The 72,089-nt window shown below is 38.7% G+C and overlaps 1 protein-coding gene across 1 annotated transcript; it reads right to left on the reverse strand.

Annotated features, from left to right (window-relative positions):
* Positions 1-2,955: 2,955 nt before the first annotated feature.
* On the reverse strand, positions 2,956-40,908 carry lingo3b (leucine rich repeat and Ig domain containing 3b). Its single transcript, XM_032566568.1, has 4 exons — positions 40,333-40,908; positions 6,323-6,932; positions 5,410-6,153; positions 2,956-5,293 (listed from the first exon to the last, which is right to left on the reverse strand). Exons 2-4 carry the CDS (start codon positions 6,875-6,877, stop codon positions 4,724-4,726), a joined length of 1,869 nt encoding a protein of 622 aa, XP_032422459.1. The 5' UTR covers positions 6,878-6,932; positions 40,333-40,908; the 3' UTR covers positions 2,956-4,723.
* Between the last annotated feature and the right edge of the window lie 31,181 nt (positions 40,909-72,089).

Below are 72,089 nucleotides of genomic sequence, written 5' to 3' on the forward strand. Positions count from 1 at the left end.
TGCCATCTATTCTCATTTTGTCTCATGAATTTTTTAACAGCTGTTTAGTTATTCATCTTGACAAAGAATCTGTGGTTTCGTCATCCCTGACAAGGGACAAAAATGGAGTTTGCATAAATCATCTTAAAGGAACAAGAGAGTTCTCTCTCCTGCAGCAAATTATACCCAGACCATGAATTTGTTCTAATAAAGAGGGCCTTTCTGTTGATCAGAGAGTTGAAACTTTTTCACTGCATGGCTTCCTTAAGACAGGAATATGAAAAAAAACTGATATTTTGTGCTCACCGGCCCGGTAAGAACCACTCCCTTGTACTGCACTTTGCTTCGTACAGATGGTCTGGACTCTGAGAGGTTCAGAAACGAATTTTTCCTGGAAGCGTGGACTGTGTTGAGGTTTTAAATTTTACCCAATTGCTAGTGTTTGCTCTTGACGTATGAGATGCTCCAATTCGATGCTAACTAGCGGAAATGGACCTTACCACAGGGGCCGCTTTTCATTGGCTGATGCCCATTCTACGTGGTCACGTGCGTGGCAGTCTCACAAACACACTTAGCTTCCCGTTAGCTAAGTACAGCATAATGGCAGAACTGATACAACTTCTACACCTTGAAGCCTGTCTGCTACACAGTCTTACGTTAGCTAAACAGATCAATATGCAATGTGTCTGTATCTGACATACACTAAAGATTTTATTTTAGCAGAAAAGGCTTTGGACTAAACTGTTACTCGTGTTAGCCACGCTAGCACCAAGTACAGCTAGTCAATCAACCATCGCTGTGTTCAGGGAAGCGCTGATTAATAATCGAGAAATAAATATCAAGCCTGGAAACTTGATATCGTTGTTATGAATGTTATGTTTTTAACGTAATCTTTGCTCGTCTTGCGGGGCGCAGGCGGTTGCCACGGTAACAGGTGTGCTTAAACTACAAAGAGAGAGAGAGAGAGAGAGAGAGAGAGAGAGAGTAAAAAGGTAGGAGTGGTTTTGAGTTAATCACCTGTTCAGGTTATTTTACCTTTGTTTACCTTTGCTGTGGCGCATTACAGCCGCTGTAGTTTCTAAACGTTGGACTAATTACCTCGTTCGTTTGTGAGTTTACGTCATTCACAACAAACATCAAATATAACAAATATGTTTCATAAAATTTTAACAAACAAATGGCTTCTACCGCGGTAATTATGTGAAATTAAATTAATTATATCCCAGCTTCAGAAGATTTGCCTTTACCTTTACAGAGCTCTTTGGTTCCTCCTATCAGTCTGTAGCTTCTCATATTGACGTCATCAAACCAAATTTCAGATCTACCATAACTGACTGACACCTGCTGGCCTCAGGTTTGCAACCAGTTTGTGACTGAGAAACCAGTAACCTCCTCCCAGATGATGACATGAACTTGTTAGTTCCTCTGTCCATTGTAGTAGCTGATATATTGTGAAAATCCGGTAGAAATGTTGCACTAATCCAGTCATGTTTACGTAGAAACAACGCGCTGCGAGGCTTGCTTTGTGAGACTTCCGGTCACGTGGGTCGGTTGTGGGCGGAGCTTGGTAAGGTCCATTGCCTGCACTGTAAACAACCATCCTCCACTGCAAAGAGAGAGAAGTGCTCATGCGAACGAAGTGGCTGCTAGTGTGGATTAGCGCAGAAAACTGACGTCATCGTTCACGATTCTCTTTCTGTTTGCTGATTGGCCAGTTCAAATATTGACCGGAGACAATCTGAGTCAAGGGGAGAGAGCCCAGATTGTGCTAAACATGAGAACTTTTTTTTTTAAGCTAGCACTCAGATTTTGATTCAAAACCCTTTCATGTCTTTTTGTCACTAGAACACAATTTTCAATTGTCAGTGTATTTTTTCTGTTAACCACATTTAAAACCTTTTCTCCAAAAAGATTCCGTCTATTACTTAGGCAATTTGGATGCCATTTACTAACAAGCGAATCCTAGCAAAACTATTCGACTTGGTTGCATCTATTAATTACTTACTGATCAAATTTGATGGTTTTCGCAAAGAAAGTCACAGAAGTAGCATACAAATTTTTGAAGCCAATATTACATCTATTGAAAGTGGTAAGAGTAAGGCACCATAGAAGAGACGTAAATTATCCACCCATGAGACAAATGACCATTACTGCTAACTGGTAAAATAGGAGTGAAGTTAACTACCTGTGGCAACTGGCACAGACACCTGAGCTCATTATTTTTGGTGCCTTTAATTTGTATAGGTTCAAGTTGAAAAAGTCCTAATGTTGTGACTAAGTTGAAGGGCCCCATACATCCACTTGAGTTCAAGTCTGGTATAAAAGGGAAACGGACTGGAATAAACTGCTCATTTACACTTAGAACATTTCTGTGTTTCATTAACCCAGTTGAAAATATTGAGAAATAGTTTGTTTTGGGCTTGTGATGTTAACAGCATTTAGTCTGTTAAACTAAAGGAAATTTTCCTGGTTTTCTGACTGATTATGTATGACACCATTCTGAGCTTTTAATTTTGGCATCTGTGGCTATAATTAAATCAGGACTAGCAAATCCCACTGGTTTTCAGATCTTCACCTAGAATGTGCTCAACTCAGGTGGTTTAATTTCTGATGAACATGGAATATAGCGTTAATGGTGATTGCATGAGATTGAACGATACGTATTAATGTATTTTGTTCAATTTGAAAGAAAGTTCGGTGGGCACTGAGCTTTTCACCCGAACAAAACAATTTTGCTTGTTAAAAATAATGAACAATATAAACTTTATGGTTTACTTCCTGGGTGTTGGACTCCAGACCATCAGTACAGATATTCTGCAACTTTTGGATGTCTTCCTGGACCAACGCTCCAGAATTAAATGGCTGAATTGATGCAGTCAAGTTCTACAACGTTTTACTATTGGCATAATTATTTGACTCAAATGTGTTGAAGCATAGACACATCTAAAACTTGCAAACAGACCCTTGATGTCTTGAGTTTAACACCTCTTGCTCAGGTTATCAGAACTACAGTTTTTTTTTTTGTTGCCATCAACAAAAACCATCAGTTTATATTAAGTCAAGTTTCTGACTTGCTCCATTTAGTTCACATTATGAGGTGTTGAGAACAGAATAACGTCTCATGGTGGATGAGGTGCTTTAACACAGTGAACATTCAGAAGCTCACAGACAACAACAACTGAACAGAATAAAAATAAGGGACCAACAAATATGCAACGTAACACTTAAAAAAAAAAAAAACATAACAAAACCTTTTTGTTATTTTTTTGCCATTAAGACCACAGTACTACTCTCCACTATACGATGCACATGGTGTGGGTAGGGTGAACACAACTTCATTTACATTTTAATCCTCAGTCTCCAGCCAGGGACCCCTCCCAAAGGAGGACCCAGTGGGGGTGTGTGGGGGTGGGGTGTGAGGGGGGGATGCACTGGGCTAGGGGGGCAGAGACATTCATGCACCGGTCGTTTCAGAGACAGAAAGAGAAGTCAGCATCACAATTATAGACTTGTGTTGTGCTTGTGTGTGCCATGTTGGGTTTGTTTGCTCTTGTGCAACTATGACTGTTGCTCCTTTGTGTTTGTTTGTGTTATTCTGTGGAACGTACTGCAAACCCAGTGACACCGGATAGTCTTGTGAACACCAGGACAGCTTGTAAAATGGCAGTAGTGATAATTATATGACTAAATCATGCACACTCTATATAAAAATTCAACCTACACAAATTATGGCTTTGTTTCTTCAGCCACAAATTTCCAGTATTGGCTATATGGCTATACATACAGTATTGCTGGAATGTTACAATTAGCAAATAAATGTGTTCAATGAAATCTTTTTCTGTTGGTTTGTTACTTCGCTCTTCCTGAGAAAAGGTGCAATATGTTATCTACTGTGTGTCATCCCCAATTTGGAGAAGTGTTTGTCTTGTGAAACTACGTGTCCTGTCTCTGCCTCTGAATATGACCCAACTCTCCAGGCTGCTCCCCCCGGGCAGCACCGGGAAGGTTAGGTGGCCACCAATGCAGCAGAGACCAGGGTTCAGGGGTTTGTGTAGGGGAGCGAAACACAGGTCAAAAAGGCTTATGTATTCTCGCTCGTACTACTCAGTATACCCTCTGTTCCTGTCAACCTGGACCATTTGCTCTCTCTTGCATTGGTTTATTTGGTTCCTGTGGTGGCCTGTGTTTGGTGTTCATAATTTAATTGTCTGAGTCACAGGCAACCACAGCACCTCTTGACCGGTACACTCGTCCCAAACTCACACAGCTCATGTTTGGGCAGAATCTCACAAAGAAGTAAAGATCAAATGAACGCTTAAATCGATGGCCTCCATGACATTCTTTACCAATTACTAACCTTTTCTTTTTATTTGTTGAAATAACCAGTGCTGTTCATGTTGCAAATATAACTAATCATTGATGTCTATTTCACACCATTACTGTCAAGCATAACTGATCAATTAAACTCTACTGCTATTACGTACAGTAGCATTCAACACCACAATCTAAAGAAAACCATTGCAAAGTGGAGACATCAAAATAATAAAAATTTCAAGCATAAGTAAAATTAAATCACAACTCTAGTTTTGAGGTGGGCACCCAATTTGGAGCAGAGCAATAGAGACTAGCTAATATTGTGCTCTCAAACTTCTTTGTGAGTTAGTGGCTGTGTGTGTTTGCGTGTGTCAAACACGTCTTTGGGACGTGCTCATGCCTCCCCTGAGGGACCCCTGGCTGCGTTGTTTCATATCATTTTCATGTTAAACTTCCTGGTCCCTCCTGTAGAGCTCCCTGTGGTGGGTTCAGATTTCCGGAACGAGTACTCCACTGTGAAGTTGTTCCTGCGCTGGCCGCGTCCACGGCTCCACACAAATAACAACAGGAAGCAGAAGAGAACAACTCCGAGAAACGTGATGCAACCCATGGCTGTTGAGACCAAAATGGTGGTCAGGTCCAAGGTGAACTTGAGGAAAACCCGTGTGCTGTTTAGATTTGTGTCGTTGAAGTACTCCCCGCTGTACAGAGAGCGGTTAAGAAAGAAGGCGGAGGCAGAGTCTAGTGGCTGGCCTCTTACTGTGAGAGTGGCAAAGTAGGTGTCATTGCCTCCAGCGTTTGTGGCAATGCAGATGTACGTCCCGCTGTCAGTGAGCTGAGCGTAGCGGATCTCCAGAGTACCACTAGGGAGAACAGTGATGCGACCTGAACTCTTTGCTGTGATTCGTCTACGCTGTGGTGAGATCCAGATGATGGCAGGTGTAGGATCTCCGTCAGCTCGACATACAAAGCTCACTGGCTGGCCTTCCCGAGCAACCACCTAGGAAAGGTGATGGAGCACACGATTGACTATACATAGAAAATTCAGCATATGCAGTATGAAACATTAACATCTCACAAACATTAGAGAACATTTTAGCTTCTTCAAAAGATTACCTGTTGCATCTTACGGTTGCGGATCTTAGGTTTCTGGCATGTAAAGTGATCGAAGAGGGCAGAGTCAGAGAAGGCGCTGAGGCTGACTCCTTGCACCTCCACCGGGCCTGCACACACTGGCACTCTGCCGTCAAAGTTGAGGGTCTTGCGTCTTTGCAGGATCCACAACAGACGGCAGTCACACAACAAGGGATTCCCGTCCACTCTGAGGGTCTCCAGACTGTTAACAGAGTGGAAGGACCCCTCTTCCAGAGTCTGCAGGTCGTTGGAGGAGAAGTTGAGTACTCGAATCTGTCTGAGACCTCCAAGGGCATGAGACTCCACTGTCAGCAACCCAGTGCTTACCATGATGAGCTCCTTTAGCCTCAGCAAGTCCTTGAAGGCCCAAGGCTCTAGTGTGGTGATGGAATTGTAGGACAAGTTGAGATGGGTGAGGTGCACCAGGTTCTTGAATGAATTTGAAGGGACAGTGGTGATGTTGGTGTTGGTGATGAAGAGCCAGTGAAGATCAAGGCCCTGAAAACTAAGTGGAGAGATATACTCAAGGTATGGCCAGTGATCGATATCCAGACCCCGCAAATTAGACAACTTGCGAAAGTTTTGATCCTCCAGGGCAGTGATGCTAAGGTGCCGAAGGCGAAGAGTGACCAGGCTGTGGAGGTAGGACAGCGTCTGGCCAGAGATGGATGTGAGGTTACAACGCTCTATTGTGAGATCTTCTAGTCCCAGAAGTCCAGAGAATGCCTGTGGTGAGAAACATGGGGTTAGAGAATAATCATTTCAAAACATACACAAAGACAATAATGGTTTTTTGTACATAGGATAGTAGGAGAGCAAAACAAAAAAAAAAAACAGAAAGGAGGGACTCAAGCAAATTTGTTAGCATTTTTGTTGCACTGTCAGGAAAGCTTACCTTGTGGGAAATATAAACCAGATCATTGTCTCCAACTTCCAGCTGTTTAAGATTCCTCATATCTTGGAAGGTGTAGTCCAATAAAATCACCATTTTATTCTCACTTAGATCCAGGCTGGTGAGATTGCCTAGCTTGGCAAATGCCCCCATAGGTACTAACTTCAGCTGATTCCCCCTTAACTTTAGGACTTTAAGATTCTGAAGAGCGGCAAAGGCATTTGGCTCTAATGTGGCGATGAGGTTTTCACTAAGGTCCACTTCCTCCAGCCGGGGGTACGGTGCCAGATCACCGGACTGTACCCAACGGAGCCGGTTCTTGCTGAGGTCCAAGACCCGTGTCTCAGTTGGAATGCCTTCTGGGACGTTTGTGAGCCGCCGCCGCTGACATGACACAGACCTCAGCTGAGCTGAACACTCGCATCGTGGAGGACAGGCCTTACTGCTCTCTGGCAAAGTCAAAGCTATGACAGAGACCAGCGAGGAAGCCAGAACCCATTTCCACACCCTCGGCCATGGCACTAAGGCACGACCACCAGGACCAGGAGAGTCAGTCATGGCGCTGGTCCTCTGACTCCTCGCCTGATACAGGCAGGGTCAGTGCACCAGACACCTGCAATACAGAAGAGAGACAGAAAAGTAGGGAAAATGTGTGAGAAGAAATCCATCAAGGGTAATTGTAAAAGAAAGACAAAGTAATGCACTACAGTGCCATAAAATAGTGCTTCAGCATTTTGGCTTGTGGTCACGTTACAAACACAAACATAAATGTTTTTTACTGCACCATTCTGTGACGTAGAGCACAAAGTAGTGCCTAATTGTGAAGTGAAAGAAAAAGATACATATATTTTTCCATTTTGTTAATGTAAAAATGTGAATACTGTGGAAAAAAAACATATATCCACACGGGGTGTTAATAATCTACTTTACAAGTAGAGCTACGAGCCACATAATGACCCAACAGTAAACTACATCCAGTGAGATCCCATCATAGTTACACTGATAGCTCTAGGATGTTTAAAATAATTTGTTTTTTCACTAATTTATCAGCGGTTCCTGCTTGGAAACTGGGACGCTGAGAGCCATGTGAGAGGGAGATTGTTGCTCCAGCTGAAATCGTGTGTCTTGCATCTACTCTGTCTTCCTTTCAGCACTGAGACCGTCTGCTCCATTTTTGACAAACACAATGCATTTATTATCACCCCACATATGCACATGATGAGATTCTCAACAGGCAAGTTGCGCCTTCAAGCTCGGCACGCCAGCGCTTTGAAATGAGGGGAGAAAGACATCAGTGTAAAATCATATAAAGTGTTTGATAAGGCTGATGGATGGTTGCGTAGGTTTGGCAGTTTGCTGGCTAAGAATTAAATCATTTTAGTCCTCCCAGCACAAAGATAAGATGAATCACTTGTCCTTTAACACTCTTTTAGGCAACCGTTAATTACTCCCACTTACTGTTTTCAACATGGAGACTGTCAAAGAGCACCTGGCATCGGATCTTCAACATATCTCAGTTAGGCGTGCTAAAGCATAAGTACAGCGTGAAGGAGCAAAACTTGTTTCCTTCCAAACACAAACTGTCCTCCTGCAGGGCTACACATTAAACTCTCAACGATTAGCTTGTTAATTTATTTTTCAGAGAGGAAATGAGAAGGAATATTTCATCATAATGAAGGAAGATCATGTGTAAAATGCTCTCTGATGCTGGCTTCTGAGGGAGAAAGAGCCTAGCAATGAATAATACATAGGTTAGTTTGTGCTGAATGGGCAGCGTCCAAGGGATAAGTCAGGCAGTTAAAAGAAGCAAAAGTTGCTAGCTTCTCCAGACACTGCAGGCTTTGCTTTGAGTTCCTTCTTCCCCCACATTAGCTACAGAAGAAAAGCTTATTGAATGCCTAATTATATCAAACTGGTTCATAGTGGTGGCATTAATGGCATCAATGTAGATAAAACAAGACTTAAACCAAATTTACGCAATGCCATATAAATTGTGTGTACATGTGCACATTTTTCTCATATTTTTCACACTTGCTCACACAAAAATCTGGTCTCTGTGTGACAGGATAAGTCCCTCTGTTTTTTTTTTTTTTTAGAGGCCACTGAAAGAACGGCTTTCTTTTCACATCCCTATTCTGGAGAATCTGATAGAAATCTGGCACAAGCTTTTCTTTCATTTGGAGACAAAACTCAGACACAGCGAATCCTCTGTGCAGACTTGCACAAACTGACCCACTTCTCATCTGCAACTCAGGCTTGTGCTGTCAGTCGGCTGCAACTCACCATGACCACAACAACTAAGCAGCGAACCTCATTGTCTCAGTGGGACGGGGCTCAGGAGACAAACAGACAGATCTGAAAAACTAACAACTGTGTACAAACAAGAGAAACTAAAAAGAAATAGGGCAAGTGTTTCACAAAGAGGAGCATTCACTGGTCACCGGCGTTAAGATATCAAGGCGTTAACAAGTTATGACTTTGAAGTCACAGATGTTTTTTTGTTCTATTGTTCCCCCAGTTTAAAGTCCTTTAAATGAGTCAGTCAGTTTGTTATAGACATCGCTGTTCAAAGAGTAGAAAGGCGAAGTGAGTATTTGATCTGAACACTTGTCGGTGTTCAGATCAAAATGACAATTAACGTTTTGAATAACATTAATATCACTGTACTAAATAATATGTTACATTATTTTAGCAACTGTTTGACTTCTTTGTGCAATGTCTTGAGATATTTGATGTAAAATGGCTGAATATAAATAAACTGAATTTAATTTAATCTCTAAGAATAATTATTGCATTTCTATTTCAAATAAAATCACTTTAATCATCTAAACACTGTTCAGTTTAATTAATTTAAGTTATTTTGGTATATATATATATATAGCATCGATCCACAACAACTGTCATGTAAAGGTAAGCATGAATCCAACGTACTTCCATTTTATGGATTCAAATAAGTTATATACTGTATATTCAGGATGGGAATAGTTGTTTCCATGTTTATATATTTTATTATTTTTAGTCATTAGAATTGTTACTGTTCTTGTGCTATCACAGTTTTTTTTGCACGTTTTTACTTTTATGTATCATTGTATTAATTAAATAACAGGTCTTTTTAAGTAACACAGGAGGTGTTGCTTTGCTGAAGGGGATGGAGTTGCCAGTTTGCAAAGAAAGTATATTTTTGATGTTGCTAAATATTACCAATAGTCTTGACTATAAATCAGGGTGGATGTTTTAGTTTTCGGTTTTGTTAGTCGATGTTAGATTTTGTGTTCATCTCTTGTGTTTGTCTGGGTTCCATTATCTCGAACACTGATTGCTTTATACTGCTAAAGGTTTCCATTTAATGTTCTGGCTCAGTATCATTTTGTTTCTGCCTTTCACTTGACTCACATTGATCAGTGAGTGAACCTGCCACGCATTTATCATTATCTATTGTTTGTTCAGATTTTTTTTTTTTTTGTTATTTACCCTGGAGTTCTTTGAGGTGCATTTCTAGTTTGTTTCTGTTTGTCCTAATGCAACAAGAGTCCTGCAATGACATCCTGCTTGCCAGCTATCTTCTTGAATTTGCATCTCTTTCCTCCCATCCACTTTAATGCCTTCATCATGCCTTATTTGTTGTGGGGCTGAGTAGGCTTGAGAAAAAATAGTGGCTAAGCAATTATCTTGAAATATTTGCGAGTAAAATTAAATGTACTTGCTCTCACCGGCTTGGAGGAAATTCAGTAATTTAAATGATTCATTCAACTCATTCAACAGGAGCAGGTAGAGACTATTTCAAAAGTCAAAGGTGGGAAAATGGAATATACTCACACGTCACTCAAAGATCTTAAAGATTTCATTTCACCTTTGTGGTCAACTTACAAAATCTTTGTTATCAGCTTTGTTATCAATAGAGTGTGTTCGTGGACTTGATATGCCACATTTTTGAAAATAAAGATGTGGAAAATCGGTTTGCACATTCCCATTGGTGTCTGTTCAATGCAGTTGAACTCAAAAATACTTGAGTCATTTCATGTTTTTAATCCCCACTTTTTTTTTGCTAGTTTCAAGTGTCAGTTCAAAGAGTTAACAACTGATAGAAAAGACAGATTGTTCTCAAAAACAGAGAAAAACTATCAGTTTCAAGAATTTTTTTTCCGCAAAGTAAACCATTAGGGAAAATAAAAAGTGATGGTGTCAACGGTAGCTGCAAACTGAATAGTATTTGTGCATTTATTTTAATGTTCCACGTGTTAATATGGGTTTTAAATGGTGTGTTATCACCATGGGCTCATTTTTGTGGTTATTTCCCCCCTTTTTTGAATTGCTACAATTGTAATTTATCATCCATCATGCATTGAAAAAACAAAACCAAAACCAAACAGAACAGAAACCTACCAAGGTCTACCATCCAGAGTGGGTGCTAGAAGAAAAAAAATCAATAGCACAGACTGTTGGCATAAAACATGACAGATATTGCTTTAATGTGTGAATCATTCACAACCTTGCATGAAGACCTCTCAAACAGCTTAATCAACAAATTAACATGCTGTGACAGCTCTGGTTTAAGGTTACCATGAGCATATTCTCTGTTGTTTTGCTAATTTTCAGCTTGCAAAATTTTTGCTACAAGCCTGGTGCAAACACTTCCTGACCAGTGAGCATCACTGCAGTATTTAAACATTCTGAATACAGTTTTACTGACCCGTTTTACGCTAGATATGAAACTAAATCCTTCTTTTTAACTGCAGCTATAGATGGCCCAGTGACATGCACAGCATTACATTGCGATTGGATAATCAATTTTGCACACTTTGCTTTTCAGAGACTTTAATCTAACAACCAATCTGAGTATAAAAGGTTTGTGTGTGCGTGTGTGGGGGCATGAGTGCGGGCGGGTGGGGGTGTGTGTGTGTTTGTGCGCATACACCCTCTTTGCTCTTTGGCCATTTGATGGATGCAACCTGTCTTCACACTCCGCCCCCCCTGACAGTCATCCTACGGGTCAGCAGCAGAGCCACGGCATGAATCAGTGAGCTGACATTGTCAAGGCAGACAACGTCCTCAGTGCTTGACTCAAGAACAGGAAGTGATCCTGAACCTTCCTTTTTTGCTTCCACACACACATATACACAAACTACTCCAAACACACAGAGCTGGGGGCGTCAGTGCATCATCTACTGAACAGACACATAAAAAGATACACATTTACTCTTGTTCTCCAAACAAATAGTGACGTTTTTCTCCTATTTATCACACTACGTAGAGTCTCGGTTTATTTAAGAGTAAAACCTGCAATATTTTCATCTTCTGTTCTCATCCCTTACCTTCCTTTCAAGTGACTATTTTGCAGGATTCTGGAACAGTCTTGTGTTTTTTATCATTTCAATTAGGTTTTAAACAAGACCTTCTTTCTGAGTGGTCTCTTCTTAGAGTATTAAATGATCTTTTGTTGACTGACTGCAGAATCTACTGTCACTGTTCAGCTATCTTCTGTCTGCCTTTTACACCCAAAAATATAAAAAAAAATATTCAGCATATTTCATGAAATCCCTCAGAGCTCTGTTTTAAGAAGAATACTCTACCTGCTTCATGTTCGTCAACTGGGACTGACTGAAAATAAGTTTTATTTTTAAAAAATCTTCACGCAAAAGATAACCAGCTGGAATGATCATTTTTATTCTTTTCATAAATTATTCTCTGATAATTACCTTCAAACTAAAAAATGCACAATATTTGGTCATTGCACATGGCAGCATGATGTTGCAAAATAGTCAAATGACCATCTTACTATATTTTAATCATTTCATTGGAAAGTACTTTCTAAACTTATCAGTGAAAATGCAATAAAAAAACATATTCTCATCCATCTTCAAAGCATTAACCTTTCATCTCTGGTCCTGCACCTGAGCAATAGACACACTAGAAACCTTCTTATCTGTGCTACAAGCTGCACATTACCATGGGCCAGATGTTAAAGCTTCATCAGGGGCAAATCTAACAGCCATCCAGACAGAGATGAAGGCACAGTCTGCCATGAGCCAGCTGTGCAGGAGGAAAGCATAAGAAATGTAAGGGAAATCAGCCCAAAATCTAAAAATAACTCAATTTTAGTTAGCTGACCTAATGAGCAGATGTGTGCAGTAAGATTCCTGCCACTTCATGTATACATCAGCAGCCTGCACAGGTGAAAACACTGACAGATGTTTTGCACAACAGCTGTTTCACCTGCTACCTCACCTGGATAAAAACATCACATTGTTCAGAATGCACTATATGTCAGTCAAATAGTTGGAGAGCATTATATTTGGCCAACAAAGCAACTAAATACCTTTTTTCTGTTGGAACCACTTCCTGAGTTTTATCTGTCTGTCTTTGGCAGTCTCATACAAATGCTGTGTGATTCACACAGAGGCATAAACGCAATATAAAGCTCTCCTGAAATCACGGACAGTTTTAAGCAGCCAAGCAGTCAGCAGGTTATTACAGAATGCTTTACATTATTGCAAACTTGACAGGTTTTTACATTTCACAGAAAAGCTGACAGCTTGTACTTTCCATTGCTAAGTAGCTGTAAGTCCTATATTGAATATGTGCTTAGTCACTGCCTTTAAGCCCAAGTCAAGTGTGGAATATGGCTTAACAGCACTATGGAGGTGCAAGGCAGGATGAAACGGACAAACATCTGTATTAAAAAACAAGGAGCAGATCTAAACCAGATATTTTCATACATTGTATAAAACCCCACAATGTTTTATCTTTCTGTTTGGCTTTAAATCAAAAGAAAGACTTTGTGTTTTAGATGTGTTGGGATTATAGAAATCATTTCTACTTGCTAAAAGCCAGTCATTTTTTCCTTTGTATGCAGACAAATGTGTCTTTAAATAAGTTGGGGAAGGCCAAATGAGGATGTCATGACTTTGTAAGCTTTTGATATAGTAAATTACCTGACAGCATTTCAACTATACAGAGGCAAGTATAAACAGTAAGGACACATAAATCTATCTGACATGTTCTCCTAAATTACAATGTTTTGGTGCAAAATTTGTGGATCAACCCTGAGAACAGCAGCACAAGATCTTGTGGTGTGAGCGTGTCATTATCCACAATGAGTCCCAACACGGGCAAGTAAGAGGCCACTTCTATAAAATCAGAATAAAAAATTTAATCACAATGCAACCCTCATAAAAACAGATGGCATCACAGGATCATAAGGAAAAAAGATTATTTGGAAACACTAAAACAACATCTCAAGATATGAGCCGAGAAGTTAAAACTTGGGAAAGAATGATGAATGGTTTGATATAACCTTAGTTACATCAAATTAGACACAAACTTTCTGAAAAACAACAAAACCAATGTTTTTGGGTTTGTCTGTGTTCACCTCAATTCACTTACTGTGGCATGGCAGCTAAAATTCAGTCTTCAAGACTGAAGAAAACTCACCAAACACACATGGCCTGCCTTTAAAACCTTATTTGCTTTCATGGTGGAAGCCACTGCAGCAAACTCATGTGACAGACTACAACTGATGTGACCCTTATTTCAGTGGGTTGCATTTAGTGATGAGATGCTTTTCACAGAGAGAAGATGCCCATGTTGAAATCCTACTGTAGCAGCTCAGTCTTCCTAGTGTAAGTAATCTGAGTCACTGAAGCAGTAAGAGCAAAATGATTAAGATTGACATGCTGCTTTCTTTGACCTTCAGCTGATAGGAGCCAAAAAAACCCCCCAAAAAACACAAACCTTTTTCTTGAATACGGCAGTAATGTTCTACTGACAGCACACGGCCAAATTTAAAGTCAAGCTGTGACTGCTGCAGGGAACAGCTTGTTTATTTTCAGGATTTTTTCAGAAAAAGTTTGAATAGTGTGTTGGGTATTTTAACCTGTTCATATAAAGAACCACACAGCTCGTCTCCATTCTTTCCAAAGGGGGAAAGTCTCAGTGGTGCCTCAGGACAACTCCAACTCGTCCCCCTGCAGCAGCCTGGTTTCATTGAAAGCGAGGTGGGGGTCGGTCATAAAACAGAAACTTAAAGATAAGGAGTAGAGGTGTCTCTCTGAACCAGCTGAAACCGGTTTCTCCAAGAACAGCTTGGTCCACCTCACCTTGTCTCCAGCTTAGAGTAGAGAGACAAACTTATTCATGAGATAATTATTTGCAAAACTCTGACAAGTGTCCACAGAAAAAGCAAAATAATTAATAGGGAATTCATAACTTGGGATTAAACAGTTGACCGAGCAGTCTCCAATAATATGAGAAATGTTAAAAGGATGATCTTCAATTTCAGTTCAATATAAGAAGAGTTTTACACAAAATAAAGGACTTATTTTAGCAGTGGTGGAAACCCAATGTGGTGTTGGACTCCTGTTGTAGTGCCTTGTAGCTGTACTTGATTAGCTTTTTCTAGTTTTGTCTTATTACAGCCACAAACTGCAACATGTTTTAATAATATTTTATGTGAAATAGCAAAATAAAATAAAAAATTGGGAAATGAGTTCGTCTTTAGTTCCCCACCTTTATGTCTCAGTACTTTTCAGAACAACATTTCACAGCAAATGAAACTGTCTTTTCACTGTATGGACCCACATTTTTTTTTTTTACAGATTCTTCTTTGCAAAATAACTCAAGTTCTGTCAGACTGGATCGAGACTGTCTAGGCCGGGGCATCGTTTTTCAAGAGTTGCACCCATAATACAAATTAAGTTAATGTGAACTGTATTTACAGAACAAAGGAAAGGTTAAAAGGCAAATGATACTATTTAGTGTCACACATGCTTTCATCTTGCATGTTTGGCTTCAGGGAAACGTAAAACAGGAAGTTAAATTAGAAGGGGGCATAAGAGGATTGGTCAAAATTGCAAATATTGATCAGGAAAGAAGGAAATACAGAAAACATTAAGGTGATTGGTCAAATTTAAGGAAAAGTTGTGATTGCCACATCACAACACTACACATGTTTTGTGCAAGCTTCAACTTACTAGAGCACATTCTTCCACGTTTGTTGTGTCGCCTACATGGCTTATGGCAAACCACAACATAAAGAAATAGTTTTCTTCTTGTTCCTACATAAAGACCTTGCAGTATTTCTGCAGTGCACCACTAATTGATAAAATGAGCAAGATAACATGTGCTTCTAAGAACTGTAAAATTACTAATAAATCTATTAATAAAGTTTATTCAGACATAATTAAAATTTTTGGCATGCCTATATATGGCCTCTAAGTCGCCTGGGGGTTGAGCACTTCCTGTCTGTCAATACTAGTGACATTGTTGCTCCCGCACATGGTCACACACTTCAACTCTCACAGTTTGCATATACACTTAGTAGACAGGCTGTTGAGCCGAGGATGCAAGCTACCACATCGACTTTGTCAGTTTCAAAGCTCACACACAGTGTCAACAACACGAAACTCCAGTACAGTGAGAGATGAGCGGCACACACTTTACTGAACACCTCTTACAGTCTCGTTGGGAAATACCTTTGCAACAGAGAGGATGCTTCACGAAACAAAAGAATCGTTCAGACTCAAAGCAAGCCACTGTTCTCCTTCCTTTACAACTAGGTGATCTCCAAAATGTCTCAGACTTCAAAGATTTATCAGTTCTTTTTTCTTACATGCCGTTTCCCACAAACTGCTGATGCCAAGATCTGGCCTCGGTTTTCAACCGGATCAAAGTCAGCCAGGAATCCAGCTGAAACCAAACAAACACGGTGCAACGAATACAGTTCCTGACAGTCACAGAGAAAGAACAACCCATGCAGCAGAGCTGAAACAAACAGTGATCAAAAAAACCCCTAAGAGACAATAACATAAATAAGAACATACTGTATGTGCAGCTTATTTACCAAAGAATGTCCTCCAAGCCTCGCAGAACGTTTTAAACCAACCTCAAAACCATTTACTGCTACAATACTATAAATAATTTAAACGGTGAAAGAGGTTCACACTGTTGTGCCCACACTATAAATGTCCCTGGATTCAGACATGAGCTGTCTGGGTCAGTGTGTAGGCAGAAAGTAGACAATGGTAAGTGGGTTAGATGGGGAGATTAGTCCAAAAGGTCGTTTCTTCTCTGTGTGGGTGTGCGCATCCATGAATATGTGTCACTTCTTCACTTTGAACTTCGCTGACACTAGGACCTCAGTGAGGGGCTTCAGGCACAGCAGGGAGTCAGACTGGATAATCCTGCCACACTGATAGCTTTAATCTGTATCTGTTTCACCCAGCGCAGCAGAAGGTGCTCACACAGCTAATCCATAAAATATTTTGCCATTAGAGTAATGAACAGCCACACCAGCGCACATGTGCCACATGTGCTAAAAATCTTAATGCCAAAGTAAGCACTTGAATGAGCCCAAGTCCCCTCATGCAGAGTGCAGACTCAGGATAAGAAGAGATCAAAACAAATAAAGCACATGCACAAAATGAAACGTGACAGAGGATCTGACAAAGCATACACACACATATATATATAGAGGTGATTACTGATTGGAAACAGGTGAGCTGCACATGAAGCAGCTGATGAAACGCGGAGCAAAAATTGAGGTTACTAAGGAAATCTAATTTCTTTGTCAAAGGACAATTCGGTGGCAAGAAAGAGGAAAGAAGAACCCATAATGACGGATTCTGTTTTTACTTTCTTGTCAAACTTTCAGCTAAAAACCACTACACATTTCCTGGTTTGGGTCAGATAGGGTTTTCTGTGTTTTTCTGTTTGTGAAATGCCAGACTGTTAACACAAATGTATATATTTTTTCTGTAATTTTTTAGATTCCAAAGTTTAAATACATGAGCTGTGTTCTTCTGACCAAACAATTATGTATGTTTAAACAGAAGACGGTGAAAAAGAGGGTGAAATGACATGATTTATCACGTATGGTGATCATTTTTCACATACGGCCAAGTAGTTTTCAGTAACTTCATCCCCTCATTGAGTTAAATCATAACTTGAACAATGTATTTATACAGCTTAACTTGATAGAAAGTATAAAGAGAACAAATCTCTGAAAGTGCAAAAACATTTTCATCCAGCACTTTCCAAAGGTCCATTGTTGTTTATTTTTTCAGAAATTTGCTTTCACTTCACTTTTTAATGGAACCTCAGAAGAGAAAAGACTCTGTGCAATAAAGCAAGGCAAGATAACTTTCTAACAGTTTTGAATGCCTTTGGCGTTTTGAGTTTGTCCTCTCTTGCTAAGATGGGATTTGTCGACGTTCTGTTAGTTTAGCTTACCCTGCACAAATATGTCCCTCAAAACATATCATTAAAGGAAAACTATTTTCTTCTGCTTTTCAGATCTTGGATGTTTTTTGTTACTCTGTTCAGAGTCTTGCTGTCTTCCAACGCAGCAGTGGCTTAGCTGTTTTCTTCTTCATCATAATGAGCAGCAGAGCAGCTCGCATCATCAAAATCATTACACACATCAATGAGGTGCATGTGTTTGTGAAGGTGGAAGAGACGGTGAGTAGTGCTTCTGTCCTCTGAAGTATTTTCATTAGTGCATCAGCGTTTTCTGCTGCTATGTTTCGCTCTTCGCATTCGCTGCAAATAAAATGTGAAAGAAAAACTCTGGTTTCTCTAGGTCTGTTTTTCATTTCCATCACGTTCCTTGAAAGAGCTAGGTTTCTGCCGTATCTGCCGGAACAAAAGTTAAAAGAACATTAAGCACGCCTTAATGCTTGTATCTAAAAACAAAGGCAAAACATGTTTGTTTTAGCTGAGAAATTTACTGAAGATTGTATCAACAGTAGGCATATTTATGGTGAAAAGTTATTTTGTTATTTTGTTGCATGGTAAAGTTAATACATTTTCAAACATCTACATGATGTTGGAAAATCACGGCTTGTGAGATTGTTGATGATGATCAGCTAGAGCATGAACTAAAATGAGTTGAATTGGAAATGGTGAAAAAAAAGAAGGCTCCTATTGGTATAAAACACATCCTTAAACTGGTTTTAGTCATACCTCTATGACCACACTGATGGTCATAATCAAGTGCTTGCATTCAAAGCCATTTCCAGTTCCGCATGAGTCGTCTTGGGTTATGTTTTATTTATAGTCTTAATGATCCTCTGCAAAGACAGTGCAAGATGACAGATGAATATTTGTGCCAAACTTTTCTCATTCTTTTTCACACTTCCCTTTGTAATGGATTATACAAAGCCAATTCCTGGTTTTCCACCAATTTCTTCCAAACTTAGCTGCAACAAAAAAGTCATTCTCATTGGCAGTGATTCATTCATCTTTAGCTAATTCAGAAATTTGCTGCTATACTATTTCAATATACTACAAATCCCTACATTTATCGCATCACTCTTGCCGTCCAACATCTCCATTGGCTACCGGTTAAGTTTCATACTGATTTACAAAATTCATCTTGTCATTTTAAAGGATATTGTTTGCATTGCTTCTGTGTATCTTTGTGACTCCCTGCTCATCAGTGCACCCATCTGCACTCTTAAATCTTCTTTCTCAGATGATCACACTTCTCCTGTTTCCATCTGGTCACCATGAGGGCCGGAGCTTTCAGCCACTCTGCCATCTTAGATTCCCTTCCTCCTGATACTCAGTACTCTGACTCTCTTTCCACTTTAATCCACTTCAAATTTTACTTTGAACCACAAATGGTTTAGAGTATGTTTGTAATTGTTAATAACACTTTAATAAGGCGACTTATGCAATTACAATACGAATCATAATGCACTACAAGATTACATCATTACTTACCAATTTTTAACAATACAAAATGCTGAAAAAAAAAAACTTAGAGCCTCAAAAACGCCTTTCAGTGTCAGCCTGGAGTGAAATCCTCCTCCCAAAATAGCTTATGCTGGAATCCTACATGTAAACCTATATACAGACACACACTCTGTTTCCATCTCCTTTTCTGCCTGTGTTTGTTTCCTCCTCTTCTCTGCGGCTGTGAGCTGACAGCTGAAGACAGTCCTGTCTGACAGTTCTGATAAATATACACAGAGGGATGATAGAATTAAAGAGAAAAATAAAAATAAAACGTAACGGCATGCGGTGACTCACTTCAGCTGCTGTTTGTTCTTTTCAGAAGTAGAACAAACGATGAATTCCTCTGCAAACCTGTTGTGTCCCATCTGTTGCATTTCTGAGTGCAAAAACAAAATATTTGGACCTGACCCACATTTATAGAACATTTGCAACATGCGAGGTATTTATTATTCAAGGACAAGTTTATAAGTAGACACCCAGATTTGAGCCCATCGTGATGTTTATGTCATGTTAATCTATCTGGACACTTGTGTCCAATGTGAATCCCCTCCCAACATTTTAGTGACTAGCAAAGATTAAAACAACTTTGAATATTACTTTCCATTCATGGCGGCTACTTAAAGTCTGTTGCATGATTCTGGTACACCAGCTGGCCTGTGTTTCTTTTTAAATTAACACCAGATAACATATGAAGGCGGCCGGTCATTTGACCGCTGAAACGCCAATAAATATTTTTCAACTTATTGATGAGAATAGCATAAATCAATAAGAAGCTAAAATGTGAAAGCAGATACCAGAAACTTTTACGTTGCCATCTTATCTTTTTAAAAAATGCCTGTTTAATTTTCTTCAAAAACAAACTACACTTCTCACATTATCCATTTATATTTGACTTAATCCCACATTAAACTCTTTCTAATCTTTTTAAATAAATGAATGTGTTCATATCTCGCAGCAGAATCACATTATAGAAGACAATAGGAGGCAACTTGGGAGATAAATGAACGATATACAGTATTTGATAAAAAAAAAGCAAAAGGTAAGACGTTTATTTGTAAGCAAAATACAAATAAATTTGTATTTTCTCAAAGTAAAAAAATGCATATTTTGTTGTTTTTGATTGCCTTTTTGTAAATGCAATATAAACTGCAATGAAAACAAAACAATAGATCAATTTTTTTGTTGTTGTTTGTCAGTAATTACAGATCATTCAGATGTGTTATACATCACACAGCCAGTCTTGTCCCTGCATGAAAAAAAAACAACATATTTTAACAAATTCCCAAGTCAGTCTTCACTGAAAGCAGTTTATTAATTTTTAATGCTGAGAAGAGGATTTGATGCTCAGAATCTGTCTGAGACGAGTAAGTATTCACGCTCTGAGTCAGTCGCTGTCGGTAGAGTAGCCAGCTGGCCCCACTGGAGACATTATTGCCTTGAAAGGTTTAGAAAACGAAGCACATTTTTATCAGTACCCACTTTCGATGAACAAGTTTTTTTTTTTTTCTTCTTCTTTTTCCTTAAAGCCACGACAGGTTTAATTAGTTGCAACCATTTTGACGATTCTCGCACCCCACGGTGTTTTGACCTGCTTTTTTTCTGGCTCTGATACGAGCCCGTAGTTCTGCATACTGAGCGCACAGACACATAAAATAACAGACACAGCATGCGCTCATGCACATGCAAACAGACACACCGGTGGATACGCTCTGTACCGTATTGTGTGGTAAACAAACAACAGAGGGCAGCCCGGGAGTCTGTCTGATTAGGTTGTAACCTTGCCCAGATCCACACAATCTCTACTCAGGTGCTGCATCTTCAGGTTTCCAGTCCATTCAAATTAAGTCAGACATGCTCTCACACTGTAGACTATTTTCATTGTATAACATCAGACTTCCCGCCGTTTCTAGTCCTAATGAAGTCACACAAAGTTCAGGGACCACAGTGCAATCAGAAGTCCTGAGGGCAGAGGCTATTTCATCTCTTTCACGACGTTATTAGCAGCAGGTCAGAGCTATAGAGGGAGCAGATTGGTTTACATCCTAATCAGTCGCTGAAAAAAAATTGCTCAGCTCACTGCTTAAGCTCCTTATGTTCACGGCAAATATTGCTCATGTGCTCAGAGAATATATCCAAAAACCCTGCTGCACTTGTTCCAGTTTCACCTTGAAAGGGAGAACTAATGGAATAATTGACTGGTTAAATGATTGTTTTAAGAAAATGATGACTGCGAACTTCAGTAACTTTCACTGGAATCTTATAATATCGCAGAGACCTGAAACCCTGGAATACACGGTGGTTCTGCTTTTGCTCCCCCAGTTTTTGACTCAAAAAAAAATCTGATCACTTCCTGTAGTCTGAGAAGGTTTATAACATTTCTGTTAATTCCTACTTGAAAACTGCAATAGAAAATTTTGTTTTTAGCCTTATTTAACTTTTGATGGAACTGATGATACTTTTTACTATTTATTTACTGATTATATCTGCTGTGTTTTTGTATTTCTGCAAGATGTGGGTTTTTTTTTTTCCATTAAGGAAGTTTCCAGATAATGTTTAGATGTTTTCCACAGCTGTGATAGCAGAAGAGACCTGAAGACATCTTGGGTAAAATGCTTCACCTGGAAATTGTCTTAAAGGACCGACATGTGCGGAGTGCAGTTTGTACCCTTGTTTGACCCTGCACCCGTGAGTAACTAACAAAGAAGAATTAGAAGTTTCTCTTGGAATCCTTTTTAGTTCTCTGCCATAAAATCGTCCCGTCCAAGAGGTGAGGTATAGTTCATGAGGTGGGGGTAAGGATTGTCTCTGTGGTCCATCTGGCAATAGAGATAAGATCAGACTTTGGGTGGGATTTTTTCCTATATAACGATGTGATGTGTGTTGTTCAGGGCTCTTCTCCTGACTGCGTTCAGTGAGACGGATCTTCAAACGCTTTTGCCTTTGAATAACGAAACATAGAGACAAAGATGAATCTTTCTCTTATTATTGAAACAGCTTCTCATTCTTTGATAAATGAAATTTCCATAACAAAACTAAAATACATAACTGTAAATTTTGCACCTATACTCTCTCATCTCTGAATATAATCAATCTCATATTCTTTTTTCCACTTGGTTTCATCAAGATAAGACAATTAAAGCACCCATGGATATTGTGCATTTGTATTGAACCCATCTGGGAGGAACCATTGTACAGCTGTAAATTTTAGGAGTCTGTAGCTACCAATTTTGTGCACCTAGACACTTGTTTCTTTGTGCAAAAAAAGCCAAAACCCAGTTGGATTAGATGGAAAGCATCAGTGAATTATATATACTATAAGTCTTTACACAGAATTTTATTTGGATTTTGACTAGGCCAATTTCAGATCATTCCGATGTTGTTTTAAGCATTTCTTTATGGCCGGAAGGCGAATCTCCATTCATGTCTCCATCCTTTTTCGGTCTTTAGCTTCTATCTAACCATCTTCATTTTCCGAACAACTTTGACTAACTTCCCTGTTCCCTCTGGAGAATAGTGTGATGCTGCTATGACTGTTTTCACAGTGAGTACAGTTTGCATTTAGTCCAAGAGCCTAAATTCTGGTCCCATCTGTCTATCGCAGATTCTTCTCCCTCAATAACGATAAATCTTGTTAGAATGAATGGAAACATATGAAATACAAATCGCGAAAAGTCTAATGAATTTAAATACTTTTTTCCCCTTTGCAGCAGATTTGTCACAGAAAAAGTTGTTTCCTCATTAGTGAGACAGTTCTAGCTCAGGCAGAGCTGACCTTCTGCTGACGGATGCATGAGTTCACCTGTTTCTTCTGTTATCAGTCCCCAGCAGGATCGCTCTGATGTGCTGAAGAGGCGCATGTGCCAGTCTGCGACACTGAGCTGCATGTGAACCGCTGCAGTTTTTCTGTTGTTTTTTTTATGCAGGATAGATGAAGAGCTCGCTCTGCAGATCAGAGGTCTGGCCACATGCCAGACACAAGTCATTAAGTCTGGTATGTGCGCTGCGAAAGCTACAGCGAGCTGCACAATTTATGGCTGTTAAGCCAGTGTTTACTTAATTTTTTTTTTTGTTTTTTTGTTTAGTGTATTGCGAAAAAGGATTTAGTGAAGCAATTGTTTCTTCTTGGATGTAATTAATTAGCAAACTCAGAGATTAATGCATTGTTAGCAAAGCAGCCATTTGAAGATAAAATTTTAAGAATTGCAGCGAGATGAAATCATTTATTAAAACTTGACCTTACGTATATAGACACTGATCATTCTGAATGACACCCATTGTGACAACTGTCTACACTGCTTTGAATTAGCCATAGCCTCTGGGGATCTGTGGCCTTATTACTGCTGTGCATCGAAATGAGTCATTAATTATCTCAAACAAGCTCCAAAAGAGCTCTGTCACTACCATCAAGCTCGTTTGATGTTTTCTGTAGGTTTAAAGACAATGTTTGGTTTTGAAGGAAACTTAGTTCCTCAAAAAAGTATTCACACCCTTACTTTTTGCAGCTTGTTATGTTACAATCAAGAACTTCAGTGCATATTCCTTTTAGAAAAACAAGACAAAATGTTGTGTGCTTATGTTTTTAACCAAGTTCCTTCAGATGTCACCTAAATCATAACTAGAGTCTGTTTGATTTAATCTCAGTAAAATTCCAGCGGTTTTGTAAAGACTTCATAAAGAAAAGTTATCATCAAATAGCACCATGAGGGCCATTAGACATCAGACATTAGACAGGTCAGAGGTAGCGTTAGGTTATGAAACAATGGTTTAAGCAATAAACACTTCCTGGGGGATTGCTGAATCAATTGTAAGAATGAGTAAAAATACGCCACCAATGCAACCTATGAGACTTGGCCATTCGACAGAAGGGAGTTAATCAGAGGAACAGCCAAGAAGCGCATGGTAACTCTAGAGCAGCTGCAGAGGTCCACAGTTCAGGGGGGAAAATCTGGTAACAGGTCACTGTTATGAATCTTGTGGTTGCGTTGGATATTTATCTCTCCTTTGCAACACTGATTATTCATTTGGGGAACCTGAGTTTACCCATAATTCTCTCCTCCACTGGCTTGTCACTGCCTTTCACTTTGTAGATCATTTTGAGAGCACGTAATATTTCCACATACAACCCTTCTCAGGCACAACAGACACCAATGATTTCATTGACTTTCACACTTCATATTATAAAGTTTGACTTTACATTTGTGCTAAATAAATGTATATTCAGAGACTCGTATTCGTGTTGTGTCTCCCTGTTGGTGTGACCTTTGAGCTCTGTCGTAGCAGTCACCTATTAGACAACAGGATGAAGAAAGCCAGTCAAAATGTAGATAAACATGCATAGTTTTTCTTTCATTTCATAAGTTTTGCAGTTTGTATGTTGGTTTATGACATAAGATGACCCCAAAAATACACTGAAGTTTGTGTTTCTGACATGTAAAAAAAAAAATCCAGTTCACTATCTGAAACAGTGAACATCTTTCACTGTTTGCTAATGGAAACCTCTACCATGCAAACAGGAGACTCTATCATCAGAGCTCTGATTACTCCAGTCTAGATGGGATGTAAAGGGAGTTCATTTCTTCTGCCATTTCCTTTCAAAAGGCTAATTAGCTTCCTGATAAGAAACCGGTAAGGTTATCCTGTGGATTGGTCATTGGGAAATGAAATCACGTCTTTCTCCGTGCAACAGCGGAGCAGTTAGAGATTGAGATGATAACCAGGCGACTTAAAGCATTTCCCTAGAGACATTTCCCCTGAAATGCACAATACGGAGTGTGTGCAAGTGTGTGTGTTTTAGAGTGTCTGCGAGGTTTGTCGTTAAATGCCTTTGGTCTAAAAAAAAAAAAAAGAAAGAAAAAAAGAAATTAATTCAGTTCTCTAGCTTTTTAAATAGGCAGACAGAGAATTAAGAATTAAGGCAGCTAAAACCTTGAAATGCCTCTGCAAATGTGATAATTGCACAAAGAGCTGCGAACAGATTGGAGGAGACTGAAACGATGTAGTTAAGTAAAGAGCTGTGCAACCGGCGCACAATGAGAAGACAAGGCGGCAGAGTTGGGCATCAAAGGAAGGAGATGACAGACACTGAGAACAGGAAAGAGGCGAATGTGATGAATGAAAGAGAAGGTGGAAAAATTGGAGGGAGGGAGGTAAGAGGGACGCTGCCTCTGTGTCGCTGAGGATGAAGGAAGGTCAACAGCGAGAATCTAATGATGCAAATTAGGGCTGATGCTGCGCCGAATGCCACAAGAGAGGCCAAACATGAAGCATGTTACACCACAACATGAACGGCAATTTGGCATATTAATCAACATCAAGAAAAATGGCTACAAATTCTCCTAGAGGAAGTGACCCAAAACGCCTGACTAACTGGTACATGGTCAAAGTAGAAGCTCGTCTACGTGGCAGGCAAATAAGCAAGTTAGAAGGAGAAAGATGGGGGAGAGGAGAGCAGTGTGACAGTTTTCCTTCTGCAGCCGTTGAACAACAGCATGATGCTGGATTCATATGAGGAGAGAATCTAAGATGGAAATATTTGTGGCTTTGACATGCATGCATAAACCGATTGGAGAAGACTTCAATTTTATTCGATTGTTGACGCATCGTCTTGTTTTTAAAAATGTGCAAAAAAATAAAAAATAAAGTCAAAGCATCATTGACTTGAGATCTTCCAACATAAAGAAAATGACCTTCCCCTTTTTCAGTCAAGGTGTGGTAAATAAACCATGCACCCAAAAAGGATGTTCATGCACTGTGCAAGTGTGCATGGATGTGGAAAGCATTGCATATGCATACATAGCAGGGATGCAGACAGCAGAGTAATTGCACGGCTTCATGGATAACAGTGACCCTGTTAGCCCAAAAGCTTATTGGCTGCCTGTTTCTCTGATTCGGCTGCTGCAACCAATGGGAGCTGTCACCACCGTTTCAGATGTGGGGATGAAAGAACAGAACGAAGCGGGCGAGAAGGACGGTGAAATAGAGGTGAAGGTTAAAAAAAAAGGGAGACATAGTTGGATGATGTTGGGAGGTGGGGAGGGAAGACAGAAAATGGAGAGTGACAAGGATGGAGACGTGGGATGAAAGAAAGCAGGCGATGTGGAGGAGAGAGCCGAACCCTCCGCTGTACGGAAACAAAGACAGCAATCCCTGAGCACTGGCAAAGCTGTTTGGCTTGTGGTTGCACACCAACAAAGCACGTGTGTGTTTTGTGCAGGAGAGTTGTCTGTGTGTGTGTGAAGGCAGTGCTTCGCAAAAACAGTTGGTGATCATCACACTTTCTGGCCCCTCTTCTCACCGGAGATCCCACAGGAAAATCTACAATAGTCCTGAGTGCACACATCTCTATACACACATCTGTGTGTGAGGGCTTTGTAAACGCTGCAGAGCAAGGTAGTGTAAAGAAACAGATCACTGCCAGGGAGAAGAAGGGAATTCGCAGGGGACGAAGCGTCTGGAAAGGTCAGAAAAGTGGCTGAGCAAATAAAAGACGCTGAAGGCACAAGTGCAAAGCAGGGCCTGAAGCTTGGGAAAGGTTTAAGGTATCACAAGGTCTGATTATGTGTATCTGTAAAGTCAAAAAATATATTTAAGTGCAAAATTAAAAAGATTGTATGTATCCCATTTCTACAGGTTAGGCCAAGCATATAACTCCTGATAACAATGGTACAATGAACAGAAAGAATCACTAAGTTTCAAAAAGGTTATCGAAGTGAAATATAAATTCACTCATTTCCTACCCACTGTTTATACTCACACTGGAACATTTTACCCAAAACCAACCATGCCATGTACTTAAACTATTGCAACTGTATTAGACCATTTTTCAACTTGTGTTGGTTCTGATCCCTATTTGAACCAATTTACTGTCAGAAAATATGTGTTCTTGTGATGCCCGATCCAGCTAGCACAACTCCAAGCAACTTAATCGTGGTAGATTTAAGTAATAAAACATTAATTAAGGATTAGAATATGCAGACTTATTTAAAAGTGTCTGTTATCTAAGTCACTAGTGTTTGTCTGTAAAAAAATTTTGATTTATGAAATTGATGCAAGCGATTCAAAGGTCAATGCAATTCTGTCCACAGACAGTGATTTATCAACTTGGTAAAAGCTTTCTCAGCTCATTAGCTGTGCTTCTGAAATATTTGAAGAAAAGCTCCTGCTGTATTCATACTCTGAAAACTACAACTTTTGTTACAGAAAGTTTCACAAAAAGAAATCTCTCAGCACCAGAAGGTTGACGTTGTTGAAACCCAGATCACATTCCTGATAGGCGATAGTGACATTTACCCCGCGGAGAACTTAGTTCCTGCTGGAGGAAGAGTCATTATCCTTTGCTGAAAACAGATAACATAAATCATTTGCTGCTAATTAATCAAATGATTTCTCTCCAAAAAATAAAGAGAGACTCCTCCTGGACAGAATACTGAAGCCATCGGGGCCCTTGGGCTGCAAGAGGAAGCAAAGGAGATACAAAGAAATGTTTGGAGTCCTCCCTCTGGGAGCATCCAGTTAAAATTCAAGGACTCTCTTCATCTCTCACATTAGCTGCCACTAATGCTCATCTTGCTCCCTCCCCGGCTCTTACCGAGGTCACGGCTGAGATGTCTCAGTGATACCCTGGGAGGCTGGGACGTTTCCAAACGCACGATTGGCCTCGTGTGCATGTGAAGCCAATGTGTTTGTCAATGCACAGATCATCTTTGGACATGGAGAATCTTCACTGTCCTTGCAGGCAAATGACGGAGGTCGACAAAGCGGAGTCTAGAGAGGGTCATTCTATCCCCTCGCCATGTGAAGTCCTCACATACAATGTCGTACAAGTGAAAGTGGAAGATAGAGGGACTCGTTTCTGGGCGTTCAAGAACTGCCACCTTAAACGCAGCACATCTCTTGCATTTCAAACTGCGCCGTGGCAAGTGCTTGGTAATGAGATCAGTGGTGCTCTCTGAGGGTGACAGCTGGGGGAATAAACTGTCTGTTGCATTTTACACCATCAAAGTAATGCAGCAGAAATCTGTAAAACAGCATGCGTGATCATCATTATCATCGCAACAAACAGCCCTCAGGATCAACACTCGAGGACGCACAAGCTTTGTAAAACAGGAGAACAGAAACATTCCCATCCTTAAACCGTCCTTCCCAAGGACAAAGGAGACAGCGACAGTTCTGCTCTCTCTCCATGAGATAGTGAGTGAAACGATGGGAGGACTGACAGGCGGCAAGAAGAGAAAGATAAGGAATCACAAGCACCAAAGAAGAGGTGCCGACAGCTCGCCGCTCCAAACCAACCTGAGAATACTTCAACTTCAATATATATATATATTTATTTGTTTTTTGAAAACCCTTATCCTAATTTCAACCCCAATGCCTGAATTATTCATTCTAGAGCAATGGCAAGCAGAAAAAGGGATGAAAAGTCATTGCTCTATTTTCTATTCACATAATAAATTCATGACTGGATGTGCAAAAGTAGAAAGAAACAGTGGAGGTGTGGAGAACACCGCGAGAGCCATTTGGAGGAAAACACAACCAAGATAAAAACAAAGCAAAGAGGGAAATGCAAGATAAGAAACTCTACGTAAAATCAGCATCACAGATCATCAACCCGTCATCAGCTGAGTGTGAGGCTTTTACACTGAGAGGAACCAAACAGAGGAGGCAAAATCTAATATCTGACTGGATTAAATGTTACAAACATCCCTGCTCTTCTTAATTTTCCAAAGATATTCAATGACTGGATTTATACAGACTCTGCTGATACGTTTAAACACACATATTAAAAATATATATTTGTATATATTTTATGCAAAGTTCAGTTTTGTCATTTTGTCAACTTGACCTATTCACAAAAAATATTTTACGTATAGCTTACAGTTTTAGTTTTTAATGTAAAAGAAACAGTCCAGATCCATTTCTTTTCACAGATATTAGCAGGCATGTTCATATTCCTCCAGTGTTAGCAGGTTTGTACTGGCTGCATTTTCTTAAGGGTTCTTTTATCCTAACGTTGAAAAAAGTTTGAGAAGCAAGCATTTAACCAAGTGCTCAACTTATATAGCTCCCAAAGGCTCACTTAGGTCATCCAGCCAAGACGTTTTTAGTACAACTGAGGTCCAAATTAAATCATAGATGCAGTGGGAGTCTCTACGATGCAAACTACCACTCAATATGGTCACCCTGGAGTCTACAGATTTTGTGATCCTGCCTAAAACCTCTTTTTTTTTTTACACTGGCTTTCATTTAAAGTTCAATTTGAGTGTGTATAATTGTTTTATCTCGTTTTATGTTGTTATACTACTGTTTTCATTATATGAATGTAAAATTTTATGCTAACAGTTTAGCCTCTGGGGTCAACCTTTCCGTTTCAAAACTTTCACTCTGCAAGTAATTTCACAAAAGATTGCAATACAAAGGGCTTCACGGAGTAATATCGATGACACTTCCAGCAGAAATATCCACATTAAAACATATAAATATACAAGTTACGTCACCGGGAGTACCTGGAATTTTCCCAGTGGATCGTTTTGACGTTTGGGCCAAGTTTCTCTCTCATTTTGTGTGTTTTTAAAAAAAATTTAAATTTGAAGCTGGTATCCTACTGCGGTCCCTAGGCCGTGTATGGCAGGCCATTTTACCATAAAATCAGTCTGTAACTGGAATTTCATTCCAGATACCTAAAATGACTTTTGACTTGACACTACATTTTGACCGTCCTGAATGGTAAGGTAAGATAACCATTGATTTTTAAACCAAGCTTGGAAGGCAGCAGGTAGCCTCAGTAGAGCCTTGGTCCTTACGATATGAATCGGGAAATTGTTAACACATTTGCGTGTTTTGAGAAAAAGATTATTTGAGACTTGGGACAGTGGATTAATTAGGTTATAAAACTAAAGTGGTATGTAATTCCTTTTAACAAAAGTAGGAGTTTGAATTCCCAGACTTTCATTTACCCACACATTTCAGATTTCAGATGTCGCCGTCATGAATTCCAAAATAAACGAGGCTCAGAAGAGGAGAATGACAGATGCTTAAAGGTGCGCTGCTTCACTGCTGCATTGTTAATGTGTTCATTAAACAATAAAAAGCTTCAGAAATATGAAAATTCACTCAGGGAATATTACTATTTTGCCACAAGAAGTTGGTGGAAAGAAAACTACAATGTAAAATCAAACATAGACATATAGATCAAAGTGAGCAGACAAGTAAAGAAATGTGACCATCTCTCTCGTGAGACATTTCTTCTGTCTGGATCTGATTGCTTTTTATTCAAGCAGTCCTTCTTGTCAGACATTTTCTGTTCAAAAGACCCTGGCTGCTTTGCCGCAAGGCAACAAGTATCGGGCCAATTTAAAGCTGGTGAAAAACAAATAGTTCAACCTGCAATGGAGCGCATGATTCAAGGTGGTTTTTATTGTCTGATTGCGAGCAGAGGCCAAGCAGAGCCACGTTTCAACTTAAGGAGGCAGCTAACCTTTAGATCCAGAAGAAGAAAACACACAAACTGCATACAGATTTAGCCGCTTCCTTAACTGCTGGCTTCTCTGTCATCTGTGACACATATTAAGGACAAAGCAACACATATGTGCTGGCATTCCCAACTGATTCCCACATGTCTCCATTCCTGCAGGGATGGACACTGCACAAATGTGTGTGTGGGCATGTGTGTGCGTGAGCATTCAATGGTGAAAAGGCCTCCAGCTTCTGCAGGCCTGTTTGTGTGGCAGTGAGGCAGAAGTAATGTCTGAATCTGTGCTTCCTCAGAGCAAAATGCACGCATGTGTGTGTCTGTGTGCAGGCGTCTATGCGGGCGTGTGTGTGTGTTTGTATAAAAAACAGGGGGTCACTGCTAAAGGACGGTACAAAGAGTCTGTCTGTCTGTCTATATTCACCCAGAACAAACAGCCCTTAGAGCAGTTTTTATTAATGAGAATGAGAAATTTGGACACCAATTAGAGAAATCTTTGTATTTTAACAATCCGCTTTGCCTGAGGAAATAAAAACATGACGAAACTGCAGCTACTGCTAATGTTAAAGTAGAAGATATCAAATCAATAAAGATTTATCTTATGTTTTAAAAAACAGTTGCGTCTTTAACAACAACGAGGAACTAAATAATACAGTTAACCAAGTTTGGAAATCCAACATGCTCTTGTCCTATATGTGAACTCTGACATTGAGATAATGTGTCTCCCCATGAACAGCCAGAGACATTGTATGACACGAAGAGTATGGAAAACCTAAGGGCAGACATGAGCAAGCAGGCAGGGCCAGATTTAGTGGTTTATTAAAGTGCAAATTTTGCTCACAGGCAGGTAGACGGCAAACGGAAACAGCCCAGAATCACACAACAGGAGCAGGACAACAGAAGGCATGAACCTTTAACGGGCTGACAGGAAGCAATGAAGGCTTGATGGCAGGTATAAGCACCCTGGGACGGCTGCAGGACAGGTGTGAGTCATGTGTGAGGGCCTGGGCAGTCAGTGTGACAGTAGACAGAATGAAAACCAAACAAAGTGGAGACAAGTGTGACACGTACGGAGGGATTGAAACTGCCCCGTCTCAAAATTTTCTAGGACCTGTCAGACATCTAAATGCATCTTACTTGAAGCTGGTGAGCTCTTTTAATGTTGCACTGATTCCTACTGGGTGATGATGTTCTTTCAACAATGCTAAATATTTAATATTTGCCCTTACTTTGACCACTAGAAGCACGGTCCCTTTAAAGCCTCTAAAGGTCTCCTCCAGTATCCTACACTATGACTGAATCTCATCTCAAAATTTTTCTTTTTATTTTACTAGATTTTGAGGATCCTCTTTATCCTCCTTTAATATCAATAGGTGTTAAATATATTTCAATGCAAAGTAAAACACAAACCCATTTAGGGGGACTATACAAAAATTGTCACAAATTTCTTTTGACCCAGGTGTGTGTTTGTGTTTCTGATGAAGTGTTATCTCAGCGTGCAACAAACCTCAGCATTAAGATGTTTTACTGTTGTGAGTATTAAAAGCTAAAAGATACTTATTTTTACTTACAAATGACTTGCTATGAAAATTCTGATTTTTTTAGCTCAAGGTTGGTTTACTACTTCACCTTTCTCCTGCATTTTAAAGGAAAAGCCCCAATTGGATTTAAATCCAAGGTTATAAATCTACAACGTTATAAAATAGGAAGTAAAATACATTCAGCAGCTGGTTCTGTGCTGGCTGTTCTAGAAAATGTTCCCACAAATACAAGGTTGGACCAAAAGTTTAGCACTTAGATCAGTGAATGCATGTGCATAAATCTCAATAGTTTTTAACTCAAAGAAAATAAAAGATATTTCTCCAGACTGAGCAGAACACTTTTAACCTCTCTCTAAGCAATGCTTTACACGTTTTTCTCTAATCTCTGTTCTGTGTTGCTAAATAAGTGTAAGTAAGTATCCTCTGGACTTCTGGGATGCTAGATAAGTATAAGTACTTTCTGAGTGTGCTCTAAATTAATGAGTACTCCACAGTTTCTAAATAATAATAATAAAAACTAAATGTTCCTGTTCTGGAAGAATTTTTTCTGGATTCTAAGTTTGTTCTAATTCCTTTTCTGGGTTGCAAGAATAGGAGTCTCTCTGCGTAGTAATCTAAAAATTAATCTAAGAAATATAATCTAAATAGTGAGTACTCTACACTTTCTGAAATATAAGCTAAAGAGTGACTAATAAACTATAAGTGGACTTTGAGACATGTAATTTTGTGCTGTCCTACTATCTTGTAATCTGTGCATAAATAGTGATTTATATATTATGCTAGGGACGGACTCTGGAGAAAAATTGGCTGGGGAGTCCCTGACACCCTAGCCCACCATCAACTGCTTGATTAAAATTTTAACAAAAAAAGAAAGGAAATAAAAACATATATAGCTGTGCAAAGCTGGCAAAGGTACAGCACAGACTTGCTTCTACAACTGAAGATAAATATAATATATTTAATGCCACTCTTTCCAGACTTGTATTTCTAAAACATTTTTAAATCACATTATTTTTTTCTTTCACTGATCTTTCATGTGAATTCAAAATAAAGTACAATGAGGTTTGTGAAGGTCAAGTACAACATTCAGTGATGTGATTGATTTCATGAAAACAGTAAATGGTAATTTAGTGTTCTAGAATATTTAGTGCATACAGAATATGTTTTTATGAATATTAAAAACCTCTGTATGTTTGAATTTTTAAATCTATGGATAGAGGTGGGGTAAACTTAAAAAAAAGCCCCTCAGTATGCCGCCTAGCAGTTTGTGTAGTGAGCTTTGCACCGTGCTCAACCTGAGTCAAAAGAATCCAATTTTGTGAGAAAGTAGCACAACACTCCATCACGGCTATCAGCCGAGACCCTTTTCTAAGCAGCAAAATGTGGTTTGTGTTGTGCCAAGACAAACTGAGGGGATCAGGGAAGGAATCGATAGCAATACAACGTTCTTTAAGAGAGTTCTTATGGATCAGAGCGCCGCGGAGCCTCAGAAAATCACAGATGAAACAACAAATGGCATTAGAGAAGAAATAAGAAAACAGAAATGAGAAAAGCGACGTATACAAGTGAGACTCTTCAGCCTCATGTGAGTAAAGTACAAGCTCCATACCGGAGCACAAATGCACACACACAAGAGACATTTGTGCCCTGACATCAGAACTAACATTTAACACTGAAGCTAATAGTTTTCAATTATACAAAAAAAAAAGCACCAGTCAAACTACATAAAATTACTCCAAAGAGTACTAAATACAAATCTAAACAAAAATAGTCATTTATTGTCTCAATTGCTCTGTCCCTGCCCCTATTCTTCTCTCAGTCAGACACATTCCCAAACACATGAGAGAACGGAGATAGGTGAGAACACAGGGGACCTCCTACATCTTGCAGCTGCTCATTAACTGAGCTGCATAATTAAAAGGTAAAGTGATACTATTTAACCTGCATTAACATCAAATTAACCACAGTACAAATGGTGCACAGATGCCCCAAATAACTGAACTTACAGACATTCAGGAAGCACAGGTGAGCAGACGTCCAAACTCAATAACACCTAATAAACATTTAATGAAGTGTGAGAAACACAGTGATCTCATTCATGCAGGGCCAATGACACCCTGTTAGTGTAAATTTCAAAATACTGAAAAAAAAAAAACTTTCCATTGCTCACTCTGATGAATGTTTTCAATTCTATATTGCAAGTCAAATTAAAATAAGATATAAAAAATATATGTATAATTGGCCTTCTTGTTTCACCGCATGTATTTATTTCTGTCTTGGGTTGTTGATGTTCTGCTGTTTCTATTTTGTCTGAGTTTATTTTTCTTATTATTTTAGGGCTGACCCAAATGCCTCAAAGCACAAATGACAAAGTAAAAATGATTAAGCAAATAACTTACGTTTATGTACACAGTTCAGCACAAAATATTAGTAAAAATTTGTTTCTTTCAGTGATAACACTATGGAAGTCTCTAACAGATAAATGTAAGCAAAGCAGCAATGATTAAGCCAGAAAACCTAATATTATTTTGAAGCTATAATTAGTTGTGTAATATAAATAAAGACATGGTGAATTAGTAATTAAATGGAGCCACGTAAGTCTATAGTTCCAACTTTAAAAAAAAAAAAGATGCTGCAAAGTGATGTGTGAAAATGGGAAACATTAAGTCTGTGAAAGTTTGCCCATGTTTGAAATATGATAATCTATATTATAAATAAAATATATAATTATGTTTTGCTTATGAATTCATTTCTTCATAATCTCTTTTCAAGCAAAAGCATAAAACCAGAAGGAACCCTTCTGGAAACAAATTAGCTGTGAAGTCGGAACATGGAGTCAGAATGAACTGTACATTTAATGCTAATTAAAGTCTTGTTGTGAAGCTAATTGCTTTCTTAAGGGGTTGCTTAGAATCGTCCATTTCAGTCTTTCTTGTAATAACAGCTTTTGTTTCGTATGGTCACAAAAAACCCCAGAGTGTTTTCATATTTAGTGTGAAAACATTGACTGCTGGTGGAGTGTGACATTCATAACAGTGATGTAACCTTGTGGCAAATGGCTGTTGGAATCAAGCACTTTATTTTTCTGCTTTCTGCGTTCAAACTAATCTCCTGGGGAGGACAGAGAGAACGGGGTGCGACTGAAGCATGAAGCTGTCTCCTGAACGAGATACTGGATGTTTTACAGAAGCGTTGTGGAACACCTCCCAGGAGAAGAGCTTTCTGTAATTAGAAAAGGAAAGATTAAATGATCGCTAAATTCAATTTGAGCATTTCCTTTTAAATACATTAAAAATCACTTAGTGGATATTTGTCAGACCGAATAACGGCGCGGAGCTCAATGCTCGTAGCTCAATAAAAATTCATTAAAAGTGCAAGACAGCAGGTGACCTTAAAACTTTCCCCGGCTGAGATTGAAAGAGACAACGGTGAAGTGCAGCAGGCAGACAGACGGATAGAAACCCGAGTGCGGAGCGGAACAACAGAATTTGAAGCCCTGAGGTCACTTCCGAAAAAAAAAAAAAGAAAAGAAAAAAAAGACTGCAGCGGGAAAGTAAATTAAAGTAAGCGAAATAGAAAGCGGAAAGGGTTGCATGAGGGAAAGGCTGTTTGTGAGAGAATTATTTTTTCATAAAGGAGGCAATGAAAAACAGAGAAGCAGAAGGAGGAAGAGGAGGCGTCGAGGCCAGGAGGCTGTAATAGAGTGAAGGAGGCTGCGGCTGCAGGGAGGCACAGCTCCCAACTCCATGTTAGTTGACCCAAGGAAAAGGCCTGTTTCTTTATTACAGACTGAGATCATGCCCTTTATTTCACACCATATATTTTACACCAAAGCATTATAACCTCTATGGACTCACAAAATAACAGAGTCACAAGCACACTCCCACCCAAGGTGAGTAACACTGAAAACAGGACCATTAAAATCAGCAACACACAACTCTACACCTCAAGCCTCTCTTTAATAGTGCCTTGTGCTTCATCACATTTTCCTTGCTTTGTTGCGTGTGTGTGTGTGGATTAATACAAAGTGTGCGAGTGTGGTTATCCGCAGATCTCTGGGGTTAGGAGACTTTGTCCTTGTCTGTGAAATCACCTCAATCACACTCCAGTGAGCTAATGGGAGCAATCCTCCATGCAGGACATCTGAAGACCCACGATGCATTGCTCAAGGTTGGTTCATCATCCTTACTTACACACATAAAGCACTTGCTGAGATCAAAAGCACCTTCGACAACCACCTATTCACCTTTCCTTCAAATCTTCTCGGTAAAGCTCTGCTTAGATTGTTTCTTTCTTTTCTCACACCTCCCTACAGTAAAAAAAACGATTATTACTTTTTCATTCTTGGGCACTTGACCCGCTGTGTTCGCTTTATCATCTTCCCATGTTGGCTTCTAAGCCCTGCGCAGAGGTGGCGTACCACGTGAATATAATTTTCTTAGCTTTCCTAATTTGCCGTATTGCTACTGAAACATTAAAACTCCCAAGAGTTTTAATAAATGTGTAGCATGCTTAATATATGATTTCATTGGGTGAGAAAAGTCCAACATATTATAATGAGCCCCAGATAGGATGCTTAACACCCCTTGTTCATATCGATCTGGTTGAGACTCTTATTTTGAAATAGAAAAGGAATTAGTGTTGGCTAATTTTGCAGCTCTTGTGTTGCTAACAAACTTTGTTATAGAAATGTTGAAAAAGCTTTCACTAAATCATTTGTGTGGCACCGTTTTAGATAAAAGGTTGGTAAAAACAATATCTGAAAACATCCAATCAGATTAACTGTTTCAAAACTTTTTTAAAGAGTCTGTCTCCTATAAGCCAGCCCGAAGGCCCGATGAGTAAAAGCTCTTAGACATTTGTTTTAAATTTCAATTAGGTTAAACATCTAGTAGATCAGTTATAGTGCAAAGAGACCCTGAAAGTTTGTAAACCCAATAAAGACCTAATACTGGATTAGAAAAAGTTGACAAAACTGCACATTATCAGAAAGTCCTACATAGAAGCAGCATCCAGCTTCTATGCACCATAAATCTTGATCAAACTTCCAGAAAACTGTAAAGCAGTGGAAACACTGAGTGCCTTTAAATCTAGATAAGACTCCATCTCTTCAGAGTTGCTTTTGAAACATAATCAATGAAGCATTAATAAACAATCTGGTGCGTAATGTTGTTGACTGTGTTCTATGACCTTGTTATTTTTGTGTTTGTTTAATGTAAAGCACTTTGAAATGCCTTGTATTGTGCTATACGAATAAAATTTGATTTGATGATTTTCTCACACATAGATGTTTAATATTAAATTTAATTCAATATTAATACTAAAAATGATGAAAAACATATTATAAACTGACAATAAATGTACTGTAAATTGCAGCAAATAAAATAAAATGAAATAGAAAATAAATAGATTTTTTTTAAAAGTTGTGCTCTGTAGTTTCTGTTTAAAGTGGTTACAATTGAACATAATTACTGCATTTTGACAGTTTTGCTTTGTTTAAATATCCAACACTGATCTTGTGGGCTCCTGACTCAAACTGAGCGTAAACTCCACGGTCCGTCTATGGATCTGAAACGGTCTGAGGAGGAATTTGAAAATGTCTCAAAGGAATCTGAAATCAGTCATCCCACTGTACGGAGAACAGTCTTCAAGGGGAGAAAATTCAAGTCACACTGTATGTCAACATCCCCAGATCAGATCATTTGAACAAGTTCACCCTGAAAGCAGACTGCAAGATGTTAACATAAGTCTGCAAATACCTGAAAACATCATCACCGGACCCACAAGAGGTTTGTTATGGATTCTGTCTTTTCCTCTGTATCTTTTAGCCTCTTTTATCTGCTTACACGCTGCAGCTTACATAACCATGTTTATGTGTGACTGCCGACAGTTAGATGTAAACAGACTGAAAATGATTAGACTCCCCTTTAGGGAGGGTACACATGGCAGAGAAGAATAAAAACTAAACATGCGCTACAATCTTTGCCTCACTTGGTTTCATCCATAAGGTTTGCTAAGTGGCCCCAGCGCTGGACGGTGAATGTAGCTCTGTATCTGTTCCATTTGTATGACATGTGTGGCTTGTAACATTTGATCATTTTTCGGCATTAAAGCCTGTTTTTATATAACCAAATCCCATTATTTCTCAAGGTAATTTACAATGAGGGGTTCTGGTCGGGTTCTGAAACTGGTTAACAAACCTGGGAAGTACACAGAGACAAAAATGAATGAACTCCAACAGGTTCTTGCAACTGTTGATAAGAAGATGTTTGTCTGTACAATCAGACGTCTTCACCCAAAGGAGAGCTGCAGGTATAAAATAGCTTCTCTTTAGAAAAACCATGAAGAAACAATAGACAAATATCCAGACTTTTGGAATCATACTTTCTGAGTATTCTTTCGACTGAAAATGAAAAGTAATTGTTTTATTTTTAAACTAGTGTACGCACAAAACACTAAGCCTGAAACTGCAAGTGATGTAAGTCCAAAACTGGCTTACATCACTTCACTTTCCATGCAAAAGTTGTGATCTATAAAACACAAACTGGAGTGTACGGTTTCTCACCCATATATGGAGACAGGGGAAACTTGCGGAGCAGATGGTAAGGTGGGGAACTGAAGCCACACTGCATCATCATTTCTCTCAAACATGTAATTTCACTCCATATGAAACTTTAATAATAGACCAACTTTATCACAAGTATCCAAACAGCAGTGTTATTTATGCTTCCACTGTTGAGCCATAACTATGCATGAGAACCGATCTTAAATGGAAATCCACACAAACATTTCCTCAACGTTTTTTTCTTCTATGATCTCCAGGGTGATGGGTACCACATAGTAACACAAAATTTGACAAGGTGTAAGGTTCATGTCATAGATGTGCAGCTGACAAATCTGGAGCTCCGTGGAAAAGTGTGCAATGCCATCATGTAAGGAAGTACCGGAATCTCTGGGAAATGTTTCTGAAGCTACCAGTGAAAAATAAGACACGTCGAAAGGTAAGGAGGTACGATCACGTACTAGCAAAATGTACCTTACAAATGACTGGTGGAGGGATAATTATATATTGGTCTCTATTACAACAGATGAAGAATTTAACAAGTTGTAAGTCAAAGGACATTTATAAAAACCTGAAGAATAAGGTTTCAGCTCTGACAAGTTGTTTAGTCAGTGAAGGGAAGTTAGATTTTTTCGTTTTGCAAACAGGAAGAGAACGCTGTGAACAAAGATAAAGTCAGAAACCCAAACAAGTTCATGATGAGCTGCAAAAAACATCATTACAGGCTCGTTTATTCTGAACCTTTAAATTTGCTGCAGATATTGGGTCATTTGAGGGAAACAAAAATGGTCAGTATTCCTTTTTCTGATAGTTTTTGCTAAAACAGATGGAGCTCTAAAATATGACCATCACCTCATTTCTCATCCTTTGCTTTCATTGTTGAAGAGGCAGAGAGGAAACTAGACGGGCCTGGTGTCCAAAGGGAAAGATTCAGGTGTAGGTAATTGCTTACAAAGATAATGCAACAGGAGATAGGATCAGAGGGGAGGTGACAGTCTGTAATTGGAAATGGTGAAAGAAGGAAGACTGTGAAAAAGGATTGGCGAAAGAGAGATAGTGGGACTCAGTGCAATGCTGAAACACCCCATGCAGCCTTCTTGGCTTTACAGGCCAGTATAGGTAAGCGGTCACTAAGCACTATAAGTCACCTTAAACAGGGTTGTTCATGTCATGTTCCTCCATGTGGCGTCCCGCAGCGCAGAATGTAAGCCACGGCTTTCGTCCGTTTTCTATTTGCCACAGTCCAAAGCTGCACACTGTGTGCCAAACATATAACTCAAAGTTAATGTAATGAGCCAGAAAAAGATTTCTGCCCTGAGACATGAAACATAACAACATTCCACCAGTGGAGGCTTATTTACATGCATCACTCAAAAACGGCTGAAAAATTCACCCTGGTTGCAAAAATAAGCATTTAGAAAAAAAAGGAAGCATGACCATGAATGGACACACACACACACGCACACCCACATACATACACGCAACCCCTCAGCCTCATCATCTTCTTTCCTTTGCTTTGCTGCTAGGACGAGTAAGGAAGTCTTGTCAGTGCTGGTAGTCGTCAGCGTAGAAGATCAGCAAACACGCAGTTTTGTTTCAAGTGTGTCTGAGCTCTATTTGTGAAAATACTCCAACCAATGAGGGTTAAATATTCATGCCCAACTGTGTGCGAGTGTGTGCTGGCATGTGTGTGTGTGAGTAAACATACCCAGGACGGAAGCGTGGTCCCTGATGCCTCCTCATCTGTCCAGCTGTGTGTGTGTATGCAGATCTTATTTCCTCTCCTCTTGGCCCACAAGTGGCCGTCGCCGCTCGCGAAGCTCACCGGTGTGATCTTCTGATCTTTCCCTCAGTCTGTCTCACTCCTCGGCTTTCCAAACATGCCTCTGACTCCTCTCTTCTTCCCAGTTCTCCTTCCTGCCCTCCCTCCTGCCGACAGGCTTATGTGCACACTTCACACCTCCTTCTACTCCTTGTTGCTTAATGTGACCCCGGTAAAAATGAAAGCCTGTTACATTAAGGAGGCTAACGTGAGACCCTCCTCTCCTTCAGCCAGTGCTGTTCAGGGATCCATCCGTCTCCCAACGACGTGGATGTGGAATTAAGGGAAAGGAGAGGAAGGATGGGGAAGGAGCGAGCTGTTGCTGTAGCTGTTGCCTCTGCCTCCTTCTGTATGAGCGCCTCTCTCTCGCTTAGCATTCTTTTCATCTCTCTCTCTCTGCTCACTCACTCTTTATCTTGCGCCACCCCCTCTCTTGTTCCCTCAGTCACTGTCTATCTGCTCCCGCTCTGGATGCTGTTGACCGCTTGCTGGAGCGAGTCTCTCTTACGGGAAAAGAAATGAAGAAAACAGGAGCAGGGGAGACAGAAAATAATAAAAAAAAAAGATGTAAAAAAAAATTTCTTGACTAGGAAAAATAAAAACGTAAATGATTTACATTAAAACATTTAGACAGTCCCATAGAAATGATTTTATGTCCCTGAAACTTTTAATAATTTTGTCATATGTAGCCATACATTTGAATGCATTTCAGTGGGATTGGGAAAACAACACAAAGCAGCAGATAGTTGTGAAATGGAGGGATAATGACCAATGAGCTTAAAACTCGTTTACATATAAACCCTTAAATACGTGCTGTGTGGACGTCTATTCCACCCTTCCTGGATCACTGATTTGCAAAATTACCTTTTGCTGCAGCAAGTATTTATTCATACTCCTTGCAGGTAAGGATTGAATGTTATTTTTATTAAACCTAGATCTTTGCTTCTGATTGAAAACCACACAGATATCTTAAGGAAAAAGAGAAATGTTTCCTTGAAAATATTGTAAAAAATAAAAGATTTCAAAACGCTCTTACAATTTTTAAACATATTTGTAGTTTTAAGATTTATCTTTGGCAATGAGCTTCATGTCTTTGAGGTTGGAAGGCCTTCTTACCATCACCCTAATCTCTGGCTCCCCCTACAAATTTTTTATTTTATTTTATTTTTTTAATGTTTTTATCAAATTCAGATCCGGACTCTAAAACAATAATATTCTCACTATGCGTCCAGTCAGAAGAAACAAGATGGAACAATGAAATTATAACTTTAAACTTAAAGCTAACATGGAGTATGAATAATTCTGGTCTCATCTGTATAGTATAAGTTTTTTATATATATTTTAACAGAGGGACCAAAACACTAGAAAAATACTGTTTTGCATTTTTCTGCGTATTAAAGATAAAGAGAGGAAATGCTCCAAACGAAAGTCAAAACGACATAAAGTTAAAGATTTCTCTTTGAAAAGAGAATATTCCAGCATTCTCATCTGCAATAGATTGAAAGAATTGCAAACAGGCTGAAGTACTTTCTCTGTCTATCAGAAAATAAAGTGTTTCAGTCAATAAATGGATTGTAGTTGGCACAGTGCTTTGCCAAAGGGCATCATTATGCAAGGAAAATCATGATTTATGCAGACTATAAATCCCAGACTGTTTTTTCCGCTAGTGAGAGGAGCTAAAACAAAATCAATTGCATCATGCAATATTCTGTTAAGCAAAAATAGTAATTTGTGAAAATAATATTCTGGCCTCGGATTTATTGTCTCATCATTCTAAGAAGCTTTTACAGAGAAGGCGACGTATCTTAATGTGGTAACAACAATCTTTAGGATGGATTATATCGCTTTAGATTTGATCAAAAATGATTTAGCTTCACAGTACACCTTGTGATTCAGTAGTTGCTTTTGACATGACCTTTCCATTCTCTCACAGCATTGTGGGGAAATGTTGACCCAGTCATTGTAACAACATTATTAGAGGTCAGTGAAGTTTGTGGGTGTTTGGTTCTGTGCAGCTGTTTTCAGTCCCCAGCGCAGCATTTCAATCAGTTCAGGGTTTGGACTGTGACTCGTAACTATTTTCCTGTGGAGCAATCTGCTGAAGATTTACAATTGTCTATTGATCTTTACATTTTCTATGAGCTTTCATCCAGGTGGCCTCAGACTGTACTTCGGTACACCTACAGGTACAGCTGGGACACTATGTTGTCAAGTTTGCATCAGATGAACTTCAAAGTGATTTAAGCATTTTTTTTATTCTTAATTATGGATGCACCCTTATTTAGACATTTTAAAAAAACATCCATGTACTGCCTATGCCTGCTTATAATACTTTATTAACTGGAAAAATATCCAACCAAATCTCCAGTCAGTTCCATACTTTCAATTTCTTTAAGTTTTTGAACATAATAAAATCATATAAATTTCAGCAATTTATATGATTATATCATTTACTGAACTGACATAATTCAATAATTGGATTATATCAATTACTGAATTATTATTTTTATTTTTTACATAAAAATAATAATAATTCACACTCATTTTTATTAGTTTTTCTTAATTAAAGCATAATGGAAACATGCCGAAACTTCTTTGTACAATTATAACCGTACTATTAAGGTGTAATAATTTAACCTGAGCTTAATTTTACTACTCAATTTCATTGGATGCATTTGACGGTTGTATGAGCAAACTTCAAAATATTGTCTAAATATTTATAGTATGACAGAGGGCATTATTTATTATATGTAGAGATTAATAAGTCTCAACTTCTTTTTCCCAATAGGAGGAAAGTGTATTTTTTGCAGCCAGCTTTTGCTTTGGCAGCTTATATTTGGTGTCACAGCTCACAGGCAGACCTCTAAATCTATCTAAGCAGTGTTTGGTAATTAATCCAATCTGCAGAATCTGGTTGTTACATATTAATCATTTCCTTTAAGTTTCCTGTTGAGTTCAATTTAAAAATTGGAAATTTACCAACAGTTGTGGTTTAATGTTTTTTTTATCTTGTTTTGTACAATCAACCTGCCGGTCCCTGAAGATAGAAGTGAGTCTTCAGGTCAAATCTGGCACATTTGCACAATGGACTAATTCACTCATGTTGATTAATGATGAACTGTAAGTAAAGCAGAGAGAAGTCCAGACCATAATACTTGATTATGGATTGGAAAATGTTTGTACTCGACCTCTTTACCAAATGTCACCTTCTCTGTCCTCTCTGCTTTGGTTTCTCTCTTTTTGCTATTTCTCTGAGTATTGAGGATTTTGAATTTGGGAGGATTTTATTTAGATATCCATTCTAGGATAATTAGACTTTAACTGGAGTGGCCTTATAACCCTTCCTGGATTGACTGGTGGCAACAATTGGCTCCCTGAGACCATTGTGGTAATGAGCTGAAAATAAAATGAACAAAAACTTTAACAAACATCTTCTTGTAGGCTACATGGATTTGTAAGAAAAATAGCTATAAAGTCTGCAACTTTAGATCTCTTTGGAAATATTCTTCTGTAGCAGGATTGTCTAAAGGGTCATTGGACAATTGAAGTAATAAAAAGTTAATTAGTAGAATATCTGCAGCTGAAAGACATATTTTTTCAATGGGCCAAACAACTGTCCCATTCTGAGAAGTTCTGACCCAAACGGATACTTTGGGATCCCTGTAGTTCGCTAATTTTCCACATATTTGTTCACAACTTTGAAGGAAACATATTCTCTTATTACCTGTTAAATGCTGCCATGTTGGCAAGGACTTCAGTACATTTTTTTTATGAGATATCAGAGATATTTCTCCATAGTGATTATCAGAATTAATTTTATTAGCTTCCTTTTTTATCAAACCTCTAAATATTCATAAACCCAGTTGTAAATGTCTTTACACAGTGGTAATTAATAGTTGCTCCTTTATCTGAATATGCATTATTTTTGGCCTAATATATTATAGTAAATTTCTATCCCTCAAATACATCAAGAGTTTCAAAGAGTAAAACGTTGAAATTCAGACTCCTAATCTCATTTGTCCTTTCTTTATGTGAATGGAGAATAATACAATTCAGCTTGTCAAACATCAAGACCTTTAAAAATAACCTTTAAGTCTTGAAAACCAGTCTTGTGTTTAAAGGTAACCAGTCCATGGACAATACATTTTAAGGTTAACGCTCTTTCAGTTGCAGTCTTTTGAATCAAACAATATTAAACTTTCATTGATCACAGATGTAAGAAAAACACGTCAAAAGAAAATGTTAGGTTCACAAATCTAGCTTTTGATCATTTTAATCCTCCTGTGTTTTTTTTTCTTTCTGTTTAACCATCTAAACCGCTTTGCCCAAAGCATCCAGAGAGAGAAGGAACGGAGGAGCGTGAAGGAAAATAGACATTTTTATTGTTCGGTCCTGTTGCCTTGTCAGAGTAGATCAGATCACAGGCTACTGAGGTTTAATCACACACACGCACACACTGAAAAGCACTGAAAAACTCTGGCCTGACTGACTGGCCCTAAGGTCAGAAACAGATCATTGCAGGAGAGGAAAAGTCTGTCCTGTGACCCTAAGGCCACGAGGCAAAACCGCCAAGGCAGCTCGTCCAACAAACACCTGCCATGCCAACCTCTTAGCCACTCTGAGCCGGACGTCGGACACCACGCACCAAATCACATGCTCTGCTCCTAATGCCTGATTGTAGTTTATGCTCAATGGTCAGCTGATTTCTTGTTGTTTTAGTCAATGAAATCTTCTTTTTTACATCCGTTATGTGTAACATAATCGCGTTATCTACCTTGCTTTTTAAAAAGTGCCATCTCAGTCAAACATAAGAGCTGCTTATTATGACACTCAATGAGAAGATGCTGGTTTTATCCTGACGTGACTGTTGCTGATGCTGATGGAGCACTGTGACTATCAAAGAAAGTGGCATTGCCTTTTTATCTCCAAACTCAGCTTTGACTCACTGGATCAAATTTAGAAATAACCAAATGTGCACACGAGCAACTGAGCTGTCAATTAGAGGCAGTTCATCAAAGGAGGACTACACTGCAGAGGCAAGTGACGGATTAAAGTCGCTCTTATCTGATGACAGTTAAAAATTGGGGTTTTAATTAAGGCTGGGTGCTCTTCTCATTTAACACGGTGCTTGGGATTCATTGGGTGTCTAATCATTATGTTAAATTAAAGATATATTTAGCAACAGATGAGGTAATTTATAACCTGCATGTATTTATGGTTCGCTAAATATTAACTAACATCTACCAGATGACACAGTGTCCAGTTTATAGAAACATTTCCTGATATTGTAAAAAAAAAAAAAAAAAATACTATTTAACCTTCATTTTGAGTAGATTTATTCAAACAAAATCACCAGCTGCACTATTTTTGGTGGCGTAATCACTCACTTTAAACGGGGGGACTTCAAAATCAATTCTTGATGGCTGGTGTTTCCCAACTTTCCGACTGCTTCGACAGGGAAATAGCAGGACTACGTCTTCACTTCAAGCTAATGGCTAATTCAATCATTTGATAGAGGTGTGGTGGACCATGGAAATATCAAAAAGTTGTAGGAGAAAGTAAAAATGACTCAGACTGTTTTAAAAGCTTTTTATTATGTTAATCAGATTCTTCACTTGCTGGTTTGGTAACGCTTTATTTGTAGGGGTGTAGATAAGACTGACATAATACTGTCCTAAGAATGATATAACACTTGTTATGAATATGAAGGAGTTTTCATGAATGGCTATGACTGCTGTCATGACGTGCCATTAGGTAAATAATGACATAGTTAACTCTTTCAATTAGAGTTAACTTTAAGTGCACGTTTTAGTGCAACTTTGCATTAAAAGTGTTGTTATTTACCGAATGGCACTTCATGACAACAGTCATAAACATTCATGAAAACTCTTTCACGTTTATAACAGGTGTTATGTTTACGACAGTGTCATGTCAGTCTCATGCACACCCCTTTAAATAATCCAGTGATTATCTTGCCAACATTTTAAGCTGACTTTGGTAAGGAGAGTAAAAACATGACTCCAAATGTCATTGTTGGAGAACTACTGCAAAGAGCGGTGTCTTGGGGTCACCAAGTCTCTAACAACCATGCTATCTAAAGGCCAGAAAAAGAGATTTTTCTCCTCTCCCACCACAACCTTAAACATGTGGAGCTAAATGCTACTGCATGAGACTAACACTGAGCTTTTCAGCCACGGACGCTACAGGAGGGTTTGATATGAAAAGACTGAATATGTTGGAAAGCACTTCATGCACTTCAGGATCCGTCATGCTGTGGGCCCGTTTCTCTTCTAAGAGCTGTAAGTAACATTGTTTGAGTGCATGGCATTATGAAATACCAGGATATCTTAAATGAAAATCTGGTGAACTGTCAGAAAGCCTGAATAACTGGACAATGGGTCAATAGGACTAAAACTTGTGATGACGTGGATTTAGAAACTGTCATGTTCCGTGTTTTTCCTGTGTATTTATTTTGAGTTTCTGTGTGTTTCCCTGTTGTCCTGTCTTCCCCTTGATTGTCCCCAGGTGTTTCTCATCCCCGCAATTACCTCCTGTGTATTTAGTGTCACCTGTGTGTCTGTGTCTTTGTCGGGTCCTCGTCTCATTTGGTGTCTAATGTGCTCTTAGTCCTTCGTGTGTCCATTAGTTAAACCAGTTGCTACCGGCGTTTAGCCCTGGCTTCTGCTCAGTCGTGCTGCCTGTGTTTTTGGACTGTTTTTGACGTTTACTTATTATTAAAACAACTATTTATCATCTTCCCTGGGTCTCCTGCTTCTGCCTCACCACCTCTCACCACCGCATTACATGACAGAAACGATTCACCAAGCAAAACATGTTTCTTCATCCATGACCATTTCAGTCCTGATATAGAGTAAAAACAAATTGGTCAGGTTCTGCATTCATGTGTGTATGTAAACATTTGACTGTGAAAAAGTATTTAGACTTCTTCAAAATGAAGAGAAAACAATTATTTTCTCTTAATTGTTAACTGTTTTCATTTCCTCGTAGCCACATCGTCACATCAGCAATGCGGTACTCGATTTTGAAATTGGTTTTGACTCCACAAGATCTTGCATATAAATTGTTGAAAACATTTTACTCCTGATGGGCTTCTTTGTTTTACTTAAAAGATGCCAAGAATAGTTTGGCTGAAACTCCTGAAATGCTTCCTTTTTACATCATGAGCCAAATTTCACAGAAGAAAAAGAAATAAACAGTATTTCATTTTCACAAATAAGTTAAAAACAACATTAATATTCCTTGTATATTGTTTAATCAGACCTTACCAGGACATTCCTACTGCTAATTCATGCAGAAGGTGGCAGAAATGTCACATTTTTTAAAAAATATTTCATGTCAGTGTCATGAAAAGTTTGTGTAACGCCTCCTGAAAGTATGTAGGTGCATTTATGTAGGCGTAGAGTGACTAAGGATGCATTTTCACAGCAGGTGGAGAGTCTCGGGATTATGTATTCAAATGTAAGAACTGCAGGTCACTAAAAATGACAGGCACCTTTTTTCAGCCAATACTTTTAGTCCGAGGCAGGGGGGACTTTCAATGGAAGTGACATTTAGGACAGAATGGGATGGCATTTAGGTTCTGAGCGTATGTGGGGTGTCAGACATTAGTGGATGACGTGGATGAGTCTTAGACATGATTTCAATTGTCGCAAAACATAAAATAGAGTCAGATTAAATAGCAATCCCATGTTTTTCAGTCCTTATTAACATTTCAATTAGTTTGGTGTTTTCAAAACATTCGCAGATGATTTCACTCGTGTTTTCTCTGACATGGGTTAGCCTTTGTTTTGTGGTTGTATCACAAAATGTCTGCAGCTTGATCATTATTATTTATAGAAAACACAATTAAAATGTCATTAATTATTCCTGGTCTCCAACAACGACCATAAGATCATCTGAGTCTCATAGTCACATTCGCCCAGTGTTACTGGTAATTGATGGAGTCGCCTTTTATGTGCCTGAGCCAAACAGTTTATCTGTGCCTGACAACAATAACCTGTCCGACCCGACGAACAGCCCGTTTCGGAGAGAGCAGCTTGTCCTGCAATCTCTAAATGAAGCCGGTCAAAACATGTCAGGTAACAGCTCTGTTTTCTGTGCAGACCAAACGAAAGAGGCTAACTAAATAAAGGGAACTTTTTGTCCTTTCTGTTTCATCCTCCTCTCTCTTTCTTGTGGCTTTGCCACTGTTTCACTGTGTGAGACAGATTGCTGATGACACATTCATTAGCAACAATAAGACAGAAGAGAGAGAACGCAGTTAACTGTGATGATAACTACAGTAGGACGGCAGTGCAACGTGTGATGGGGTGTTTGTGTGTGTGTCGGCGGGTGTGTGTGTGTGTGTAAGTGCAGTTCTTATCAGCGAAAACAGACCTGGACGTGAGCAGGATGGCGAACAGAGGGAGGCTACTGGGGGAAGGAAGGCAGCAGCAAAAATGGAGGATAAGAAAACAAAAAAATAAATAGGAGATTTTAAGCAAGCTGAGCTAGCAAGTTGGAAAGATATTTAAAGGGATAATGTGATAAGAATGTGTGGAGAAGAAGACAAGAATGGGGAGAAACTTTGAGTAGAAAATGGAAACAGTTGGGTTTTGTTTAACAAGAAAAAATGACTGTTTGGGTGATGAGATTTGCTGAGAGGCTCAAAATATGCTAATAATAACAAGTGAGACAGAAAAGAGGATGTACGCTGTAAAAGGATCAGCTGCCCCCAGCTCTCCCTGTTGGTACTGCTGTGCAGAGTAATTTCAGATTGGATAGCTATTTCTTAAAAAAATTGCATATGCAAATCATACTTTGATATGCCTGTAAATGTATATCACGTTATGAAGAATCATTAATATAAATCCCTAAATGCTTGCTTCTGGGTTCTTCTGTTGTTTTAGAAGCACAATGTTCTTCAAATGAATATTTCTGAAAATGATCACATTCATGGCAACTTTTTTCACTTCTCACAAAACTGTGACGTTTTCAAGATTCATAAACTACCATAAAATGGCCTGGAAATCAGAGTTAAATAAGTCAGTGCAGATTTGTGTGGCAAATATATTGGGGTTTTTAGGATTTTCGTAAATAAAGGTTTTGCTAATGCCCAGATAGATCATTAAAAAAACATCCCATTTGTGTTTTCACCAGCAGAATAAAAGTTTTGAAAACCTTAAACACAGGAACTAAAGGCTACCTAGTTACACTCTTGGGAATAAGCAATGAGTTTGGTCACTAGGGGCAACTGCAGTTACGTTCCTTTATTACATGTTAACAAACTTGTTATGTATGTAAAATTGGTATTCAATGATGAGAACTTCACTCCAAATTGGCAGCTTTTCACCAGCTGTTTGTGTACACACCTTTGTGTTGGTAACACTAAATTTACTTGGTTCTACAAATTAATGGTTTTATCATCATGCTTGTTACTGTGTCTGTTGTGGTCTGATTAGCATAATTTTTTATGTGCAATTTACTGTACCGTCTGTGGTAAAAACTGACATATTGAGCAAAAAATAAATAATTTTGAAAAGCATACACAACCGAACCTTATAATCATTTGTTCTAATTAAGAGATAATTGCAAAAGTATTATTTGAGAAGTGTTTTGATGAATAAAGCGTCTGTGCAAAACTTTTGATGCATGCAGTGAAAGAATACAAAAATCACTGATCTGCTCTTACATTGAAGCAGATTGAAAAGGCTGCTCTGTTTTCACCAATGTTGTTTTGTTGTAAATGTCACCTGTTGCTTCTTGGAGATCAGGGACCAGCCAGTCAACTCTGATTATTGATTCTGATAATTAGTCTTCTGTAAACTCTGCTGCGTTGATTGTATTTCTTCAACGTTTTGTATGTACTAAATGATATTTCAGTGTCTGCCTCACTAATGCCTATGGAACTCTTTCTATGTCACACTTATTCAAAACCGTGCTGTACAAAATAATATTTTATCCATTCTTATTTTCAGATTGGGGAACTGATTCTGTATTACTTCATTTTTTTTGCCCCAAGTAATGTCGAAGGAAGAGATGAGGACTCATATGAAACACATTTCCATTCTACAGATGATGAGTTTCACACAGCTTCTGAAAATCGCACAGTCAATAAAAAGCTGTACCCTTCACTCCCTTTTGTTTTAATGTTATAAATATTTGACAAGCAATGTATTCTGTCATTGTACTTATGCATCCTGCTTGACAGTGACCACAGACATTTGCACCTGATTTTTAAGGATGCTAAATATCGGCGCAAAAACACTACGTACAATCTGGTTCTGGTAAGTAGTTACATTTGCATATCCTCTTCCCAGTATTTTGTGCTTTCTAATGATCAACATGTTTTTTTTTCACATTCATGAAGGCAGACATGCTAATTTTGTCACCTGCTATTCTCCTAATTTTTTGATGCAATCCCGTAAGTTGTTTGTAGAAAAGGTTGCTATCAAGTTTGCGCCTATGTTTGTATTGGAACCAATTTGAAGATCAGGCCCCTAATGTTGTCAAATTTTGCCCACTCTTAACCACTGGCACCATTACAAAGTCATACTCATGCTGCGTCTGTCTTCCCAGTCTGCTCGGTTACCAGGGTGATGGACTCTGCATAAGGTGTTGGTGACACCACCACCTCTTCCTGGCAAAGCTCACAGGTTCAGCCTGTCTGAGAAGAAGAGGGATTCACCTCTATTGATATTTTCATCTCTTCCCAACAATCCATATATTACTCTCAAACCTGAAGGAAAAGAAAATAAATATATTTAAGATATATTTTTTAATTTTTTTCCTCTATTCAAAATTTAAATAAGAACTAAGCTGGACATAACCAGAAACATAAAAAATAAGCAACAGAGAACCTAGTTGTACTGAAACATTTATTTATATGTCACATCTATTATATTTAAAGACCCATGTTCCACTCTGAGCTGCAAACTTACAGTAAGTGCTGTTGTTCAGACAAAGACTATATATCAGAGTTGGCCATTGGAGGTTGCCTTTGCAGTGCTATTTTTTCCCTAGACGCTGGCAAAGTGAGAAGACTCAGCAGGGGGCCTGTCACCACTGCCGGCACTTGACTTCAGTTCAGTGTATGAAAACCCATAAAGAGTGGGAGCTGGAACTCAACATTTCAGCACAGAATGAAAAACTGTGCTATCTTTATGTGATGAACACACAGATTTCTGTTGTAGTTTTATATCTTTTAATTTAATTACTTTATTACAGAATATAGATCCTTTATGCATTAACTGCCTAACTGAGCTGCTGGGATCTGACTGTGTCTGTGTGGATGCCGATGGTTGAATGTGTCCCACACTGTGTCTTATAGGAATAAACTGATGCAGATCCTGATTCCAGTGTGACGTTATTGACCCTTTTTACAACTGCTACATTTACATAAAATTCCCAGCCTGCAAATTACTATCTGTCAGGATGTTTTTATGCTCTGCAATGCGGCAGTGTCACCTGTCATTAAGCAGACCCATAAATGTCAGCATAGGAAATTATGAAATGTAGCCTAAAAATTACCGTGTTTCACATGAGGTCCCAGTACCGCCTCTTAGCCCTTCAGTCACTTAACTGTATCACACAAACCAGTACAGAAAACTGAGGTTGTGGAACTGAGGCTCCTCTGGAAATAGTTTTCAATAAGTATATATATTTTTATCTATAGTTTCTGAACTTTGCTGATATTCAAAATGCTAACATGAGTTTACTTTTCAGACTCTGGTTCACCTGAGCGTCAGTGCAGACACAATTATGGTCGGAAGTTTTCGGCTAGAATATTTACACAATCAAGCAAATCAAAAGGTGCAATTTAAAATTATTGTGAATTTTCTGTGAATTCATTCCTGGTCGAAATTATTCATATCACGTTGTGCTTCGTTCACAGGCTCTGTAATTTTCCTCTCTGGCTATTTGACCACACTCCCTGGCAGAATTAGCAGGGCATATTTAAACTACATGGCACAGAAGGGGTTTTTAAACATAAATCACCAAAAATTTCAATCATATTGGGAATCAAGACCTTTGTGGAAGCCAATGCACAAAACTGAAAGATGTTGAAAGCCAGAGGTGGTAAATTCAGCTCTTTTTAATAACCCTGTCACTGTATTGTTTGTGAGCATTTTGTTCCAACGGAGTTGGAGGATTTGATTCCATTTGAAAAACTTTTTATGCTTGTGCTACTTTGACATCTGACAACTGATCACCAGGTATACCAGCCACAGCTCTTTTATATGATGCAAATGTGCAGCACTGAACAGAAATGAAGCGGTGTGAGTAGTGACTCAGCAATAACATTAACTACTACTTCAATGTACTTTACAGAGGGTTTACTGACTTGCAGATAGATAGATAGATAGATAGATAGATAGATAGATAGATAGATAGATAGATAGATAGATAGATAGATAGATAGATAGATAGATAGATAGATAGATAGATAGATAGATAGCATTTATTGTCATTGAACAGGATTCAACGAACCTTGGATGGAGAAAGCAAAAGTGAAACCTGTGCCACCACATGCTGTATTGTTGACTCAATTAATTATTTAACCTCTTGGAGGCTCTTACTGTAATTTAATTCTCAGCTGATCCTTATCATGAGAAAAAAAAACAAGATCAGATCAATAATCTGTGGAAAAGAAACTTACACAGCAATGGCTGAGCGGGACACTGTAAGTTTCACCCAAATTCATCTTCATATAAAATAAGTTTTCACATACTTCAAAGACATCACAGGACTTGATGTTCCAGAAAATCTCCTCAATTTCCACATGTTTAGACCTACATATCAGAGATTTATTAAACACCAGCATACATTGCAAGACAGGACAGAAGGATTAAAATACAGGTGTTTCTTCGCTGGTTTAAAAAGTCGTCTACCTGGAAGATGAGATGGACAGAGGATCTGAAAAGAAAATATAAATAGATTTATTCAGCAAATCAGTACAATTTTTGCTTTCCTATAGAGATAAATTATTCAGACGTGAAAACAGAAAAAATCTCCACACTTTGTTTCTTGACAAACAGCCATCATTGCCAAATTCCTTATTCTCTGCGGTTTTCTTTATTTGCTGTGTGTTTGGTGCCACTATTTAACTGAGGGTTTGTATTGTTACTGTTGGCACACACAATCAATGAGAGAGAAAACATTTAACTGAATCATCTAAGTCTAAAATAGAAAAAAATAAAAAGGAAATCATGAAATGATGTTGAGAAACCAAGTTTATGTCAGAGGAATTTTGAAATGAGGCCAGATTGGCTCCAAGATAAATACTATTAGCTTAGATTAACTCAGCAGTGCAGAGCAGAAGTGAAAAGAAAACATCTTGAGAAAGTAATGTTTTATAAATGTGCTGAATTGAAAGTCAATAACCTTTTGGACAATTGATTCTACATCTACTGACTGAGGACAGAGATGGATATAATTAAATTTTTTTGGGACTCACAGGATGGCTGCTTAAGCAAACTTAAAGAAAGGTTTTACTGTTTTAGACAAACACTTTATCTTAAGCTAGCATATCACTAACCAGACACAACCTCTTAACAGTTTTTGCTTTGATGGGAAAGCAAAAACTGTTAGCTCACGGTAGCAGCAAGCAGAGTGAGTGTGGCTAGCACGTTAGCTCGAAACGTGGGCCGTCCTCATTTCTGATCTTAGACTCAACACACATCTGCAATACAGCAAAGATCTCAGATTAAAAATGTTTTTTTATTGATAAAATACTCTAAGTACCACCTCAACCCTGACGATGTGCACTTTGTTTTGGCGTGGAGGAACAAAATAAACAGGTTGCAGTTGTAACTTTTTAAGCTTTAACCAAAGCAGGAGTTTCAACTGTGTACTTTACCACTAAGTTTGTTGTAGATCTGTGTTAAACTGACAACCCACATTTGTGTCTCTACGCAACTAGACTTCTGACATTACTAAACTGACATACAGTAGATAGAAAGTTAAACAATAACTGTATAACTATAGATGCACATGTGGCCTCTGTGTCGTCCCGATGTATTTTTCCTCCACAGTAATTACTCCGTCATACCATGAAACAGTGTGCATATAAATCTGAACTGCATACAAAACACACATAAAGTGTTTCTTACTGATACTATCGGAAAGAAAAGGGACATTTTCAGCGATTTGCTCTAGAATCATTCTGCAGCTATGAAGTGCCCTGAAGGCAGTGCAAACACACATTGCCTCGCTCAGGAGACACAGCAGGCAGTCAAAGACAGAGAGTGTGACTTCAAAAGGAAAGTCACAGCAAAAAGCAGCTCAGATAGATGTAAAAAAAAAAAAAAGACAATAAAGGGTGTCAAATAAATTTCAGGTGTGAGTGGGACAACAGCTTAGTAGGGTGGAGATGCTATTTGTTTTAGAGGACGAGAGGGTTGAAAGAAAGATTTTTAATAATCATGTCATTATCTGGATATACAAGGAGTACATGAGCTATAATCTGAGATTCCCGGAGACAGGAAAATAATAGAGGATGGAGAATGGAAAAGAAAGCTTTGCAAGGTGTGAGAGAGATGGGAGTGCAAGTGAATTAAGAGATATGGAGATATGACAATTGAAGCTTTGTGAGAATCAATACGACTCTGACTGGTGGGAGATAAAGTGGATCGAGGAGAACTGGGCCATGGGAGGAGAGCGGTGACAATAAACCTGGGAGAAGGGCGAAGGAGGGAAAGGGTCGACACAGAGGAGGAGAGAGTGATAAGAAGAGGAGGGCGTGATGAATATACAGTGAGAGATGATGTGAGAAGAGCTGTTGTTTGTCCTTAGGCTGCTCTCTTCGAGGAAGGACAGGAACGTGGGGGTGGTTAGCAACATTTACTGACACAAACTGTGAGCGAACGTGAGCGCGCGCGTGCTTGTGCTCGTTCCTCACAGCAACCAGTCACCAATAACATTATATAAGAATGATCAAAACACATGAAACCATGGCAACTAGGACTCTCAAGTAGCAGTCAGTCACTGCTCATACCTGGGAAGAACAGAGGACATCAGGTGTGGTGGTGAGATTGCAGATATGTTTTTTCAAATGGTAATAATTTACAAAAAAAAAAAAAAGAATCTGCACTCAGTGATCCACGCCAATGTTATTTTTACCATTCGCAGGGAGAAAAAGCTTGCAGCCTTGAGCAGAGATGTTTGTTATCGTGCCACAGCAGCCCGCGAGGCTCTTAGTCAGAAAATTCCTGACGGGAGCGCAGACAGCGAGGGTGTAGCTTTCGGGCGATGAGCGTATTTTGAGGCCCGAAACGCAGCCGTGACGGACAGAAGATCAGAGCATGTGGGTCACTGTTCTAGATGACTCCCTCACTTCCAAATAACAGGCACGAGCCACCGATGACTGTCTGGATTTTCAGCTTAGATTGAGATGAGAGGGAGTTAGAGAGGAAGCAGTCTCATTTGCTGTTTCACCCCCACAAAGGGCTAAACTGGGCCCGAACGACACCTGTTTTTTTTTTTCTTTTTTAACCAGTCAGATTCTTGGACTTAGTTTCTTCTAAAATAGATGTGTAGTTATCCACTACAGGATTATCTATACTTTAAAGCTCTGTGCTCATCCCCACCTTGTCTGTGGGCATCAACCAAGTGACTAAATATTTAATCTTCATTTAACAGACTCTTCAGTATTAGCATGCGGAGTCTTGAAGCAACCCACAAGAGGTTGGTAATGAAAGTTTTCCAAGTATACTGACAGATACAGTTTGAGTGGGCTTTGCATACTGAGGCAGATCTGAGAACAGCTTCTTCATTAAATTTGCATTTAAATAAAACACACCACATAGTAAAGAATGCTTAAATGAAATTTTGAGAACATTAGCTTAATGCGAAGCAATGAATGCCTCAACGAAATATAGACCATAAAAGTGAGACAGTGGCAGGACAAAGTATTCACTCCTCCAAATTTGGAGGGGTTTTTTTCTGTTTGGTTGCACTTAAATGTTTCAGATCATCAAACAAATGTTAATATCATACAAAGGTAACTAGAGTATATACAAAAATCTGTTTCAGTTTTTTAAAAATTGCATTATTTTAAAAAGTTTAAGATGGCAGATATTTCAATAAAGACTGGATGAGTACCCCGACATGACTCGCCACCAGACAAACGTGGGAGGTAAAAAAGAGGTAAAATATTACTGTTGGAAATCTGAAGGAATTATTTTCAATTAAAAATGACTGCAACAAAATAAATTTGTTTTTAGGTTATTTCACTATCATTAGGGTGCCAGTAATTGTGGAGGGTACTGATGCTTGAAATTTAATGCAGCTAAGAGTTACAAGATTATGACTGGACTTCACTTCTACCAAGGAATATATTTTTTTCCCCTCAATTAATTTTCAGGTCAAGTACTAAACACCCTGTCTCTGATCAGTTTAGCTCTTGTGGTTCAGATACTAATTTGATCAGTGAGTGTATGTTAGTCCTTGCTGAGGTGTGTCTGGAGGTGTTACTTGCTCGACTGCCTGCTGTGATTTGACTGACAAGCAATTTGAACGAGGCAGACTAGGCTGCATTTCACTGGGGCTTAATTTGCTTTCACATTTTGTTCAGCTTTTTGTCATGTAATGGCTTCAATCTTCCATACATACATTTTCTACAGATGGGTTTACTGTGCTGGCTTGTTTTTTTTTTTTTTAGTTCATTTAATGTTCACTGTAATAAGGCAATTATACCTTGGTTGTGCATAATCTGCAAACTGATGCTTATTCAGCTCCAGTGTCAAACTACCAGCTAAAAGAATGATGACATCCCCAATTAAACTTGACTTGCATTTACCAGCCACTCAGCCAGACCTGCTTATTACTAAGTTTGACCCCTTTTGTCTTCAAAAATGCCTTAATTGTTCCTTTTATATACCAAGTTAGTAGTCAGAAACATTCTTCAAAGATTTTTGGTCTACTGTACATTAACATGACTGCATAACATGTCGGTGCAGATTTGTTGCCTGGACATTTTTGAAAACCAGTTTGAGATGATTTGAACTCTGTGACGTGTTTTATTATGCTGCTTGTAGTCGCTGTCAAAAGATGGATACACTGCTGTCATAAAGAGCATAAATACTCGGCTAGGATATGGTGTTTAGTCTGCTGATCAAGTATCCAGCAAACCATTGCACCACCATCCCCAGCCTGGATCACTGATACATGGCAGGATGAAGCCATGTCTTGTTTCAGACAAATTAGGACGCAACCATCTGAGCTGGTTGCTGAAGTCAAGACTCATCAATGTTTTTCAAATCTGGGATTGTTCAGTTTGGTGAGTCTCTGCCTCTGTTTTTTGTTCTTACCTGGAAAGGGTTTCACCCGTTGAACTTTCAAAGATGTTACTTTGCTTTTCATAGTTACATTGGAGGTGTTATTTATTTATCACAAATCTGGAACAAAGAAAGATGCAAAGCAGATGAGACAGTGAGTTCGTTTAAATCCAGAGTGAAAACCCACCTGTTTGCTTTTGAACCAAATAAATGAAACACTAACATTTTGATGTGTAATGATGGCACTTGGCAAAATGTAATGTTTCTTTGATTTCTCAATTGTTGATTGTGTCTTCTATGGCTTTGTATTTTTATGACGTAAAACGCCTTGAACTGCTTTGTTGCTTAAATGTGACATACAAATAAAGTTGATTGATTGATTTGTGCTTGTATTGACTTCTAATTGTACATATTCTCCTTGATTTCTTAGATCAAGAAGGCATTTTTATTCATACAACTGCAACTCATGGGGTATTTTCTCTTTTTCCAAACGTCCTCTGTGAGCAAATGATGGTGTTGTCAATATGTGTATTTACATTTCACTTGTCTCTCACTTCTCAAATGATTCTCTTTATTTTATCTTTGTCTTCTTCATTTAACTTTCTTTAATTTTACATCTGTTTGGGTCGTCCACAACAGGTGGCTGTGACCGTCTACTATCCAACATGTGCTGCGGTATTTTAGCAGTTCTGGGCCAGGTTAACTAATGAGCTGGAATTATGGCATCCAAAAAGGGGCCAGGGTAAACTATCTATGACACTGAGTGGAATGCAAGAAGCTGAAACTGACCATTGTTACAGCCACAAATAAGAAATATTTGGATTATGTGATTATTTAGATTATTTAGATGCTTTTTGTCTTTACTTTTTGTCATTTTTAGCAAGTAAGGTTAATATTAGTTCATGTCAGCTTTATTATGAAACTTGGCTTTATTTTGAAAAGCTTACTTCCTGTTGAGCCTTATGTTACTTAGAAAAAAAAGCAAAACAATCCAGTTTTTGACCATGTATATCTTGTATATTTTGGAGGGAAAGAAAATAAACTGTAATGACTGATTTTGGATCGTCATTTTTTGTATTTGCATTTTTTCTAGATTATAGCCTTTTTTTTGTTAAATTCACAGTTTTGCAGTACGTTCTTTACTTTTAAATGCGTTCTTATCGAATGAGACAGATACCGGTTCTTCAGCCAGAATAACCACTTTAACATTCATTGGAGAACGCGTTTAGCGGTGAGCGAAAGGTTCATTTTTATCTTGCACCTTGCTGGAAAACCATTAAACAGGTTTATGCCAGTGTGGATTTGAAGTGCCGAACAGGAAGCTGTGTCTAAGAATATTCAGACCAAAATGGTGTCAAACATTCAACTCCAGTCCTCCAGGACCGCTGTCCTGCAACATTTAGACATCTTTCTGCTTCAACACACCTGACTCAAACAATGAGGTCATTAACAGGACTTTGCAGAACTTGTCCGAACATAGGAGGCTATTCAGATGTGAAAGTTGCAGAAAATATGAATAATATACTTGTTTACTTATCTTGACAGGGCGGAGGATGCTGGAGAATTTAGTTTCTGAAGGAGGAATTTTGGTATTGTGTAAATCTGGACTGAGTGTGATTAATTGCTGACCATTTAAGTAGAACATTAAATACCACAAGAGCATGTAAGGAGCTTTAAACAATCTGCGGCTCCACTCCTGTCATGAATAATTGCACACAGGAGGGAAGAGCTTTCTGGATTAAACATTTTTATGCAGAAAATGCACAGATTTTCATCTGTCATTATGGAATGCAATTAGTCTAGAACTGCATTTCAAGAAGGGAAACCTTGTGCAGATGATCTCCAATCTCCGCTATACTGTACAGCAGGAGATTGGAAAAACACGCATTTGGAGACTAACTACGGTGAGGTACATTTTGTGGGTTTTTAAGGAGGAAGGGTCTATTTTGGACTGGCTGGAGGAACTGTGTTGTTCATGTTGAAAGAAAAACATTTTCCCCTGTGAAGTTCTGCACAGCAGTGTGATGGACAGATGGGTTTACTGTGGTGTTGTGTGGTTTGATATTCACCAGCACTTCTGAAATGTGACCGTTAGATACATATAAAAAATATAAACATAAATAGTACTACAGAACATTTGCATTATGAAGAATGTTTCCGGTTTTGCTCGTCTTTTAATGTGTCATCCTCTACTGTGATGCTGTCACGTTAAAATCAGAGAAAAGGATATTGGTGTTCTTACCATCTTTTGTTCATTTATGACCAAAACTAAGAATAAACAAAGGAATGTTTGTTTTAGCTTTCAGATTTATCAGAACCTTATTTGACATACACTGGGATTGGCCAATTAATTTCTGGTTTTATGGATCTGTATTTGAAACTAATTTTGACAATCAAGGCCCATTAAGTGTAATTTGTGTTTAAATTTGAATTTTTTGAGCTCAAAGTGGTATCACTCCCATCCTTTTCCCTTTCTCACTGACAAAGTCACGGTAGAAAGAATGCGGCATATTAGAAGTATTTCAATAAAATCTCAGGACAACTTAAAAAAAGAATTTTCACTGTATCTTATTTCATTTCAATTATTCTTTTCATGTAATTTTTTCCCTTAAAGAAACATGCTATCAGGTAAAATTCAGATGTTACACTGGCTCAGTATACCATCATCTACAATGTAGAGAATCAGTGCATACTGATAATGAAAAAGTATTTCCTTGGTAGGGGTATCAGCAACTGCCTGCTGCAGAAAGTCCTGATATCAACTCTGTATATATTGTTGTTATTGCGCTTCAGCCAGAGGTAAGATGTACTGTATCTCTTTATGTACTGGCGAAATGTGGTAGGGTGCTCAAATACTTACAACTGAGATATAAACAAATATACTCTTCGGTTCAATCACTTCATTTTGCCTCTAACACAAAAGTTTACAGCCTCTATTAGTTTCAGATCCGAAGAGAACGACGCAGCAGTGTCCCAGCTTTAATGTCGGTCGTAATGGTCAGGACTCCTGCAGAGAACCAAGAGCCGTCTGACTGAGATAAGGACACAGCAGCTCGGAAACCGAGACAGCTCCGGCTCCCACTGAAGGTTTTTATGGGATAATTAAAACTTGGCTATCAAACCGATAACTCTCTCGAGGCCGCAGCAGAAAGAGGTGTTATCTGATACGTTTCCAGATTTCGCTGGCGAGTCGAACTGGTGGAGCCAAAGAGAGAATAGTGTTTGCGTCATGTTTCACCTCGCAAGTCCTGAGAACGAAACAACCTCGATGACATTTAAAATGTGGGTGTGAAAAACCAAGTTGTAAAGCTATGACTGACTGCCAAGCATCGCCTTCTTATGCATCATCTCTATAAATGAAGCAGGAATAAACAGGAGCCTCGCACTATCCAAAAGTTTCAATTCAGAGTGAACAGTGGGACATCTGTCATAGTTTCTTGTGTAGTACTCCATCGCATAATTGCTGTGGAGCATATGTGAGACAGGAGGATCTGGGGTTGTGACAAAGCATTTTATTGCAGTGCATCGGGTCTGAAACAGAAGTAATGGTGCTGGTGGCGCAGTGTTGTGCCTCAGCATTTAAATAAAGTGTAATTATCTGCAAGTAGCTCCTCCACAAAACCACACTCGCCTTTATATTTAAGCAACAATAACGACCCCATATGTATGTTTGTATATATGTTTTGGATTCATGTACAAAACACCCTACCACATCTCACAGTCAATTAAGTTACATAGCAGCAGAGCAGTGAAATAAGAGCAGCCCAGAGAGGCCAGCTTTCTCATAAATAAAGAAAAAGAGGATGTCATCGCTCCCTGAAAAGCTGTAGGAAATAATTCATCATTGTAAGAACATTCTTTAAAATTTTAATCTCGGTTTAAAATTAGATTATGGATTCCTCACAGCCCAAAAATGCAAAAATGGAGCTGCCCGACAATACTGAAACAAGACGCTTAAAACACATAGCTGAAGTGTAAATAAGTCATGACTTTATGTCCTGAATTGGTCGCCAATCAATCAACAAAGAAACACACAGGATAAGCAACAGTTTACACACGCACATATACACGCCCCCCCACGCACGCCCCCACACGCATGTGCACCCCTCCACCCCCCCACACACAGGGAAGGGCAATTGAGAGTAACTCACGTTTTTGAAACAAAAGGAAGCCAGAGTACCTAGAGAGAATCCTCTCATCCATGGTGAGAACACACATGCAGACACACCCCAGGCAGGGATTTGATGTGTGATCACTCTACAGCAAAATTAAATTTATTTATTTTATGGCTTCTTCTTTTCCACTGGCACCAGTATGTAGAGGGTACTGTCAATAATTATGAGTGAAAATAGGTCATAGAGGTTTGCATTGAGCATAAATTAAGCATTCTTAAAATAAACCTGTGTAATAAGATGGCAAAAAAAGAGAAAAGAACAGCGGTTCATCCATGAATTTACATAAATCCCACTCTTACATTATTCTTTTCAAAGCAGGACTGATTGTGCTGTGTGGGGCTGTGTGGGTGGCCAGGTGCAGGGAGCACCTATTGTGTCTGCTGCTGAATTTTATTTATGAATGTCATCATACTGTGAAGACAATGGAGCACCAGTAAACCAGTCACCTGCTCTCTGCTCCTAAATGGGACACTTGCATGTCGTTTGACCAATTTCACCTGGTAAAAAGCTGCTGGCACTCACAGAGCGAGGCTTTCAGTGTTTTTGGTTTTGGATTTGTAAAAGACACGTGCGAGGAACAGTGAGATATGCACATATTTACCCTCATTACTCCCCTGTTTCTGTTCCTTGCTTTGTCCACAGGGCCCGCAGACCAATCTACGCTCACTGACTCAAAGACTAAATGAAGGAAAGATGAGTCAATTAATGAGCGGCAACAAGAATAATATCTTTTGACGTGTGGAATTAACTGTGAGGATCCCATATTGTCACTGCAGATGCACAAACATAAAAACAGTCATTATGGCTGTGCATCTCTTGTAGCTTGTTGTTTGGTCGTTTGAGCACCTGAGTGTGCGCACGGTTATGTTGTGTGTGTGTTTTTGCCTTCGCATCTGATGATCTTCGAAATGGTTCATGACATGTGAAGGCCCAGAGGATAAAACACTGAATCATATTGGTTGCTCCTCATATTAGATGTTCTTGTTTTCCTTTTTCTTTTTTTTTTTTTACCACATGACAAGCAACATACCTTGGGCTATTCTCACCTTCCTTCTGCTTTGTAGTTTCATTTTCTCTCAGCATTGATCTGATTTGGACGGCTAATGTGCAGGGGGGAAAATGAAAGAATGAAAGTGGCACAGTTGTTCATTTTCTTTGAGCCTGTGAGTGTGGAAGCATTATCTGCTTTTTAGAGGCAATGTTCAGCAGCAGCTGGCTGGAGAGCTTTGCCTGCTGTACTTAATCGAAACTGAGAGCATGACGTCCTGATTAAGAACCCAATGAAAGCTCTCTAACACACCACCACACATCCACACACACACACACGCCCACACACGGCACACGTGTACTATGAAAAAAAACCTATATATCCTGGTGTTTCACATAATTTCTGTCCTTAATTTATCCTACAAAAAACACTTGATAATGTAAGTTGAGCTAAAAAGAATGAGGAATAGAAATAAATGCAGAATTAATAAGATATGAATATTTAAGGCTATGCCTCCTTCCTCCCATGATCAATTTTAGGTTAATTGGTTTTTCTAAATTACCCTTAGAAGTGAGTGTGTACCTCCATGGTTGTTTGTCCAGTGTGTGATGGAGTGGCAAACTGACCAGGGTGTATCCTATCCTTTGTCCAATGACCTCAGAAAGTGCCAATTATCTGTGTGTCAGACCTCAATAAAATGTTGATATTATTCAAAAGAGAAATTAGAAATAAATGACCAAATGCTAATGAGCTAATTAACATATTGTTTTTTAATTTCTCTTTCGGAATAATGCAGTATTTTTGAATTGACGAAAATACATACCATTTAGAGTAATGTGGTCTGGTAAAGGGGTGGTTGCTGGTTGATTGCTCATATTGCTTCAACTAAATAAATTTGGCCCTGATTTGCAAAAACTTTTGTTTGTTGTCACATTACAAATACACCCCACGTGATTTAGGATGATCTGTGGCATCGGGTGTTTCAAGCCTCTCCAAAATGCAACACTTTCTAGGTTATCCGAAGCAACATTTCTATTTTGAACCTGGCCACAAAACCTGCTTTTACTGCCTGCGTGTTTTTCCCCCCAAGCGGTGTTCAGTGTTGGACTTCTTCCCTTCCTTTCTTCTGGATGCTGGTTCGGATCAGATGGAGGTTCCACGATTATTAACCTGCCTGCGTGCACTCGCAGCCAGAGACAGAGATGCTCTGCTGCAGTTGACTGATCACATTACTTTGTCTGCAAAGCAAGGATAATTTCATTTGCCACAAAAGGATTCAGTGGCTGTATGAGCTCATAATTCATTTTTCTGATTGTAAATCAAGATCAAGTGCTGGAAAACAAACACACGTCCATGTCTCTTATAAAAACCATGTCTAATAATTAGGAAAAATGATCTCCAATTTTCTCCTTAAAATATAGCCACAGCTTGTGTATCCTCCATATATGCACAAACACTCACAGCTTTGTAAAATATAGCTTTTTAGGGCAGACCGATGTCATTACTATCGTTTCTCCCAAATTCTCTTTCGTAGCTTCTCATGGTCTGCTCTCCTCTCAGGTGGCTGACTTTCAACCCTGTGGTCACAAGCACAGAGTTGCATCAAAAGACAAAGGAAGAGGAGAGGGAATTTTAATTCATTTCCATATCCATATCTCTCTGTGTCCACCTGCTCCCCAATTCAAGCAGACAGGATGTACCCTGGAGTCAAACACAAGCTTTCATTACAGGACAGATGCAATTACCTCCTCAGTGGCCCTTTCTAAGACCATATCCAGCCGTTCACAGTCTGCTCCTTTTATAGTCTTCTACTAAAAAATGATGATCGGACATACTTGATGTTTTCAGTCAAACCCTCAAATTCTTCAAGGAAATCTTTTCACTCCTCACTATATGTGAGAAAATGATCTGCATACCAACACACAGCTTGACTTTTTTTTTTACACTTATTTAATGCATCTAATGCATTATTTTTGTAGTACAAGAAAGAAAACCACACCTCAAATGGAGCAAGTATGTGGAAGTTGGAGCTATGGTCACAGATGACACCAAAACTAAACTTTTTAGCCTATATGCAAGACAATGCATGGCTGTGAACTAGAGAAGCACAATATCAAATTGCAATTATTGTTGCCCTTTCAATTAGCTGCCAAGTCAGCTAATTGGGTGCACTGTTGGTGAGAATATTAAACCATGTGATCAAAACCTGACATGTTGGAAGGACTCAAACTTCCCTTGATTCCTACAGCAAATATAGTTCCAGTGGGTGAGATACTAAAACAAAAAGGCGAGGACGTCGTAAAAGAAAAAGAAAAAAAGTCCTACAATGTGCGTTAATCATCATAGTATCATCACCCCAATATTTAGCAGTATTATCAGAGTCATATATTTTTTCTGATATCATGCAGCCCTACTGTAAACTAACTCCATGATTATACCCTCTTGATGTCCAGAGCTACAATTAAATGGTTTGATTCAAAGCATAGTAGCGAGTTAGAATGGCCCAGTCAAAGCAGAGACCTGAATCTAGTTGAGATATCTGTGGAAGGACTTCTCAGGTGATCAGTGTTTATTCCTAATGAGCCTATCAGGTTGTAAAGTGTTTAAAGTGGATAAAACAGCAGATATGTCTTGATGTAACATAACCAAATGTGAAAGTTTAGTCTGTAATTCCCAGTATTTTCCTTGTCATGAAGTGGTGGTGGTGTAGGTGGTGAGGCAGACGCAGCAGACCCAGGTAAGAATGAATAATAGATTTTAATGATGAAGACACAGCAAACGGGCAGCACGGCCGAGCGGAAGCCAGGGCTCAACGCCGGTAGCAACCGTTAAAACGACTGGATGACACGGAGGACAGAACCCACATTAGACAAGGACCCGACAGAGACGCAGACACACAGGTGGCATTAAATACACTGGCGGTAATCACAGAAACGAGACACACCTGGGAACAATCAAGGGGAGGACAGGACAACGAAGAGACGCAAGGACACAGAAAACAATAAATAAATACACAGAAAAACTCGGAACATGACACTCATTTAAGAAATTCCAGAAAGATGCCTGAACTGGGTTACTGTAAAGCTACAAATGCTTTCTTGCAAACATGTTTTAAAGTGTTAAATTCAAAGTTATTCTAATTTGAATTAACATGACACTTTTTTCTGTAACTTTAACAAAATAAACAAGCTTGGTTTGTTCTTTATAAATGTGATTGTGTGTTGTGCTTGTGATGCTGGCATGCCTTGTGGTAACGATCAAAGTGAGGTGCAGGAAGGATTTATCAGTGATACATCCTCACCATCCTTATCTAAAATTTGCAGAAATAATTCTGCTATATCTTACTTTCTCCTCCCTGCTGTCCCACTTCCCACAGCCCCACGATCAATACTCCTCCCAACCCATCCAGACAGTCTCTGAAATGCAAACAAAAATGGGAGTACTAAACCTCACACACCCTGAAGCTCTGCCAGCCCTCTGATAAGCGCTACAGTTCTTTGCTGTTCGAGCACTTGTGGCAAGTCTCGGGGTTTACTGAAGGAAGGCTTAGAGGCAAGTTCAAATGGGATAGGAAGAAGGGCAAGGAGGGATGATGAGAGAAGAGGAGGAGTGTGGAAATAAAACATAGATTGGTACAAGGAAGGAAGAGATTAACTGCTCTGAAAGAGGGAGGGTGAAATAGGAACATATAAAGTGAGAAATAGAAGAGGATTGACAAGTGAGTGGGTAGAAGTGATGAGAAAATGGAGGCTTTGGGAGAGATGCGGTAAGAAATTGGTGTGGAACAGAGTAAAGGTAGAAACATTATGTTTGCAAAGCCAGAAATTGAAAGAAATGTGCAAAAATGACAAGGTCACAATGAGCAACAAAGGAAGTTTTATGGTTACCATTATTGTTCTTTAGATTAGAAGAAATAAATGTCCTTGCTATCAACTCATGGGTGTTCTCTTTGTTTTGTGCTTTTTCTTTATGTTTCTGTAAGCAACAACAGAAGTGTTTTAGCTCTCGATTGCAGCATGAAGTCTGTGGCATCACTCTTTGCCTCTGTGTCTTTGACTAACCCCTGTCCTCCCTCTTTAGCTGAAGTGAAATCAGGCCTGAAAAATAGGGAGATTATTCCACCACAGTGCAGTTTATTATACCAGAGCCACGCTCTGCTGCAGATACTTATGATGAATGGTTCATTCAGTGCACTTCACAGGCCCTCAACACTTGTCCTCCTGTTTGGTAATGATTTTATTTAAAAATTTTAGAGAAGAAAACTAATCCTGCGGTACACTGCTGGGGCACTCGGCCAAGTGAAGCCAGGAAGCCTACTGGCTGCAGGCTTTTCTGTAAATGACTGCACTTTAATCAGGTGTTATTATTCTTGTTTCTTTGCACTTCAACTCCTGCACTACGTTATAGCTATATGTCATGCACAAGCTCTAAAATAGCATATAATATGACCCTGATATAGTAATAACCTCTAGGAGCAACCACGCTTTGTTACTGTGATCTCTTCATGATTTGAAAGATTCAGGTAAATTTGTAATAGAAATTAATGTGAAACCAAAGCAGGAGATGAAAAATCCCCAAATAAAAAGAAGGATAATGTGTCTCTTAACGGGGTCAGGCACAAGATTACATTTTGGGGTTTTAAATATTTAATAGAGCCGATCGCAACTCTACTCAAAATGTGCGGTGCAGTGTGACAGGCCCCATCACCACACATCTCTTCTCAATGCTTTGTTTATTTTTCAGTTCTGAATAAGACCTTGGAATTAGTTGAACAATTGGTGCGGTGGATATTTTTAAAAAAAAATTGACTTGGTACAGAAATATCCCAACATTGCGATGGGAAGACTTACCAGCAACAAAACACAGCAATATGATTGACTTCCTGTGATGAAGATAGCCAGGAGGAGAATCCCGGGCAGAATACCGACAGGATTTGCATGGAGACAGACCGGGAGTAATGAGGAGAACATGAATGCTGTTGTTAAGACTCATGAGCTGTGCAGCAGTAGCTGTATGAGCCACAACAAGAAGATTGAGCTGACTGAGCAGCTAACAGGCGATATTATGTGTTAATTTTGATCATTATGTCAGATAAAATGTTGGCATTCAGCAGAAAGTTCTAACTTGTGTTGTGACTTAAAGTTTTAAGATATTGCTTTATTAATCATTCACTTTTTGCTTGTGTTTGCTTAGTAAATAAATAACACGGAGTCTAATAGACATCCAGTGACCTTTACACTATGGTAAAAGTAAAGGTAATTTTATTTATATAGCACATTTTCAGCAACAAGACAGTACAAAGTGCTTTACAGGAATTAAAAGGAAATACAAACAAAATAACAAACCAAAGGAAAGAGCAAAAGAAGAAAAAGCTAATGATGTTGATCAAAGTAAATAAACTAGATCCTCCTATTCAGGGTTGGTAGATAAGTATAAGTAAGTATCCTCTTGTCTTGTCTATGCTCCTAAACATATGTCAACCACTTCATACAGTTCTGGAAAAAATTCAGAGACCACTTAAAATGATCAGTTTCTCTAGATTTACTTTTTATAGGTATATGTTTGAGTAAAATGAACATTGTTCTTTTATTCTTTGAACTATTCACAACATGTCTCTGAAATTCCAAGCAAAACTTTAGTAATTAATTGCAAAAAAATGAGAAATAGTCAAAATAACAAAAAAGATGCAGCGCTTTCAGACATCAAATAATGCGAAGAAAATGCGTTCATATTCATCTAGAAACAACAATATTAATGTTTTAACTCAGGAAGAGTTCAGAGATCAATATTTGGTGGAATAACCAGGAGGTTTTCGATGGGGTTCAGTGCAGTGGTCTCTTCATTTTTGTAAGAGACCATTATGTGATAGTGATGACAATTTTCATCAACCACCTCAAAATGTAAAATTAGTGGACGTGTTTCTTAGTATATAGATTTATATTTGAGGTGGCATGCACAATATTTAGCCTGATTAAGTTGACCGCATGTAAACCTCTGACCAGCACTGTAGTTTCTGAACCCACATGAAGGTTCATCCGAAGAAATGCATGAAATTAGTTTAAGCTTCAGTGGGGACAGCAGCGATGGCTGCAGGCAGTACAGTCTGTCCCGGAATTGTGAGTTTGAGATCTCAGAAACACCTCGAGGGAATTTGCTCAAATTAAGCAAATACATCCACATGGACTCAAGGATGAATGCATTCAAAATGTTTTTTTGTGCAAGTTCTAATGTCATTGTTAAAGTGATTTTTCAGGATTTATTGTATTTTCATGAGCTAATTTTCAATGTGCTTTTGTATTTTTTAAATATTATTTAACAAAGGCTAATTGTGTAAACGCCCAGTGTATATTTTTTTATGTGGTGTAATTAATGTACGGTACATATTTTGCAATTCCCTCCTTTACAGATAAAGAATCCAGTACTAAAGCATTTTTAATCAACATTACATGGTGCTGACTGTGACAAGAGCACGCCTGTCTGGATCGCAAGTCTTCCTGCATTATTTGGTGACTCCCCTAAATCTCAAAATCCTTCAGCAATTAATATACAGGCTCCTACATTAGGATTTAAGCAGTGTAACTTAATGTGGTTTCCATGTTCAATTTTAAAAACATTATTTTTTATACTGTCACAAATGTTTTCCTGTTCCGGTGTTTATAATGCGGATCCAAAGAAGGCAGACTTGATGCAAAAATAAAGATACTTAATTTAAAAAAAGAAAAAAAATCTATAAAAATAAACTAAAGGACAAAAAACAATGCAAAACACAAGAAAATGTATTTAAAAGTAGATTTGAAATATATGCTTTTGACTGGCTTTTAGAAGAGATAACAGAGTCTACCAATCTAAAGATGCACAGATGCTCAAGAAGATCAGAACATTTTTTTTTGACCGTCCTCATATGAGGATAGGAGCAGTTGGTGTAGCAGGAATATTTATACAATAATGTGGAATAACAATTCAGTGCTCCCTCTGCTCTTTAAAACCTTTTTTTTTTTTTTTTACAAAAGCTTGCTTCCTTTACTGAGTTATTATAGGACACTAACATTTGCTAAAAGTTTAAAGAATGTGGCGTGCCGTGGTGGCGTGGTGGTTGGCGCGACCCATGTTTGGAGGCCTTGAGTCCTCGACGCGGCCGTCGCGGGTTCGACTCCCGGACCCGACGATATTTGCCGCGTGTCTTCCCCCCTCTCCTTCCCTGTTTCCTGTCAGCCTACTTTCATATAAGGGACACTAGAGCCCACAAAAAGACACCCTGGAGGGGTAAAAAAAAAAAAAAAAGTTTATAGAATGTGCTTGTAAATGAGTTTTTGTCTTCAGACATTAAATTTTTCTACAGGAATGCTATAAATGGCATACAACATCATTTCCCCTCAGTGAGGAATGTAAAACTGGTATTTTTCTCTTTTTTAATTGGGCAGATATTGCCTAAAAGAAAAAGGCAATGTTCATTAAGATGATTCATTAGGATATCTACAGCATTAAAAGTGGATAATAATACAATAAAAGCCTCAGAAAACATGACAGTAGTAAAAAATATTTAACAAGTGAGAGTAGATTAAACATTACAGTGGTGGTCAGAAATAAAAATGTCCTAATGACAAAGAAAACAACATTAAAACCTGAAATGAAATGTCCAGAGTTCGCGCTCTCGTGTGAACTGGACCAGAAACTTGCTTGTAAAACTCCAAGCTGAGAGGTCAGTCATCCTCAACATAAATATTAAAATCTCCAACTATAACCAACCTGTACAGTTTCTCTGTGGATGATGAATAAGTTAGTAAAATCAGTTCAGAATGTACTTTTTGGACTGGGTAGATGGTGTGCGAGGGCACAATAAAAATAATCTTCTTTCCCTGATTTAAACTCGGAAATTGTTCTAGATGAACAACACAAAAGAAAGCACAATAGCAAGACCTCCAACACCCGACACCTGAGGCCGCCGATAAAAGCTTGGACACATTTCAATAAGAGATGTGGAGCACTGCCAGGGCTCAGTCAGGAATCAAAACTATCCTCCTTAGTTTCCTTGATACCGTAGCCATTTATTGAATGATGGTTCACTTGTTTGTTTTATTCCATTCACTGAACTAACTTGACTGATTTTAAAATTTTTGATGCTTTAACAAAGACTTACTCAAGGTATCAACAGGTTTGAAATGCTTTCTCCAACACTGAGCATTTGAAAATTGCTTGGTCAGGACAGTCCTAGTTTGAAAATAAAAAATACCAAAGATAACACAGTTTGACAGACGCATAATGGCCTTTTAGGACCAACCAGGGGATTGCCAAATAGCTGTCGTCTGATAACCTGTAGTACAAAAACTGATGGGTGATGAACTACTTACTAACTTTTTTTTTCGTTTGTTTTGTTTTGTTTTTATGAACATTTATTTCAGAAACATTACATTTTTAAAAATCGCAACTTACTGTGCATTTACCTTGGTACTATTATTATTATTGTTAGGTTGAAATAATCTGTGAACTGGGATTTGTGTGCATGCATATCAGGGGCGACCAACTACTGATTAAAGAGAACCGTTTTAAGATTTAAGCTCTGCCAGCCTTTTGTTTCTTTTTTGAGCAATAAAATGATTCTATGCGCAAAACTGAAGACAGCATATGAATCAAATTGGTTACTTGTCTGTGATATAGTGCAGCCAGGCTGAAGATATTGCATAACATTAAGTTCTCTTATAATGCAGTTGGGTTAATCCATTTTAGCCATTCAGGCAACATTGCAGTTTTATTACTTCTAGATTTGAGCTCTGCATTTGATACTGTAGATCATCAAATTCTCTTACATAGATTAAAACACTGTGTTGGCCTGCGAGGCTCAGTATTCCAATGGTTCAAGTCTTATTTAGAAAACAGAACCTTTTCTGTTCATCTTGACCAATCCTGTTCTGGGGCCAGACCATTAAAGTATGGTGTTCCCCAAGGGTCAATTTTAGGGCCCATTTTGTTTATCTTGTATTTACTGCCTCTTGGTAAAATTTTCCAAAAATTTAATATTTCCTTTCATTGTTTTGCAGATGATATCCAGATTTATTTGCCCCTTAAATTGCAAAATGGTACAACTGATTCTCTTCAGCTGTTGCTAAACTGTTTAGCTGAAGTTAAATTATGGTTGGAAAAAAACTTTCTTCACCTCAATGAAAGCAAAACTCAAGTTCTATTATTTGGTCAGAAACTTCAGACTAC

The sequence above is a fragment of the Xiphophorus hellerii genome, chromosome 6 (genome assembly GCF_003331165.1).
Source record: "Xiphophorus hellerii strain 12219 chromosome 6, Xiphophorus_hellerii-4.1, whole genome shotgun sequence".
In the NCBI taxonomy this organism is placed as follows: domain Eukaryota; kingdom Metazoa; phylum Chordata; class Actinopteri; order Cyprinodontiformes; family Poeciliidae; genus Xiphophorus; species Xiphophorus hellerii.

What these genes read in the sequence shown, in the direction of transcription:
- lingo3b (XM_032566568.1), bottom strand. Translation starts at nt 6,877, where the DNA reads ATGACTGACTCTCCTGGTCCTGGTGGTCGTGCCTTAGTGCCATGGCCG. An exon ending in TGGTTTATATTTCCCACAAG is followed by an intron (nt 6,154 to 6,322) that starts GTAAGCTTTCCT and finishes TTCTCACCACAG; the next exon opens with GCATTCTCTGGACTTCTGGG. An exon ending in GCAACCGTAAGATGCAACAG is followed by an intron (nt 5,294 to 5,409) that starts GTAATCTTTTGA and finishes CACCTTTCCTAG; the next exon opens with GTGGTTGCTCGGGAAGGCCA.